Source organism: Atractosteus spatula, chromosome 9 (genome assembly GCF_055471065.1).
Source record: "Atractosteus spatula isolate fAtrSpa1 chromosome 9, fAtrSpa1.hap1, whole genome shotgun sequence".
Lineage (NCBI taxonomy): Eukaryota > Metazoa > Chordata > Actinopteri > Semionotiformes > Lepisosteidae > Atractosteus > Atractosteus spatula.
Window position 1 is genome coordinate 17,700,978 of NC_142714.1, and position 65,741 is coordinate 17,766,718.

Consider the following 65,741-nt stretch of genomic DNA (forward strand, 5'->3'; position numbering starts at 1 on the left):
GTGAAATGAACTGATAAATAGAAGCTGGCGAATAAGAAGCCAACTTCAGCCTCGTTATTTGAGATGCATTTGGAATATGTTAGCAGTAATAAATATGCAAATTACTTCTAGTTAACTCAGTTTGCATAGACTTTATTCTACATCCTAGTGCTAAGCAGCTTCAATACCTATGATTTTTAAAAATGCATAGTACTGTAAAATATTTCCCTACAGTAAAACCGCTATAAACGGAATTAAATTACACACATTTTAATTGTAAAAAAACATTCTTTTCACAGTCCTTCCAAGCTTTGATTATTCTAGTATAATCGCTAACTTGCAATTATCCTAAACAAGATTAAATATTCAAGATGAAAACATCCGAATTTTAAAAGGACATTTGCCTTACATATAAAAGAAATACAAAAATGCGGATTACCAAAGTCTAAGCATACTATACAAAGGCAGAAGGATAACAAAACGAAGAATGCGCTATCATTCAAGAAGTTTCATTGTTGCCAGTAAACTCTCATCTTTTTGACAGAATTTCTCTGCGCTCTACTGTCCACTGTATAACCTCCTCCGCCGCTCTCAAGTCATGTGAAGTTGTTTATGTGCTGACATCATGGTGTTAACTGACCCGTATTTGGTTACTGTAGGCTCTGGAGTTCAGATTCAGGGAGATTTTTTTTTTTTATTTTAGACGAGCTGCAGTTGCAACTGCGCTGGTGTAAACATGTCGGGCGGCTGGACAGCGAACGATCACAAGAGTTACACGAACCCTCCGAGTTCGGGGGTAAAGCGACCTCGAAGCGACGTGGGGAACAGGGTAACAGTCGTATTGGGGGCTCAGTGGGGAGACGAAGGCAAAGGAAAAGTGGTCGATTTGCTAGCGACAGAGTCTGACATCATTTGCAGATGCCAGGTAAAGACAGAATTAATCGTGAAAGTTGTTTAAATTAAGGTATTTGGCTTATAGTGTGTTTATTTATCGTCATAAATTTGTATCATAGTTGACAAGGAGCAGGAGAAACATTTATCTTGCGTGTTTTAACGAAGTTTATTTTTTACCTTAGTTTCATTCAGAAGGCTCGATTATTTGTTGGTCTATGTCCCTGTTCCATTACAAAGATAGTATAAACGAAAGGGATTTAGGTTTGAAGGACATAATGGAGTCAAAAGTGTTCCGTGTCAGTGGCGGCGTCACTCATATTTACATCATTATTGCACTTTAAATAAATTGCGTTATTGCCGATATCATCCCTGACGATTTTTTAAATAATCAGAAACCTTACTATCGTGACATTTAAAAACTTAACAGTTCACTTATACGATATTAATCGAAATATAACACATGCTCGTTTTACAACTAAACAAGAGCACACATAGACCGTTGTATGTAATTTAGATTTGCAGACTGTGAAACAGACGCACTGTGCTGTTAATCAAGTTTCGTGGTATGCTACTTCAAAGTTTCCTGACGGTTATTAATACAGACAAATGATCATCCGATGTAACCGGAGTAATATTATTCTCGGCACAAGATTGGAAGCTCTGTTAAATGAATGTAAGGATAGCTAGGAGGCTCCATTACAGTCTAGGCTGCTGGTGTGTGCTGAACATCGTGTCTTAAGCTTGGACGCTAAAGGTCTTGGGGCCATCAGTGGCAGCTCCTACCCTCACTGAGAAATGTCAGGGCAAATTGAGAGGATGCCAAGTCGGCAGCATAGGATGCATGGTAGTATTATGTATATAATAATAACTCAGTTGTGGGTGTGTGTTTGGAGATTAGTATAATGCAGAACCTGGTTTTATTTTGTCATTAACCAAATTGTTCTCTGGACGTTTTTCAAGCTGCTGTAGGTGGGCTGTTCTCTCTCAATATCTTACCACAGCAGAATGCCTTTAATTAAAGAACTTCATACACAACAGGTGTTTGAACATAACTGTGATGAAGGTCACCTACTTACAACATCCAGCCCATGCAGGGACCCATTTATAGACCTCAGAAGGGGGCTGGTGAAAGTTAACATGGTTACCTAGTCCCAGTGTTTCTGCGTGTAGCTGCTGGCCTGGAGGCATGACCATTACAGTATGTTAAGAAGCAATGAAAGAGTTTTTTTTTAATAATAATAAGGTAAAATTGCACACTATGATGATTTTATTAAATAAATTATAGGGTTAAATTGGACTGAATGAAGCTAACCCTATTTTGGCTTTCTTCGTTATTTGGGGAGTTATGGATTTCATGCACTCATCATGGCATGACATGTGCACACACACATGCAGACACGCATACAGGGCGAATGGAGAGTCTCCGGTTCACCTAGCCAGCATGTCTTTGGAGGGCGAAGGACATTTTCACCAGAGGACCTGATGAAAACCCCTCCAGGTTATCATTCAACTGAATTCGCCATGGATTGATGAAAGCAATTGGTTTAAATTATCCAGCTCCTGCTGCTCAGCCTTCCCCCAGCATCATTCAATTATTCAAGTTTTCTTTCACTTTTTTATCAATAATGATCATAGTGAGCCAACGTTTGGTTGAACTTTTATACTTACAGAAGAACTGCGTCACTCCACTCTTTATGAGCTGCAGCTGATCACACATCACACATCAGCTTACACAGTCTCTCCACCTTTTTACAGTAGGATAATCTCCATGGTATTTATACTGGTGTGCTAGCACCTGGGCTTTAGCTGCTGACATTGCCAGTGATTAAACTTTCCTTTCAAATTAAAAAGGATTATTTGATTCATTTGATCTCTGACATTGACTGCAGAAGTGTTAGTATGTTTTCATTGCACTATGCTGATATATTACTAACAGACTTCTGGCTTCTGGGTTCTCAAAGTCTTTTTAATTTTTTTGTGTCGTTTTAATAAAATTTAACATGCTACAATGGCAGCACAAAATCAGTACAATCTCGTCCACCAACTGAAGTTGCCATCTATCCAAACGTTTTGTGACTTGCAGTGAATTCTTTGGTATATACAATGTCCAGTTTTTTCTAAGATATTCTTTATCCATGATATTCTTCATCTCACTTGCAACATTTTGATTTACGGTGGAAAGAATGGAGATTAGGATGAGGAGAGGAAAGCATTTTTGCAAAGTGTGAGACAAGATGAATCAGGCACATGTGCACTAATGGCTCTTCAGTGGGCTTGGCAAGGAAATGTCAGTGTAGCACAAATGTATGATTTAGAAGGTAGACTTAGAGTCTGTTTGCTAAGTGTGGTGGACAGGCCACCAATATCTTGCTCTAAAGATGAGGAGGATGTCTAAAGAGACACAATCCCTATGGTAAATGCAGAGCTTTTGGCTGGGAGGGCAATTGATATTTCAAGAAGAAAAGTACTAGAGAGCTATCAAGTGGTTTATCTAAAAAAGAAAGCCCAGAGGTCTATAGTTCTGGTCTGGGAAATGTTATTAGTCACATCTGACTGAGATTCTGTGATTAAGGTAGTGAAAATGAAATGTATGATTCTCTCATTTTTAAAAAAGGTTTTGTTCCAGCTTCTTAGTATATACCTTAGCATGTGAAGAAACCACTACTCAGCTGCCTAGTTAATTATTATCTGTTTTATCTTGTTCAAGATATGAGAGCATTTCACAGTTCTGTTCTGTGAAAACAGATATGCAGGTAGATGATGAAACAAGGAATAGCATCTGAGATGTCTTGGATTTGTGAAACGTGTTACATAAGGGGGACTCGACTGGAATTCAGTTGCCATGGCAATCTCAATGCCATTTGACAGCCCTGAGGGGATAAACTGAGGTCACGTTCTTAAAGAAATATGAAATGTGAGAAGGGCAGACAGAACGCTCCCAGACTCTGGCAGCAGGCTAAAGCCAAAGCAGTGATGTTGTCCTGCCACAGCCTCTTGAGCTAAAATAGATCCTTCTGTAGAGGAAACTAGGGCACACTTGACTCCTAGGCAAACCTCTGGTATGCAGGGTGAACAGGCAGTACAGGGATTCAGAAATAGATATCAACTTGTTTACTCTGGAAAATAAAACCAGAAACCTACAGAGAAACAAGTTACATGCAAAAAATGAAGTATTATAAGACCACGTTTGTTGAAAAAAGACTTTGTGGGTATTTGATGGTTATAAGTTGAAAGATACAGTGCCTTGCAAAAATATTCAGCCCCTTCCTGTGGTGTCCCATTTTGTGAAGTTACACCATGATTCATACACCTTTTATAAACTTAATATTTTGTTCAAGACCTCAACTGAAGAATTCTAATGATAAGATAGGTTACAGTAAATGGCAGCAAAAACTAAAGAATGAACCCTGAAATATGTTGATCCCATAAGTATTTAGACCCCGGAACACAATATTTGGTGGACGTTGGCAGCAATTACAGCCACAAGTCTTATTGTGTGAGTCTCTACCAACTCTTGCTTAGTCCAGTTTTTGCCCATTCCTATTGGCTGATTTGCTTAGGCTCTCCCAAGCTACTTGGGAAACATTTCTTGACTGTGAAAAGCACTTTTCAAGTCTTTTCACAGATTTGCAATTAGCTTCAATTCAGGACTCTGAGTGGACAACTCAAGGACATTCACTTTTTTATTCTTGAGCTTCTTCAGTGTAGCTCTGGCCTTCTACTTTGGATCACTGTAATACTAAAGGTGAATTTTGTCCCAGTTTTAGGTCTCAAGTAAGGTTTCCTCTAAGATTGGCCAATACTTTGCTCAATCTATGTTCCCATCACTCTTGACAACCTTCCCTGCTGATGAGAACTATAACATAATGCTTCCAGTGCCATGCTTGACAGTAGGGATGGTGTTGACTGAGTGATGCACTGTGTTGGGTTTGTGTCAGAGGAAGGCTTTGCACTTACACCAGGTTGTTTTAGTATTGTCTTGTCTAAACATAAAGTCCCTTTGCCATGGTTGGAGTATCACCTTGGTGATTCTGCCATATAGACCAGCTTTGTAGAATGACTGGGATGTAGTTGGTTGATGCATATTTTCTCTCATCTCAGTCATTGAACTCAGTAACACTTTCAAAATCACCGTTGGCTTCACAGTTGCATCCCTGACCAGTTTCCTCCTTGTTTGGCTGCTGGTTTGGAAGGGCAGCCTGATCTAGGCAGTGTCAAGGTGCCTTTCACTTCTTAATGATTGACCATACTATGCTTAAATTAATATTAAGGGTCTTTGAAATGTTTTTGTACACTTCTCCTGATCTAAGCTTTTCAATGGCTATATCATGCATTGAAAGCCTTAGTCGTAATGGTTTTGTCTTTGCTTGAACCTCAAATGTTTTTATTTTGAAATCATGACAGCCACTTTTATTGCACACAGAGACCAATCAAATAATTGTGTGTAAGGGAATTTTGTGCACCTACATTCATTTAGGTATTGCCATAGAAAAAGATTTCAACACTAACTCAATCATGCAATCACAACTTTCCCATTTTTCTTTGATATTAATTATTTACTTCTTTCTTTCTGTTTTTTTCTTTGTATTTGTGGAGTACATTGTGTATTTAACAAATATTAACTGCTACTTTTGAGTGTCATGACAACAATGGACTTTAATGCAACCGAATGTGAAACATTGTACAAGAGTCTGAAAACTGTAAGCTGTTATCTACCTGCTTTTGACATTCAAGATTCAAAGCAAATAAACAACAAGCTAACAATGGAACAAGGGATGCAGACTTGCTGTCTAACCCATGTAGGAAATGTCAATTTGTTAAGGCTGACTAGGTAACAGACTAAATCTGTTAGACTAGACAGTCAGCATCATATAGAGTGTCTGTGACAGACAGTTCTAACTGCTTCAGGACAGACAGTTGTCATTTTGAAATGTCCAGTACTAGCTGTTTATCAACTGCTGTTAAATGGAGTTTAAGTATGAGAGTGATGGAAACAGCCAAATTCAATGAACCTCTGCTATCAGTAATTTGTTATCACTCATGATGTCATTTCCTCACCTAAAACATTATAAATACTATAAGTAATCCCCTTCTCTCCCTCTCATACTTATTTTTGCATCTCACCACAAAACCACCTCCACCTTTGCCGCTACCACTTGGTCACCCCTCACTCTACGGGGGGGGGGTCGTGGCCTCGTTGTCCTATAGCTTGTGGAGGTTAACCCTCAGCCAATTGGGTTAAATCAAATTTTGTTGTGAATTAAACACTAAGTATACCTTTCACTATGCTTAATTCCTGGATGTTGTTGTGCCTAGTGAATACCCAATTAAAATATAATATTTATATTTGGTCATACTAGAAAAGTTTGCTTTGGCCCAAGATAATACTCTTAACAAAGGCCCCTTACAGAGTTCATCAGTTTGACACTGAGTGCAGCACCAGCAGTGGTGAAAGTCTTATTCAGGGTGTATGTACTGTACCATCATCTGATCCATTGTGAGGAGATCTGGCTTGCAGAGAAGTGTTCTCCCAGACATCTCTGAAGGCAAAATAACAAGTCTGGGAGTTCAGCAAGCCTACATAAAGGGACAAAAAAGACAAAAAGTGTGTCAGAGGAGCATCGTATCTAGGCTGCAGCTACAAGCAAATGTTAATGAAATGCCACTGTCAACGTTTGCAGTTGAGTAGCAGCTTTAAGAGCCATGAAGAAACAACAGCAATAACCATCCACAGTGTAATACTATCTGCTGTCTTGAGGTTTTAAAGGTCCAGTATAGGGGATGTTAGGAAGGAAACAACACATTAAGCCTAAGTTAAACTCAATGCATTATTAAGGTAAGTGTTTGTTTCTTGCAGGGAGGCTAGTAGAGTGATCAGTGGGTCAAATATTTCACTCGGCAGAAAAGAGGCTTTTTACCACAGTATGCAGATTATTATTTCACACTCCAGTATTCTGAGTCAAACTACAACTGTCAGTCCCACTGCTGGGAGTAAATAGGAGGATGTTGTTTAACCTTTTTTGGGATATGTTACATATTAAGTATGTAACTCACTTAAGTTTGAAATTTTTGCTGACTACAGGGAGGAAACAATGCAGGACACACTGTGGTTGTGGATGGAAAAGAATACGATTTTCATCTCCTTCCAAGTGGGATTATCAACACCAAAGCCATATCCTTCATCGGTGGGTTTCATTCCTAATGGTAACTGCCTGAAGATGGATACTTTGGTTCTGAGTCATTTACTTGCTCACTTTCTTAATTTAGTATCTAATTGTTCTCTGCAGGAAATGGGGTTGTGATACATTTACCTGGCCTTTTTGAAGAGGGTGATAAAAATGAGAAGAAAGGTACTGTAGGGGTACTTTTATTTCTGATGTTTTTGTTGGAAATATGGAAATAAAGTAGAGGGGAATCTAAACTACCTTTGTTCCACAAGCGCTCTGAATTTACATAATCTTATACCCTGCAACATGTATTGACTACATGTTAATCATTACATTGTACATTGACTTTATTGTATCATTTGAAATCAATAGCTGTAAAACAATGACAGAACTTGTTTTCCTTTGTTCTTGCAATTTGCACATCACTTAGGCAATAACTGGAAGACAGCCATAGGCCTTTGTCAGTGTTCTTCTATTTTGTCTCTTGTTTGAAATATTCATACCTTCCTTGTTGGCTAACTACCTGTCTTTGTCACGTCCCTTTTCTACTCCACAGGGCTCAGGGACTGGGAAAAGAGATTGATCATTTCTGACCGAGCCCATATTGGTATGTAATGATCCTAGACTTAAACATGGGTAAACTCCATTTTTATACAGAGGGAAAAGGAAGAGGAGGCTATACACACAGCATTAAATCAGGGGCTGGTGGGGCCCAAGTTAAATGGTCTCTCTTTATTCTACACAATGTATTACTGGGCAATGATAAATAAGCAGCGTGAACAAAGCTAACCAAATGCACTTTTGAAAATAGTATATTCTGTATATATAAATGGGTATGTTGTAAGTTTAATGTGGATATATGCTCAGTTTGACCAAAGTGCTGAAATTGTTTGTAATTGTACTTTTCTTTTCCCCTTGTTGACAGTGTTTGATTTTCACCAGGCGGTAGATGGACTTCAGGAAGTCCAGCGACAGGAGCAAGAAGGGAAAAAGTAATAATTTTCCAACAGCCGCATCACCACTTTTTAATAAGACTTGGCTGACTAGTTTTCTTTAGGAGTTGAAATGTGTGATTTACACATCCACCAAACGCGTGGTTCGTTTTCATTCCATGTCATTGAAGAGATGTTTGAATATGCTGCACATATTTAATTAAAAAAGCAACTGTCAGTGTTGGGCTTCAATGTAAGAAATGAGAGGAAGCCATTCAGTCCAAGTTGCTCATTTGCTTGCTGATTGACATATTAATCCAAGAATTCCACCCAGATATCCCTGAAGGTATCTGCGTCAATAGGTTACATCCCACAACTCCTTATTTAAATAACTCCTTCATGATTTTAGTGCTAAATGCAACTCATGGTAACACTAGTCTCTTTTTGGGTCATTGTTTACCTGTGGCTCCTGATTTTGTCAAAATACTTTCAGGATTTGAAAAACAGTACTTGTATCATGTTCACCCAGATTCAAGACTAAAAGTTTCTTGGAAAGTTTCTTTTCCATTAACCTGTTAGGAATTGTGCTCATTCAAACTTCTCTGAGAGCAATACTGTCTGTTTTTTTGTAACATTTTTTCCATTTCAATTTGTTTTTCTTTTTCTTAGATAGAATTTCACAAAGAGAAAAAAAAAGTCTAACTCTGTCCAAGCCTTTGGCAAGTTATTTTGACATTTGCTTTCGCTGGATAATTTAAACTGCTGCTGTCCTTTGCTTCAACAGCATTGGAACTACAAAGAAAGGAATTGGACCTACGTATTCCAGCAAAGCAGCACGGACAGGCCTGCGGGTTTGTGACTTGTTAGCCGACTTCAAGGAGTTCTCTGCTAGGTAAAAACCTATTTACTCAGGCTGTCTGTTGATACATTTTTAAATGAGAACAAAACACTGTTATAGTTATTTGTATTTATTTGTGCCACCCTAAGATAATATAATTAGTTTTTTTGTTATCTTTTCAGATTTAGAAATCTAGTCCAACAATACCAGTCCATGTTTCCTACTTTGGAAGTAGACATTGATGGTCAGTTGAAAAAGCTAAAGGTATGAAACCTTTAAAAAATGTTTTCAGACAAGCGCTGTCTCTCTTGTTATCGTTTTTACACCAGGCAGGCAAATGTTTTTCTTTAGCCCCCTTTATAAAAAGGTAGAGGAAGAACAAGACACTTCAGACAAAGTATTGAAAATGTTAATCTAGATTTCTACAAATTACAAAAGTATCTATTCCTACATTGTTTTGCAAAACAAATAATTAAGGGCAATGTTTTGAATAAAACAAAACAATGTTTGAATAATCTTTATTATATAGTCTTGTATATGTAATCTTGTAAGAGCTTGTACTCAGGTCTGTATTAAGTCTGGAACAGTTTTCTAGAAACAGATAAAAACTGAAACATAAACCATCATATTTTCTGTTTCTGAGAGCAAAACACAACTTCTGAATTAAATATTCCTATAATGCTGCTTTGCAAGTAGATATTCAATTAGAATTACTTTTATTCGCCAAGTTGATTTAATTTACAAGGAATTTATTCTGGACCTGCAAAAACATTCTACATCTACCATCTTCCACAAACAAAACTAATAGACATCATTAAGGCAGAAATAACTATAACAAGGAATTCTAGTTAAGCAAAAAGGCAGTCCTAGAAAAGAAGCTGTTCAAATACCAGGTGGTGCTGATTTTTATAGACTGGTAGCATCTTCCTGAGGGAAGTTTATAAAACAGGTGGTAACCTGGGTGGGAGGAGTCATCAGCAAACTTTCCTGCCCACTTCTTTGCTCTGGAATTGTACAGATGGAGGGTAGATGACAGCCAATTATTTTTCTGTGCGGAGTAAACAACACACTACAGTTTCCCTTTGGAATGGGCAGACATGTTGCCAAACTAAACAGTTATGGGGCAGTCAGAATGCTCTAAATAATGGCTCTGTAAAACTGTCTCAGACTTGGTTGGGAGATACTTTTGCAGAAGAACTCCACTCCATAGTGAAGGATACAAATGTAGAGAAATCATGCCAGATGCCACTATTTCATGGCATTGAAGATATTGGATTTAAAAATGTACTAAACATTTGAGTGTGTTTTTGTCATTCTTGCATGAAATAATATAAGAGCCCATTGAGCAGGTCAGCTTCTGTTGTTCATACTCACTTAAATGTGGACAAAAGGATTTTTTTTATCGACCAGGAATATGCAGAGAGGATAAGACCCATGGTGAGAGATGGTGTCTATTTCATGTACGAAGCCATTCATGGGCCCTCAAAGAAAATCCTAGTCGAAGGTGCCAATGCTGCCCTGCTGGACATCGATTTTGGTAAGAAAATACTCCCTACGCAGTGACGTAATCAACAGAGTGAAGACGTGTAATGAAGATGAGAGCTCTGCTGAATGCAGGTTTTAAGACCCTGTGGGTTGCATGATGTTATTGTACTCCAAGAGTTTACAGCGCCGGATTGCCCTCCCAGTTTCCTTGGCTGCAGTCTGCTTTACTGGCAGCAGAGGGCAGAAATGTTGCATAAAGATGCCAAGAATGATCAGGACTTGAACCCATTGAGCAATGGAAAAATCACATTCCTCTTACTGAAACCAGTATGGTTTCTGAGCTTGTCTTTTTTTTCTTCCAGAATATACACCACTGTTTTCTCAAATTTTTTTTTATATATTTCATTCCTCAGAAGGAAAATCAAATGTAGTAGAAATTTTTCTTTTAATGATAAAGGATACACTTTGATGGAAATGTGCATTTCTTTGATTTATCTAAAAGGATAAAGTTTTCTTTTTCAGTTCTTATGTAGTGTGTGTATATATATATAGCAAACAAATATTATTTAATGAAGCACTACATTTCATACAGTGCACATCATTCTTAAAATGATATATATGTTTATAATAATAATAATAATAATTGCTTACACTTATATAGAGCTTTTCTGGACACTCCACTCAAAGTGCTTTACAGGTAATGGGGACTCCCCTCCACCACCACCAATGTGCAGCATCCACCTGGATGATGCGACGGCAGCCATAGTGCGCCAGAATGCTCACCACACATCAGCTATCAGTGGGGAGGAGAGCAGAGGTTTTATCTGAACCAAGTACATTACAGACTGAAAGGAATTTGTGACTTGTTTAGCAGGGTGTTTTTCGGCTCCCTTGTCTCTACTCTCCAGGCACGTACCCCTTTGTGACTTCCTCCAACTGCACTGTGGGTGGGGTGTGCACAGGCCTGGGCATCCCGCCTCAGAACATTGGGGAGGTCTATGGAGTAGTGAAGGCCTACACTACCAGAGTGGGCATTGGGGCCTTCCCTACGGAACAAACCAATGTAAGTGCTTATAATGAAGTTCCCCACAGAGAGTATTTACTATAACCATGATAGAAAGGATTTCAAATCTGTATGGAACATCTAAGGGAGTTTTAGAGATGAATCCTGACTCTTTATCCTATTTAAACTTATTTCACTGACACTTTGTTCTAAAGCCATATATATTTGTACTTATTTATATATTTTACTTGAATAATTCTCACATAATAAGTTTGTTTGATATGGAAACTGCAGTCAGCACACATTGTTTGTTCAAAAAGCCAGGTAGGAATGGAAACCCAAAGAACAATGAAGGAGTGGGCAGGATCAACATGCTATTGAAAAGGCTGTTGTGTTTGGATGTGAATGGGAGGCTAAGAAAATGGATTAAGGATAATAGCAGGTTCTTATGAACCATACATTTTCAAATGAAATAGTTTTAAATACTGGTGTTCCCCAGGGCTGTGTTTTGACACCTTTACTATTTCCCATCTATACAAATGACATGAAAGTGCAGGGAAGTTTAAAGTGATAGAAGATATGACCCAGGGATTGTTTACTGGGGATGATAGAGAAGGACTGGAGAATTACTTTGAACAGATAAGTGAATTGAAAAGGTGGTGTCAGGCATACATGCTTCATATTAACATTATAAAACCAAAGAAGTGGCTACTTCTGACAGTAATAAGTTAGATTTTCAACCTCTCTCACTTTTTTCAGTGTTTCAAATACATAGGAACAGTAGTAGATCAACATTTAAACTTTGCAGAGAATACCAATTTACCAAGGCTAAGCACCGTATATTTTTTATCATGAACTTGAAAGGGTTTGAAATGACAATAAAACATTTTAGAGAGGATTTATAGGATGTTGGTAGAAAGCATCCTTATTGTTGGTATCACGATGTGGTAAGGTAGCCTGAAAGTTAAGAGTAAGGGGAAATTGGCCAGAATTATCAATATTGCTAGTAAAACCATTGGCTGACCTCAGAAGCATTGTAAAGAGCTTTATCATATTGCAGCTCAGAGGAAAGCTCAGATTATTGTTAATAACCTCTAATAAAAATAAGACTTATTAAGCTTGTAAATGGCAAATTGGTCTGTGCTTCAGGAGATTGGGGAGCTGCTGCAGTCCAGAGGCCATGAAGTGGGAGTGACCACAGGCAGGAAAAGACGCTGTGGCTGGCTAGACCTCATCATCCTCCGATATGCCAACATGATCAATGGGTTCACTGCGTGCGTTGCAGTTCTCATCTCTCTCCTGTCAGGGCCTCTGCCTGTGGTTACCTCAGTGTTGTCACAAAATCTGAAAACCTGCTTGATTTTCCTCTACAGTGTTGATAGTGCTTCATATTTAAATGGGTTAAAACTAAAAACTTATTTTTTAGTAGAAATCAAAGTTTGCATGGTTGTGCAATACTTACAGACGTAGCCCTTTTTGTAGTACCGTAATTTCTTGTTTTTATGGATAAAAAGTAAGGTGGGCCATCTGACTGGGTCACTGTGTTCGCTATAAGCCTATGGTAAATGCAAGAATAAGGGGATTAGAGCCAGTGTTCAGAGTATAACCAGTAAATGAAATCACATTCCAGTTTTTATTACTACCTATTTACAGCTAATAAAACTTTTTAAACAAATATTGTTTCAAAAAGTTTAGATAAAGAAATATTGGGAAATCCATTTAAAAAAACATTCCCATCTCCCCATGAGGCTCTAATAGAGCTGCATTTCTTTTCCTTTGTTATTGTCTTTTTGTTATTAACCCGACTTGGGTTATTTTGTAAATAATGTCCTCATGTTTTCCAATCATCTCTACAGTTTAGCATTAACAAAGCTGGATATCCTGGATGTTCTGGATGAGATCAAAGTGGGCATTGCATACAAGCTCAATGGGAAAAGAATTCCCTATTTCCCAGGTACAGCCTGATTGATCTATTGTTGATTTTAGCTTCTTATATGAATGATTTTGTAGTGCCCTACTTCCAGAACAGTACATGTATTATTTTTCTTAATTGTGTTTTTTTTGTGTGCATGCATGTTTGAGTCTACTTAATAGTGGTAAGCACTACTGCCTTACAGCACCAGGGCACCAGGTTTAATTTCTGGAGAAATATCTGCATCGTTTTTGTGTTTTCCCCATTTGAATGGGTTTCCTCTGGGTGCTGTGATTTCATCTCACAGTCCAAAGACATGCTGGTGGGTTAATTGGCTTCTGTATAAATTGACCTTGGTGTGAGTTTGTGTATGTCTGTGATTGTACTGTGATGGACTAGAGTCCAGTTCAGGGTTTATCTTGCCTTGCATTTGTTGCTTGCTGGGATAGGCTCCGGCACTGAATGGATGGATACATATTTAATCGTCCTACAGAAACATCTTTTGAAAGTAATTCTTTAAGCTCTCTGCCAGGAAGTGAGTTTTGGAAATATAATTAGTGAGAGATATTCCATTTAGCACTGAAGGAATATCCTCTTAAAAATTACTCTCAGTTAGATGACCAGTTGATTTGGGGGCATTTCTCCAGCACTCCTACCTAACAGTAATAGAAGTCTCAAAATCAATCACGCCCTATCTCTATGTCAAGACCTAACTAAGCCTGATCCATGAAGACTATGGAGGGTTTCTTGAGCATATTTGCTCTGTGAGAAGAAGCATTCTTCGTTAGACTGCTGTAATTCCCAATTCCTTATTACACTTCTGCTTCTTCAGGTTACCCAAAGCCATATATTGTGCTAGAATAGTTCAGACACTACACAGTAATATAAACCTGTGACAACACTAGGAATATACTTAGTGTACAAGAGGATATGCAACAATTAAGAAATCAACAGTACAATGACACGTATACAAAAGACTCCTGTCACCGCTGTCTGATTTGTTAAATAACGTCAAAAGGGAATGTTGAGAATGTGGAGAATGACCTGGAAGGATACAGTGAGGTTATCCTCTTCTTTTTCTCAGCCAACATGGAGATCCTTCACAAAGTTGAGGTGGATTATGAAACCCTACCAGGCTGGAAGACTGACACCACTGCAGCGAGAAAATGGGACGACCTGCCGCCCAAGGCCCAGAACTACATCAGATTTGTGGAGAACCACATAGGTGTCCCCAGTAAGTCACAGACAGGGGGACTCCAGAAAAAAAGAGCTACGAAGTCTCTAAAAGCAGAAGTGCACAAAGCACACTATATTAATTTAGCTACAAATTAAGACATAGTAGTCTTCACCTTTTTACAAAATAATTAGTTTATGTTGAAGTTTAAGATGGATTGGAATAATATTGAGAAATCACCAGTAAGGCAGTAAGAACCAGTGAATCGCTTCTATTAAGATTGTAAAGTGTTATTGGTCTAATTTTATTAATCATGGGATTCTGGGGTTAACATTCCTCTGCCTAATAAACAGTGGTATGGGTTCTGTAATGATCAAGCAGTCAGGACCTCCATTTAATATCTCATTAAAAGGATGGCACCTCTTAAAGAGCAGATCTTTGAGATATGGGTCCACAATGAAGACTGCCACCTACTGGTCCACCTACGCTGTTTGGCAAATCATTAGCTGGATTCAGTAATTAAGATCAAAGCTGCAGGAAAACCAGAAGAACTCTGAAGTCCCCCATGACTGGATTTGTGCAACCCTGTAAACAAATGTTACAGTTTGTTGAAGAAGATACAGTATTTTAGACAGCCTAAGGAAAAGGAAAAGGAAAAGGAGCGGTTTTACTATCAGAAAGTAGTCTATAACATTGGGAAGCCCTTTTGGTTGATGCCCTTTTGTCCTTTTCAGACTGATTTATTTACATGCTACCTTTTTCTCTGTTTCAGTAAAATGGGTTGGTGTTGGGAAGTCAAGAGAGTCCATGATCCAGATGTTCTAACTGAAGAACTGCCTCCCTTTGGTCAAAACAAATATGCTCATGGTGGCTTTGCTCCTGTTCACTTCTTTTCACACATGGTAGATGGCATTTTGTGGCATTTTAACTGAATGTTATGCAATACTAAGTGAGACAACAGAGTCTAATCTCAGAGTTCCCAGTAATTGTACAGGACTTAGAGACAGGGTACTTTTTAAATGAACAAGTAATAGGTTTATTCCATGCTGAAAAAAAGAAGAGAGAAAACACAACGTTTCGGCCGTGGAGCCTTCTTCAGGTGTGAGGAAGACAGTATTAATCCCAACAAACTTTGTGTTGAGAGCATGAAGCTGTCTTTTACAAAGAGAACTGTTGCACTGCTTTCCAAAATTATTATTAGGCACTTGATTTTTAACTCTGGATTTAACAAAGCTTTTTGAATGGGGCCTACTCACTCCATCACTCCTGAAATATTTTCTTTAGAAAACTGTTAGCTGTAGTAAGGCATTATAACTGTAATGAAATACTGATTAATTGAATATTTGTGAATAGTGAATAATTGAATAAAGGGAGCTTAAAATTATCAATAAGATCAGTAAAATCAACATAAAAATCATGAGATGCAAGCAAATTTATAAAAGGAACAATTTACACCCCTTGTTTTGTCAGGGAATACTGAGTGTCATATAGGGGTGTGTTCTTTGTTTTTTCAGAATGATATGGTAACAAAGTGATTAACTTAAACTACTCTCTTTTATCAAATCAAAGATCCAACTTAATTTATCTCCGGAACATATGCTAAACCAGTAGGAACATATTATCCTGTGCAAATGAATGTAGCACTAACAAAGTGAGAGATTTGCTTTAGCTTGGTGGATATCACAAATAGAATATCAGTATTTACACAAATATTTAAAACAGTCCCTTACTTAAGGTCTGAAGTCAGTCTCTTGACTGCAGAAATTACTTGGACGTTCTGTAGTCCCACTCTACAAAGAAGGAAACTCTCTTTGAGCTAATTGCTTCTTCTCTCACTTCTGTTCTTTCCTCTTCTGTCCTCTCACTTTCTGTGTGCATTTTCTTCCATCTTGGTGCATCCATTTCCCATGAAGACTGACTTAACTGCAAGTGGTTTAGTCCTAATTAGAAATGAGTACATTTGTTTGGCCCAAGTCTGTGCAAACACTCCCAAGACTGCCCATTGTTTTACCTTTAAGGAATGGATATGAAATTTAAAAACTGTGAAAGTAACATTGTCATATAACATCTTACAAAAAAGTGCTACCATAAAGTTAAATGTGCCCTGTCTCAAAGTCTCTGGTGACAATGGAGCTTCCTCAGAAAATCAAATATGTCTATTGTAAAATTCCTAAAACAATTTACAAATGTCCTTATCGTGAGGCTTTTATCTTCTATTACAGTTTCATTTTTGTCTATTCTTATACATATTTTAAAATGAATTTACTTTTGTTGCCACCACATTTCAATTGTAATTTATTTATTTGCTTGGTCCAGTAAGTGGTGGTCTCTTAAATGAGATTGACGTCAATTGAAGTCAATGTTTCTGACAGTATGAATAGAAGATTCAAAACACTCTTTTCATTGTGATGTGAAAAAACAACATCATTAAGAATTTTAGTGTATTACTAATTGCTTAATTGCTATTTATACTGTATGACTCATTTCATAATACAAGGAGATAAAAATTTCCCCTCTTCACAGGGAGAAAAGCAAGTCTATCCTAAGAGAAAAAGTCAGAATGTCAATACAAATACATCATTTTCCATCTGAAAGTCTCAGGTGGAAAGTCTCATACTGCCTTTGCAAAATTTGAATTCCTAATCAAAGGATTTCTAAATATTTAAAATATATCTTTTTTGAGAGCTACAGTTGAGCACTGAATGGAAACCCATATACTTCTGCTGTGGTCTTTTTTGCAGTGTTTCATTGAGTGAAATTCCATAAATTCAGCTTCAGGTCTCATTAACTGCAGGCAAAGGCCAGAGCAAGAGTGACATCATGCTGACATCCCTCTGATGACACTAATTGTAGTTCTTGGGATATTTTTCATAAACAAATTTACATATCCTAGGGCAGCTGTTTTAACTTAAAGAAAAAAAAAGTCCTAGGTATTATCTATAAGCCACTGTTTTTTAACAGATTGTGGACTTGAGAGATGTAAAAACAGCATGGCCGTTAAAGCTAAAGTTATTGCTTTAAAAGAAAAAAAGTGAAGATAAAGTCTCTGCAGAAACCATAGCAGAGTCAGCTAAATAAAACAAAACAGGGTCAACAGATCTTAAACATAAAACCACCATAGGATTGTACAGGATGGTAACAAGTGGATGGTTGAACAGCTTTTTGAAATATTTTAAAAGTCTTCAGTAACTTTACTTCCCTTTTTAGTGGTGCTGAATACTTTTATCGAGAAAATCTGGACTCAAGAAATGAGTTAGTAGTAGCCCCATCTTTCCAACCTTTAAGTACATTTGCTTTGACTTGAATAAACTCTGGCCAGTACACAATGAAACCGTCATGGATTTTACTTGCTCAACACCTTTGCCCTTTTCCTAGTATATAGAAACAATGGAGAAATAGTTATTTTAAAACTGTTATAATTGACATTATATTTTTTTGTGATTTTTTGTGAGGTGCTGTTTATTATAATTCTGTGGAAGGTTTCTAGTGCTAAGATACCTGTTTTTGTTCCACATTATTTGCTGGTTTGCCAAGTGGCTACACCAGGGAGCTTTCGGCAATCAGTCTGACTTCTGTGATGTGTGCAGCTGAACCTCATTTTAATTCAGGTTTAAAATGAACTCCTACATTGTTGGGGAGACAGAGCTGATATAGTATGCCAATAAGCCATTTTTTCCTAAACCCTATGAGTAAGAAAAGATGTATCTTTTTGGAACAATATAACATTATTATTGTTTTCAAGCCCTACTTGCTGCTGTAACTATGTTGGATCTGTCTTCTAGCAGTTGGTGTTAAAAATGATTTAATCACATTGCTGTATTAAAGAATGGAAATTTCCAATGCAAATAAAATAAAATACGCAATGCATATTTTTTTCCATGATGTATTTAAAGGGTAAGGGGACAAGGTGTTAACAATTTTTCTTGACTGTTTAACAATTCCATACAACATATATAATCTCAAGCACAATTATACTTATTGTTTAATTTCATTTTTACTGTATTTCTGTAGCATCTCCTCATATGTGACACTGCTTACATAAAAAAATATGACACTTTAATAAAATTAGATACCTCAATAAACACTGGTGAACTTAATAAACACTTCTCTGAAATATATGGTGCGATAGAGACAGAAGGTTAGAATATACATGAAAACTTAGATGTATGCGATTTCATTTGTTTTGTTCTAGGGCAGGCGTTGGCTACACTGGCCTCGTAAAGCCAGAGTCTCCCAGCTTTCATTCTATCTGAGCTCTGAATGACTTGCAGTAAATGAATAGAAAATGTGCTCAGCAGAAGTTAGTGTGCTAGCCTTTTGTCACCCATTTCCTTTTCAAATCGCTGCAGAAAACATTACAGGGTAGCACAGTAAGATGTATTATTGACTTTATTAAATCAGGGAAAGAAGGGCATTTGGCATTTACTGAACAATCCAACATTTCATATTTTGTACGAATCCTGTAAAAGAAACAGATATTTTCTTTCCTAGTGACAGCTCCTATTAGCTGGTGCAGATCAGCAATAAGTAAGCATCTGGGCTACAGCCCAGGCAAAGACATCCCTGAACTGACACAGCAGAAGTCAGAGAGTCTCCTCTTTCCATGTACCCTGGAAGGGAGAGAAATATGAAAAATGAGATCAAACTATGCAGCTTTCTGGCTTGTGTTTCCCCCTGTGTGATAGTGTCGTGGTCAAGAGAGGCTGCTGACAGCAAGAAGTGGCACCATCCTTGTTCATATTAAAGGGAAAGTATAATGCTTTCAGCCATGGGCAGTGATGAGTGTCTAAGGTGAACAGTAAGAACCTTACTTGGATGCACTTTAAATCAGTGCCACCCACTACTTGTGCTCATGGAAAGCCAATCCAAAGTTTTATACTAAACATATAATCTTCGATACCTAAAGACTTGGCAAGTTGGGCAATTTAAACAAATGCTTGAGTCACTTAAATCATTCAGGTTGTGTCTGGATGTTGGAGCTTATGTTCACACTACTCACTTAACAGTCAGTAGTAGAGTTTCATGACCCCACAAACAATCTGGTATATCTAGTACCTTTGTAAACGTAGTTTTTTTGTTTTGTGTCCTAAAACAAGAATCACTACCACTTCATGTCATAAAGCTTACATCGTGGCTGATGTTGAAAGCACAGTCATATTCGCTTTTCCAGCGGTAGACCTCAGGCTGTCCGTAGATATCTCTGGGTAATGGAGCACCTGCACCTCTCCTGAAGCTGGTTGTAGTTTTTTTCCCCACCGCTTTCTGCTTCTCTGCTGCAAGAAACGTAAGTATAATCTGGGGCCCAGGCTTTGAAAAGGACTTCAAAACAAGTGTGCAACACGTTCAGAAAAAAATAATCCATGTAACCAAAAACATCACACCCAGCATGGTTCATGTACAGTATATGTAAATAAACTTATTTAAACTACTTAAATAAACAGTAAGTATACTATACCATCACAATAATACAGTATACGGTATACAGTACATGGACCGTATATACGGCGAATCACACGTACGTGAAAAAAATGCATTTCTCACGGTCTGAGACATGGTTGCTTGAGGACCAGCCATATTAAACCTGAAACAAAGTAGAAAATATTCATTTCTCCTTTGGTCACATATTTTCTACCCAACCGATCAGCACGAAAAACATTACACAAAACATTAACTGCGGTTTCCAATGCATTTAGTGTTAAATGCATCGTGTAATTCAGTGATTCAGAATACTGTCGACAATTACAGTACATGAAAGAAACAGATGTACAGTACCGAAAACTATTTACTATTACCACACTGTTTGCAACAGGAAGCATTGTTTCTATTTTTTCTTATAAATTAACTTACACCCCTAAAGTAACTATTGTCATGAGGAAAACGTACGTATTCCTGTTTTTGAAATTACTATTACTTGTACTTTTTTAATCACCTAATTAAAATATCATGTAAAAGGCAGTTCATAAACTTACCCGGTGCTTTGTTTTGCTTCAATTACCTAGTTACGCATTTAAACGCATTCCAGGTCATGCTACTATGGAGATAGGACTTGAGAGTGTTGAAAGCTAAACCACATTAATTAAGCACATGCATTTTTGCTTTGATGACAGATTAATGAAACCATTTACAATAAATTATTTTAGCTGCTAATTACATAGGGAAAATATTATTGTTAAAATATGACGATCTATAAAATGTTTGCTATATAAATACGTAATGATCATGTCGTTTATGAAAATATAAAGTGAATCAAAATGGAAATTAAAGATTGACATCCAAGATTGTAATCTTTTAATTTAAGTAGTAACTTTACGTAGTTTTTGTTTACTTGCAGCACACTCATTTCAATATAAATTATATCTGACTGATTTTAAATTAATAATTCCACATACATTATAATTCAATAATTCAAATTCAGGAATTATCAATTTAAATCGCTGTCCATTTGTGTAATTATGCACTCAAAGCTGATATGATTTTTTTACGTTTTATTTTCTGTGCTACAAGAACAAAGTTTAATCCTATCTGAATTAATGAAAAATTATATATCGGACAAACATTTATCAGATCACAGCGATATTGTAAATATATGATGCAAATATAAGTAATAAGACGATGAAAAGTTTTCTGCCTTGATTTTTTGGAACGAACACAAACTGCAACTGCAACACCTGAGAACCACTCAAATGGGAGGATTTCTTAGACGTCACTGGGTCAGAGTTTAAAGGTCGCAGGGCATACGTTTCCCGCGAAAGTAGGTGTGTTTTTCAGCAGTTTGTTGGTTGTTTAAATATTTATTATTCTTGTAATTTCTTGCATTTAACTTTCTTTTTAAATACAGTAATTCAAGAAACATGCCAAAGAGAGCCTATCCTTTCGGTGAAAGCTTCTCTTTGCAGTATAAAATTCACATTGGACAGAAAGAAGTGAACCAGGGTGTATTTGGAAACGCGTACAGACAAGAGATCTACGGTAAGTTCAAGTTTATTGTCATTATACTCATATACAGGTATATGGTATAACGAAATGCTATTTAGCTAGCTCTCAGACGATACGTAGTACAAAAAAACCCAATACAATTGTATAATAAAAGAGAGACGGAGACAACAGGCAGTGTGCAAAAACAACAACCGGCAATGTGCAAAACCAAAAAAAAAAGGTAACGGGTAATGTGTAAAAACAACATCAGATGTGTATGAACATGCATCAACAGAATGAAATAAAAGGATAGAAATTATGGGGAGTGAGCTTTTTGACATGTAAGGTAGAGGTAGATTTCAATGTGTGAGGTTTTGGTAAGAAAGAAGGCACTGTGAGGTTCAGATCATAGGTGAGAGTGAGAGAGGCTGGGAGTTTAATAGTTTGATAGTGCGGGGGTAAAAACTGTGTCTGAGTCTGGTAGTCCGGGCCCGAATGCTCCGGTACCGTTTTCCAGATGGTAGAGGGTCATACAGTCTGTAGCTGGGGTGTGTGGGGTCTTTGATGATGCTTAGAGCTTTCCTCAAGCACCGTCTGGTTTTGTTGACGAGATCTTTTTTGTGGGGAGGGGAGGGTAAAAAAAATGTTAGTGTTTATAAGGTTTTGCGTTTTCTTGCTTGTCTTGCCCTCGTCGCTGAGTAACGATAGTGCATTAAATTGCAAAACCCCAAGAATTTTAAACGGAGTCAGGTGAGAGATACTTGGGCATATTTACCTGTGATTGAGTAGTTCTTTGCCCAGAAGTGGGAGAATGTTAAGTATTTGATTTGCATCGAGCCTTTCTTAATAAAAGTCACGGCTATAATGTCAACTCACTAATACCGATGCCATTGCTAATGAAGGACATCTATGCCTTAAGACGTTAAGAGGTGTGAGGACCCCCCCTCCTTGGTCACCTGCTTGATTTGAACTTCAGGTTTGACCATCTCGTCTGAGTCTGCTTTGAATCCACTGTAAACTATTTGAACGTCTGGCTGTCTCTCCAGGCTGACGTCTTAGATCTGGTCCATCTACAGCCCGTGCATCAAAAAAGGGACACTTCGCCTTATGTTAACGTTTTCCGTTTGCAGCGAAAACGAAGGGTTTGCTTTTCAGTGGCGCCAAGGCCGTTATGGGGAGGATCTGGAAGGCGGAATCCGGTGTCGGAGTCGGTCCGGAAGATTCTTCTCCTCGCCTGGCAGCGCCGGTCACCCCCACTCTGTTGAGGGGGCAGACGTTGATAGGGCACGATGGCAAACTGAGGAAATGCGACACTCGTTCTGGTGCAGGTAAACCTTGGCGAACGCTAACGCTGGCGGGTTCCTTGAACTCCGTGGCAAACGAAAACCGTTTACTCCTGCCGGTGTCCCGGAAACGGGTACATTTTCTTCACTTCACTCGTTTGAGCAGCGTCCTTCTGATGCGAACGTGTAGTTGCCTTTCAGTCGCATAAATCACTTGAATGAATCAGTACGCTTGACATTTATGATTTGTGTGTAAATTCACTTTGATTTATCGTATTCTACGAAATTTTCCCGTGAGTGAGTTCGCTTCTACCTGTTTTTAAGAGCTACTGAGCTTCTATTCTAGTTCACATCCAGGCCGGCCGACTGTAACTTCCTGACCAAAGGCAAAATTTAAAGGCCCGATTGCCCTTTGATTTTGGTGTTATCTCCCTGCCTGTGGAACCCCCTTCCCTGGATTGACAGGGACTCTATTGTAAAAGTAAAAATGCCGTTTAAAAACTTACTTTCTCGAAGAAAATAATTGCTTTTTCTTGTACAGCCCTCTGATGTTAGTTATGAAGTGAGATTTTATGTGTAACTGGCATAACTTTCCCTATCTTTAATGTGTAATATCCTTTTCCAAGGTAACTGGCCACAGTTACAACTTAATGGTTTAGTATGCTGTTCTTTCATGTTGGCTCCCTCTTTGGGATACTGTTGTCTCTCACAATGAGACATTTAATCTGCTCTATGCATGTGTGAATGTGCTCTAACCTGTGGCCTGCACTCTTTCCTAGGTGCCCGTGATGCTCCTGGAACGTGCTGTGTGTGTCTGAAAGCAGCTGGCGTGAAGGCCCACTGTGCGCAGTGCGATCGCTCTGCCTGCCCAAGCTGCAGCCGGCAATGCAGCAGCTGTACCAGCCTGTGCTGCTCTGTATGCACCATGGTAGAGTAAGTGTCGGGAGCCGTGCCTGTTTCAGAAATGACTGTCCAGGGTAGTAATGTCTGCACGCCGTCCTGGATAGTTCCAGTCTTTAGGATTGTATAGAGCTCTTAAGCCAGCAGGCCTGTAACAGTGCTTCCCTGGCACAGCACCCTGCATTAACCAGCGCTGCTCAGGCTGTGGCCAGCGGTCAAACCTAATATTCAGGATTTCATGTATGAGCGAAGGCCCTTGCCGACTGTGGGGAAACATGAGTAATAATGCAGTAGGTCAAGAAAGGATGTGTCTTTTTTGTGCACAGAAATGGGATGGACCATTTTGTCCAGAAAATGATTCCTAAGCCTAAACAATTGGGTTGGGGGGAGGGAGGATCTAATGAAATAATGCAATACCTTTTGTACATACTGTAAAGAAATTAATTTCTTTACAATAGTTTTATAACTTTTCTAGTAGTTTTCTGTAATATTTGACTGCATGGTAAGTTTATCCTTTTTAATGAGTTGAACCCACCTATAGAGTACAGCTTCAAGTCTGTTCCTGTTTTTTCATTGTGATGTCATGACAAATTTTGTAGCAAAGGCAAATGGCAGTTGAACTTCAAGTTTCACCACATTTTCTTACTTCTGAATTTGGCTTTTCTAGAAATTAAGTGGTGTTCCTTAAACTTATTTTGGTTGCTTTGGGAATCTAGGGCTCGTTTTTCATCCCAAAATGAAACATGCGAAATAGTTATACATTTTAGATTTTTTTTGTGTGTGAAACATTTTGGGGAAATGCCACTCTAGATGAACTTTAAAATGCCCAGCTCTTGATAAATACTACCCTAGCAGGTGAAATTAAGTATCCTGTAATTAGAAACGTATTTAATTGTGCCCAAACGAGAAATGCAAATGGTCATGTTTAATTATTTGGACACCTCCGAATGGTTTAATACAGTTCAGTTAAAGTACAGTTTAAGGACTAATTTGTTGTAATATAAATAAATCAAGAACATGTGCTCTGTGGTTACAGAATGGTCTTGTTCCTTGGTGCAACAACCGCTGTATGCGATTCTCTCTTTTTATATTCCATATTTGGAATTGCCAGTTTCTAACTGGTTTACTGCTCTCGCTTCCGTATCGGAGCGGGGGTACATTCATGTTCCAGATCCTTTTACCACTTAATGGATCACGTTTTGAACTCCAAGCCGGGACAGAGACAGTGTTGATTGCCAAACTCTGCAAACTTATAGATACCATGCGACTCCCAGGGGTAGCTGTTGCGTGATAAAGCAAGGATATGCAGGCTGATTCAAGTCTGTCTGACCTTGGTGGCTTTCAGCCAACTGTGAAGCACTGCTTGGAGAATCCCAGTCAGTGACGTAATCAGACATGATCTGGCAATGTCTGCACTGTAGGGCTCAACCTGCGTTCCTCACAAGTGCTTTTAATGGCTGAGCCACTTGGAAGCCTTTAAGTCAGACAAACTAAAAGCAATTATTGAGTTTTACCGGTTTAACAGTGCAGAAACTTGATTTAATGGAGTATAAACCAGGACCTTATTGCAATACTGGGGTCTGTAATAGGCTGTAAAATCACAGTGTACAGTAAGTAGAAATGGTAATAGCACAGCGATAAAGAGGGGAATCAAGGATTTAAGTGTCTGTAAAGGTGGATTTTGAATAGGTGCTAGAAGGTTCGGTAATGGTGCAGTTTGTTTTATATGCATGGTTCTGCCACAGGGAGTGTAAGACAGGATATTGAGCTGGATCCAGCAGAGCAAAGAATGAGATGTTGTAAGGAGAGCTGAGGGAGTAGTGAAGAAACCGGTAAGGGTGGGGGTTTTAAACTAGATGTGGGCAGATGAAGCCAGCTAGGAGAGAACCTCTGTGTGCACTGAAGAAGCAGGAGGCTTGTTGATGTACTGTAGGAAAGCCAGTAAGGAGTGAGTTGCTTCCTTGCCAATATTGAGTCTTGCCCTAACTCAGTCCAACATGAGTTAATCTGACAAATGACATCTTAAAAAGTGTTTCCAGTGCTAAAACAAGAAGTGTGTGTACGTACGTACTTTAAAACTGGCTTATAGTTGAGTCAGTCAGGTGAAGTTACTCTGATCTGAGCCACAAGTTCTTGATCTAGTAGGCATTTAAAAAAACTCACAAGGAAATTGGAATACATGACTAGGTGTCAGGAGAACAAAATGGAACTAGAACCAGATCTGTGAAGGATATTTAAACTCCATGCAATACAGTATGTGGAGTGGTGATTTAGGAACTTGGCTAGATCAAGTGTAAAGAAAATGGCAGAAAAAAATCTCATAAATAAAGATCTCATGGCATTTCTAGTCTGTCTTTTCTAACTGATCCTCGGTGTAATGGGTTGCTGGCCCAGCTGGTTGCTGCACATCAGTGGTGGATGAAGTGGGTTCCCTCCTGTGTGTAAACTCTTTTGGCCTAAAGCACTTCTAATTCTAGAAAAAGCGTTAGTTAAAGAGAACTTGCTTTTTATTGATTTAATGTTTTAATCTAATTCAGCAGATACTCTTATGGATTACATCCCTTTTGTGATTCAAATGTTACGATGCTTTTCATGCTCACTGTTCACATTATCATGAAAATCCCTTTATTAGTCACTGATCTTTACTATGTACAGTAGTAATTCAGCCTTCCCACTTTCAACTTAAGACAAATTCGCTATAGCCCGTTTTGTTCTCCCACACGTGGGTATTTTGTTGTAGATCATGAAGTATTTTTTGGTTTTCTGTTGGTTTAACTTATTCCATTAATCTTCTACAAAGTGTCTTTTTATAGTGTAAAAGTAAATGCAGTGTAATAATTCTACTTCAGCCAACATGTTCAGTGATGTGTACAGAATTAATATCCCAGTTTATAATGCTTAACTGTTCTTTCCCAAAGTTACAGTGACCGGTATGACAGAGTGCTGTGTTGTGACTGCTCTGCCTGATCAATGGGGAAACGCCTTGGCTCGCCAGATGAAAAGTAAATAAACTGGACTTCTGCTTCCATTGTTTGCTTTTGCACCTGGAAATGCTGTGGACTGCAATTGCAGGTTTTAATGCATGTTCTGTATAATAAACTTTGTAAATATTTTTATTTTTTGCCAAATAAATGTTACTTTTCTCATATTTTACATGCTTGTCCCTTATCTGTTCTGACACAACCAAAAGATGAGAGCCATCATCCGAAGCTCTTCAGAAACTACACATGGCTGCAAGTCTCAGGAATGGCCATTCCTTTTTTATGGGGTGTCTGCAAGATCATGTGCTATTAATCCAAACTGGTTAGGGTGACTCCAAGGTGAATTTCTCCATTTGATAAGGGTTATACTAAACTTTTTACACCTAGTCCCTTTTATTGTGTACAGAGAAATGGTTGGTGGTATCACGCCTGACATTTTCTGGCATAGTAGTACATTATCAAATGAAGTGTCTGGAGTTTTTGAAGGGCTTTATAATAAAAATTTCAATGGAAAAAAGCAGCATTGCTAAAATTTTAGTGTCCAAACTGGACTGTAAAAATCCTTCAACTTGATTAAAGAAGGTAGGTAAAGTTGGGAGGAAAGGTTTGATTGCCTGTTTCATAAAGTGTCATCCTGAAATGTCTATAGAAACTAGCCATTATATTTTGTCTGGGGATTATTTAATACAGATTGTAGTCTAATTTGATTCCCCCCCCCTATATCCACAATTACTCTCTGTAACTTTCATTTTAAAATCAACCTGAATTTTTTGATTACTCGGTGTCAGATTGATTCAGTTGGAAAATTTTAAACGGATTTACTTCTTGCCAGTGGGTGGCAGTGAAAGATTTCATAAAGCAAGATGAGATTACAGCATGCTTAAATATCTTGAACTTTAGTCAGCCTGGATCAGGACATGGATTGGTGGTCAATACAGGGCTGAAATATTACCAAAGGATTGTTTTAATCTGCTCATGTGTAAGAAGTGATGGTTAAGAAGCCATTCTAAAACCTAGGCTATCTGAACCTGTGATCTGCTTCTGGACCCAACATTAATTTTTGAAGATGTTTTAATTGTACTAACCTAGGATCGGTGGCGCTTGTTAACCTGTTAGCAGTTCTGGTGATTGTCCTTGTCTGTGTTTTTATTTGTATATTAAAATATCTAAATAAGAAACTGAACTGGGGGGTGAACTGCTTTCAGATGGATTGTTACTTATTTGGTTGTTTGAATGAACGTTATGATCTGTAATGCAACAGTGTAGAATACTGGCTTCATGGAAGGACTTTGCAGAAATGTAGCATCAGCATTTTTAGCACCTGTCTGAAAGTTATGTAATCTGGAGTGGTTGACATGGGAAATGATTTTGTAACCTGAATCCTTATTTCACATGAAGCTGCTGAAAGGGTGCTGGTTTTGTATGGCTATCTACAAAAGAATGCAGGAAATTGTATAGTAAAGGATACAGCAGTGTAGGGCTGAAGGATATGCTAGTATCAGTGGAGGGGGTTATCACAGGTTGGTTGAAATTTGGGTCTTGTCAATTTACAGCAGATTTTCTATTTGACTTAAGACTCTACATTGCCAGCCTAATTAAAATGTCAATTTTCTAGAATGTTTGGCCCTATTTCCATTGATATGTGCTGTTAATTTATGCAGTATACCATTCCTTTGTTGTAAAAGTACTGTCCTGTAATGCAAAGAAAAGCATTTGTATCTAGAATATGATTGGAGCATATCCATTTGCTCCCCTTTCATAGTGTTCTCTTCTAAGTCCTGTCTTTCCTTTGAAATGCTTCTGCAGTAATGTGTACTTGTCCCTCTTTAACCTGCTCTCTTTTTAACACCACCTGTACTTGCCTACTGCCAGTGGCAGGGCCTGTCCCAGCCTTGGGGGGAAACTGAAAAAACTATAGCTCGTCAGATTACTTCACATGTCCTTCTGATATTTTTGCATTATGTCCATTTATAAAAGAGGTGACAACTGCATACAGCATTACTCTGTACTTTTCACCAGTGCACTCAGTTCCAAAGTTAGAATTATAGCTCAACCTTTATTAAAGTGGTACAATTTTATATGTCTTAACCAAAATATTGATTTTTTTCAAGTATATTGCACAGCCCACCCTTGCATAAGTTTTATTCCAATTTTCAGATTATTAGCTTTATTATTATCCATAATGGACCGAATTTCCAGAAGAGAAATGCAGTTAAAAGACAGGTGGACTGACTATGATCTTACAGAGACTGTAAAGCGGATTACTATATGAATTGATTTGTCAGGATCATGTGTACAAAGCTTAATAAAAATCTATTACTGAAATTCATTTTTGCAAAATCATCTTGCGTTAAATCAATCCAGCTTGATGTTTTTGGATCTGTTAAGGGGTCATCTTCCTGGAATATAGAATGCCACATTCTGCCCAAACAGCTTTTTTGCAGATGAAAAAACTGATTTAATGCTGAATTGTTACAATGGAAAGGCTGATCTATAACTCTTTTGAGAAGATCAACACTGCGCTTTTAAAAGTTCATATTCCTTTTCCTCTAACTACTTTAAACTTCAATATGCAGTTTTTACAAAGTACATTATTTAATTGTTTTAATTTTATTTTTCAGAATATTACAATACTTTGGTATCAATCATAAATTAACTACAGTAACATTGTGGTGTTTGCTTGACAGTTTATTTCAAGACATTAAAGAAGAAACGAGTTGTAAATAGGACATTGGATTTGGATTGTAGCTGGAACATATGCCACCTGCCAGTATTTCTTTCTCTTTTCCCTGGCTAATAAAAGGCAAAAGCAGAAATATGTATGGGCTGACAGAATTCTTAATAAATTGCTTATATTCAATTAACATTTAATTCCTTGTAGATAAAGACCCTGTTATATTTTAAATCCATTTTGATTTGGCATGCATTTCACCTTTTATAACTGGTAGAGATAGGATCAGCTCATTTAATCTCTATAACACTTGTCAGAAAGCGTCACATATGGTGCAGGCAGAGATCCACTTCATTCATCACTGAGGTACAGCACCTACCTGTATAAGGCATGGTGGCCTTTCTGTATCGTCAGCCCACACAACACAGCAGTACAGGCCCATAACAGAATTTTAGCCAGGACCCCAGTCTTCACATCCTCTTTTGAAAAGTGCCATGCATTCTTTATGGACTAGGTAGTTGGCTATGAAAGACTGAAGATCTGCTTGACACTAGTAAGTCTAGTCCATTAATGGGGTGCATTTGTATAGTGGTGCTTTATTTCCCCAAAAGGTTTTTTGTCCACACTCTCAGATACCAGGTAGCCATGACATTTTTTTTCTTACTTATTATCTAAAGGATGGTATGTCCTAAAGCATAATGTCAGCTATCATAAGCATGGGGAACTGGATTTTGGAAATTGTGAACCTGAGGAGAGAAACTGCCACCAGAACCATATACAGCAGCAACCTAGTTTTTCTATACTGTATATCAATGCCTAGGGCCATGGAACTGAATAGAGAAGTATATTTGTTGTTTTTTCATTTATTTATTTGGGTAGATGTAAGAGCGCTGAGTTTCTTGCTAAGAAATCGACTTTAATTGTGAACTGTTTCTCTGCATATTTTTCTCAGTTATTTTTTAATGATTGATGGTCACTTACTGTAGGTTAAATAATAGGACTAGAGCTGATGTAATGCTCTGTGAGTTCCTAGCATCATCATCCAGCTTGGTTTTTATTATTGTAATTCACCACAGTTGAAGTATCTGCTGTTTCAATGCTATTACTCCAATATGCTGTCACCAAGGCATGTCAAGTGTTCACACTTCAAAAATTAACCGTTTTCTAGAAAACATAATTCTCTGCGATAAGCTGTGGTAACACAGGTTTCTTCCATTTACAAACATTAAAACCGGGGCATAGAATCCCCTATGGGAATCGGGATAAGACGGAGCAGAGGATGTGATTAGGTATACAGCATGAAGAAGAAATCAAGGATTTCATCTGTGCTAATGCACTTAATTTGTTTAACATAATATAATGAGAAGTACTGGAGATGAGAGGATGTCATTTTGAGGAAATATTTTCTTTCAAAAACATCAATTTAACGGGAAGATCTTGTGACAAATCATCATTCGGCTTGTCAGAAAGAACTTTATGCAATTCTGCCATGTGGGGAGTAATTGGAGAGTTTAGATGTAGGTCATTGTCAAAGATCTGTAACGTGTGTTTTCAGAGTTTTGGGGAATGCTTCCAAGAGACTTGAGAACTCGTAGATGTTGGAGGCAAGGTCAGCCACTGCAGTTAAATAAGATCCTTCCTGTCCTTATGACAAGAACTAACTGACGACTGCATAGTAGTCAGGATCTCACAAGCGCCATGTGAAGTTTTGTCTCAATGATCAGGAAGTGGCTAGGCCAGCCTAGAATCTGTGCCAGACAACTGACTGTGTCTCTTTACAGCTAGGGGGTGGTTGAGGCCAAGTGAAATAATGTTCATTTACCTTTGACCTTAGTGTGCTCTGCAAATATGCTTGCTGTTGCTCATACTGTATATATTGGGAAGGGGCTGGTTATGTACAGTACATTTTGAACCTCTTTTCTATGCAAAAGATGCTTAGCAATGGTGATGTGGAGAGATCTCATGAAGGGATACGCTGATCTGCATTTGAAGTTAGGTACATGCAATCAACAAGTTAGAATTGCAGCCCTTTGTGTGACTATTCAGTCACTGTAAAGGAGAACTTGGTTAACTTGTTAATTCCTTGGTTTGTATTGTGTTTAAAATTTGTGTCATCTCAGATTTGTGTTATTGGAGGATGTACTCAATGCTCAGAAATGTATCCTTCTCTAATGTGCATTGTTTATTTTTTAGTATTCCATTTTTTTGTATTTCTAAATGCCTAACTTTGGCTGTTTATTAAATTTTGACAGGACGCTTTGTGTGTGTGCATGTGAGTAAGCTTGTGGGCATGCATTCTTCATCAAGCAGAGTTGGCCTGCGCTGTGAATCAGGGTTTGTATACGAGGGCAGCATCTCTGAGAGCTGGTTCAGTGAGCAGGCAGCAGCTGTGACTGGCAGGGTATCGGCGTGCCACAGCACATCTTTTATAAAACCCGTCTGCTGCACAAGCTACTTAGGGAATCTGTCTTAACACATTCTTCCATGAAGGCACTGCTGTTGCATCCCTTTCAAGATGTACTACAGTGTCTTAAAAATACAGAGTATATGTGCCATTCACTTTGTGGACTTGCTGTGTGTTTCTTTTGCATGTTTGCTGTGGTTGAAGCATAGTAAGGATTGCCTTAAACCTGTAGGGATCTAATTGGGGCAACACATTAATTTCCCCAGTCCTTTGGGTCTCCCTGCTTCTCGAGCCTAATCCAAAATCTGGCAGGCCACAAAGAAAAATGTTTGCTTTCTTCAAATCTCTATCACAGACTTTATTTTTCAAAGCTTTTTTCTTTCTGAAATTAGCCGAGTGAAAACAATTACTACAGCTTTAAAAATGTTTACTAGATTGCCCTTTAACTGGAGTACATACTGTAAAGATGTTCTCTTCAAACTGTTCTGGACACATCATACTGATAAACTGATATAAATTACATATTAACAATAAATTGAATACTGGTGCAGCAGAGGTTTGGTAATATGTGTTGTCGTCTGCCTTCAATGTTGCCCAATCGACTAGTATTTCTAGAGTTGATTGAACTTATCTCGTTAATGAATTGGTAGCAATTAGGTTCTAGACTGTATCAATTTGCTAAAAACTTAATATTGATCATTCTAGCTCCTAGACGCTTGATTAGGCATAGGTGCTAGGCTTTTGAAGATTTCAGTTTACTGGGTGTATTGCTATTTGGGCTCTGAGTTGTGTTGCCACGTGAACAGCAGTTGATTTGACTACGTTCCAAGGCACACAGCAGATAAAATAAGGACCAAGATGTCCAAATCTGCAGAGCCATGGTGTGTTGGATAAGAAAAACATTTTTGATGTCCTCACTGGTGTTACCACTGTGCCTATCTGCAGTCTGCTTGAATTACTGATGAATAACAAGATCAGCAATGTTAAACTGGGGACTCCAAGCAGCTTGAAGCACCTCTGGCCATGTTTTTCTGAAGCCTGCGGTAGAGTTTGGGTCTACTGAATGTGCAGTATGATGAAGTGATCAAAGTCCAAGGAAGTTATTTTCATGAAGCATACAGCTGACCAAGAACCTGGTGAAAGATTAAAATTCTGTCCCTTCTTAACACAAGTGCTGCTTGTGTTTGTGCCTTTAAGTTTTGAACAGCTGCTTTTTCTCAACTGACTCTGGGGGTTTGCTGAAAGTCTGAAATGCTGTCAGGAAGTTTTTTTGTGGTTTCCTCGCTGGATCAAGTGTGTCTGCAGAAAATATTGAAACTGTTGAGATGTCAGGTGGCATGTCTCAATGAAAACTGAAGTTTGCTTGATTTATAAGGCACGTATGAAAAGCGGTCCCCAAACAATCAAATCATTTACACCTTCAAAAAAACAGTCCAAAATGCATAAAGTCCTTCTCTCACCACACAAGTTGTACAGTATATCACTCAGAGAACTACTGCACTCATACTGTACATTTCTTTTGCACAATCGTGATGATGCAGAAATTTAAAACTTAACATTTGATTCGTAAGGCCTTTTTCAATGTTTCATTCTTCTAGGTCATGTGTTTGATGAAGACAAGTAGAATTGCCCTCAGTTGCACTCAGGTACAGCAGCTTAGTCACATACTGGTTCCTAAGTGGGAAAAGAAGATCTGATGGAATCAGAACGTGTGCAGTGTTCATTGATCTTTGAAGGTTGTCTTTCAGGTACAGTATATGTTGCAAAGGTAGAGTATTTGTAAAGGTGTGCAAAAGATAGGCTATTAATAACAGAATAAACTCATTGCAAATTGTACATTGTATTTAAAATTACAATCTAGAAAGAAGCTTCTGAAGAAATGAGCCAGCATCTGTTTTCTTATCCATGCAAGTTTTGACTTCTGTAGTGTTTCTCAAATGGTAAAAAGGAGTTCTAATCACCGACTTCAAATGTAGGTCACATGAAAGCTCAGAGTCCAGAATGACGCCCAGATAGAATTGCTGTCATAAGTTATCTGAGATGGGTTAGATAGATTTACTCTCTGTTTAATTTACTGTTTTCTCTTTTTTTTAACAAATTAAAGGCCACCCATGACTAAATTTGTTAGACATTCTGTGAAGAAAGACACTGTCATGACAGTTTAGGCTGAAAAGGATGCATTGGTGTATGTCATCAACATTGAAATCAAAGTCTAGTTTATTTTTCCTGATGAAAGTCCTTATTCTAGTGGTAGTATTTACACCCTAAACAACAAACACCAAACTGAACAGCTCTCAATTTAGAACTGTCTTTATCATCTAAGACACAATGAAAGTGTTGAGAAACAGGAAAGTCAGGCTACTCTAAAACCTTTCCAGAGAGGCCAGTGCAGATATTTCAAAAAGATCTCATGATTTATGACAGGGATACTCAAATGGCAGCCCCTCCAATCCACACAATTTTACTACAGCCACTTCCTGAATTATTTAATTGATAATTAGCAAGATCAACAAAGCAAATAAGAATCTTTTTATTCTAAGTACTAAAATGGAGTGGATAGGAATGGCCTCAAATCAATGGTATTAAATGCAATACAGAGATCTAACATAAAAGGAATGTTTGATACTAAGAGGAGATCATTACAGACCCACAGCAAAGCAGTCTCAGTTCTACGACCAGAATGAAATCCAGACTAAATTTGTCTAGCGTGTTTACTTTGCAGGCATTATAACTTGAAAAAAATGTTTAGGCATCCGCATGCATGAAAAAAAAAATCACTTTTATTGCATGAAATGTTATGCAGTTTTTTTAGGACACTTATTGATTTAATTTGTCTTGCAAGCCTGAATTGCATCCAAATTTATGCATATCATTGTACTACTTTAATTTATTCATGTAGCTTTTAAGAAATAATTGCTAAATAAGGCTTTTAACAATCTGTAATTATAGATATTTCAGAAAAGACATTCAGAAAAGTCCTAGAATGCATTTGCAAGATTGCAAGATTTTCTGCTGTAGAAGTTAATAAGTCCGCTGACATTGAAAGACCGGTTTAAATTTGGATTTAATTGATTTATTCAGAATGGGGTTGTGCTATCTATTGACTGTTTCACTTTTCTAATGTCAGTGTGTTTTTCTTTTCCGAGCAAAGGCAAGGGGTCGTTTAGAAAATACTATGAATGAATAGTCGTCCATTCTAGTAAAAACTACAGAAATTGAAATGATCCTGGTTGGCACAATGGCATGGTGGTTAGTGCATGTTGCCTCACAGCTGGATCCTTCAGAGACCACGTCTTTGCCACTCACTGTGGCCATGAATCCCAGCAACAGGTAAAAAAAGATCCCACATCCCACACCCACCTGTACTCGGCTAAAATGATGACTCCTCTTGTTGGGGGGGGTGTGGTTTGAGCAGTATCTGCTGTAGCTGCTTCCATTTTTAAGTCTACATCTTCCACTGAGCTGTGGGAACTCTCAGCAGTTTGTTTTGGAATCATACTGCAAAAAAAATCCATTGCAGTATTATTTGCTTAGCAGATGACCTTATCCAGGGTGACTTCCATAAAATGAAATCCACATTACCAGTTGTGAACATACAAACAAAATGAAAGATAAGGCCAGCACAATCTGCAGGAGCAGTAAGCACGAGCAGCGCCAGGAAAAACTAAACACATCCGAACAAGTGTGCAGACAATGTGGGCACCAGGCAGCCTGCACAAGGCAACAAGTTGGGCTGCAGTCGAAATCAAAAGTGAGTAGTTCTCAGAACCACGGCAGTTCTCAGAGTGTGCTTGTATGTGACTGGATTTTCTAAGTAAATTTCAGGGTTAGTCACTACTCAAGCTAAACAGCAATCGCATTAAGGCAGTACATAAAATAAATCATTGTCAGTTTTAAATGGAAAAGATGACTTTTTCAACTACATCATAGATTCTATGTGGTTCATTCTCACTCCAGGTTGTGGGTTTAATTGTATGTGGAGATTACAGGGTTTTGATGGGTTTTCCAGCATTGTCACATATACAGGTACAGTATATACAGTATAGAATTCATCGTAATGCTGAATTTTGAAACACTGCATTTAAAAGAATGGCATTCCTTTATTTTCATAAAAATTGCACTCATACTGTAAGTAATAACTTTTTAACATTTACAGAGAAACATATTTATCCTTGTAAGAGTAAAACATCAGGGAGAATTTGCTCATTTCAGAAGGAGGGTGCCAATATTTATATCTATTACCTTTTATCGCTGTCTGATTAAACTGAAATCATTACTTCCACTCACTAGGAGTGCTTAATACACTTTGGCGATATAGCACAGACATGTATTGTATAGTTTAGTTAACAATACTGTTTAAACTAGTTAATAGTGTCATTCCAGATTCATTCTGGATTTAATTCCAGTTGTGTGCCAGTAGTCTGTGACTGTATATAGAAAGATACAAAATAAGTCTATAAGGATATTTCTTGAAAACATCAACACTGCTTGAACCGTTACTGGGTTTTGCTGTGTTACAATATGAGGTATCCACTTTCTATAGGACTGCTTTGTGACACCAAATATTCCTGACAGGCGTATTTGTGGCAAGAACCCACTGGTGACACTTGGGCCCAGAACTTAAATGTATTCAGTTGTCTTAAACCTCTTCAATCCTTAATGCTACTGTGCACTTTGAATGAAAAATAACAGCTGCCAACTGCTGAAGTTTTTACTCTCCTATCCCCCCTCTCCCTCCTTCACTTCCACCATCTCGGTCTAAAAATGACATGGTTAGACTTCAAAACCAGCTGCTTTCCCCTGGCACATGCCAGAATCCCCTTAAGGAAAAAAAAAACTTTTGCTAAACGGCTCCAAATGTATGGCTTTGTCTTTCACCCATTCTTGTGTTTACCAGCTGTGCTAGGAGAACATTCGCACTATACTTTGAAGCAGATGCTAAATATATATACAATAACTACAAGTGAAATTCAGGCAGCCATAGGATGGCTTGAACCCACATGCCATCTTAATATTTTAACAGCAAGTCACACAAAACCCAATGACCGCAGCTTGAAGACAGGTGATCACTTTACTATTTCAGCTCAGTCTACTTACTAATACTTTTTAAGGTACAGGACTATCCTCCAGGGGTATATTCAGAGACGTGTTTTGCAAGGGATCTTCAGAATCACAAGAAACATTTTTGTTAAAGCTAAAATTGATTCCCTTTAAAGCATAAAGGTTCAGATCCAAGAAATAATGAAAGGTGGCTATGAGGACAGACGTCTGATTGATATTCTGGTCCTCAATCCAGTGGTTGCTGTCTCAAGGGAATCCTTGGCCCCTGTAGTGCTGCTCTTTTCCTTTTGTTCATGCTGAGTCTAAAGCAGTTTTATCAAATACCTTTTACATTTCTTTTGCTTCATATTCAACTGAAAAAAACAGGTGCAGTTATGAATTATGTTCTTTACATTTCCTCATCTTACAATGAATCAGATACGCTTCTCCAGTGGCATCATCATACCTGCAGGATTTTTAGTTCAAATTGAGAGAGCAGTCAGTTAAGAACATTTGGGCCATCTTGTCTATTAGTAGCCAACAGATCCGAGACTCTTGGGTGTTTCTTGAAAAAAGAGAGGGTATCAGCTTCTACAACATGGGTAGGGGACTTTTTCCAGACTCATACAATGTGTTTGATAAAAAATGCCTTCTGTTCTGAATTTTAAATGTACCTTTCTGCGTGTGTTTTCTGGGTCCAGTTTCACTGTGAATTTTGAAGAAGGCCATTGGGTTGAGTTTGGCCATCTGTTGGAGAATTTTGAATGCATGAATCAGGTCCCTTCATTCTTTTCTGTGTTGAAGACTAGAAAGATTTGGTTATTTTAATCTCTTAGTGTGGGGCATTTCTTTAAAGCATGGGCATGTACTTGGTTGCTTTTATTTTGACCGATTCCAGAGCAGCAATGTGTTTTTGTAATGTGGTGTCCAGAGGTTGTATTGTAATTGTACAATTTGAATATAAAAGCAGGGTCTCGTGACACAGCTTTACAAACACGTTCAACAAGATTATGGCTTAGACATGACTCTTGGCAATAAGTCACTAGTCAATCTTTTCCTGTCCGAGAACTAGCATTCTGGAATCGATTCTATGCTAGCGACCACAAATTGCTTACTTTTTCCTTTTTTATCACAAAGAGAGATCTACAAGGAAATCTGGATCATTAACCTTTAATTAGTCATTGGTTTGTTTACCATTTCATTCTCTTTGAATTGACCATTTAAACTCTTTCCCCAAACTGCTAAAACTGATTAATTTAGACTTTATGTTGTTTTTTTATTTAACTCATGAGCAATGCAGTGAAGATGCTTGAAACATTTCATTGCTGTAAATAAGGTTATAAACAGGGATACTATTTTAAGAGATCACAGTTTTTGGCTCACAGTTTGATTCAGGTGAGTGAAGGTTAAAAAAGGATGTTTAAGATTGCAGTGGCAGTCGAAGGCACGTGTAATTAACAGTGTATCAATGCTAAAAACACAGCATTGCATGGCTCCTCAGTACTCTTCCTTTTATTTTCTCTCAGTTATTATCTCTTTAAAAAATTACGTGAAACCTCAGTACTTCTGAATCCATTGTAATGAGATTAGTATTGTTTAATTAAGAGAGTTTCTGTTGCTGTGAAAAAATGTACAGTTAGTAAACCTTGCATTAAATATTTTCCAATTCACCATAAATTATCTTTAAAAAGTACAAAGTATATTAAAACGTTTTTTTCAATATATCAGATATCTCCTGCTCTCCCGTAAAGTAGTTCTGGTGCTGTTTTTAATCCCAACTGCGGTTGTTACTCAACAATGTTCCAGCAGTAACCTAACAGGACATACCAGTATGCCATGTATTTAAATATTTTATAGATCTACACTATGTATGAAAGGCTAGGAATTGCTAATATGCACAGTGTCTGGCAGTAGGAATCAGACACAATGAAAGGCAGAGTGAGGGAGCAAGGGCTCTGCTTGCAGTTGTAAGAGGAAGGTGAGTTTTATAACCACTGCATTTCAGTTTTCACAGTCTAGTGAAAAGAGAGCCAAGGGCACAGCACCTGCAATTGTTTTTAGATGTTTGAAGGATTTCATCTGAGGCCAGATGCAGACTCTATTTGTTGACAAAACCAAAAACTCATTTTATAAAATTTAGATATGCCTGTTCAACAGTATTGAATACTGTATGGAGGGATTTTATTTCTTATCGTTTTTAAGAAGAACAAGACAGTACTTTTCATCCATTAGGACATTGTGCATTCAGCCATTATTGAAAAAGGAAACGCCGACACCACAGCTCAGTGCTAGAAATATGTTTACCGAAGAATAAGAAAACACTTTCTTTTTAAATATCTGTTTTTGCAGCTAAATTAATTTTGCCTTCATCTTGGGAAAATGATTTTTCACTTTTTAATTGATTTGTGTGTTATAAATGAAAACTAGTTATACAGTACGTTTGCCATATTTTGTATGTCTTGTGCGTCACAAAAGAGCCTTCAAACAGGTAGAACATGCAGCAGCACTACCCACACAGTCATCCATTCTTGTTTGTGCACTGCTGATCGTTTCATTTGTGACAAAATGGCTGCCAAAAACCCCAAAACAATGAATAGAAAAACTATAACTGAACAGAAAGAAATATTATTCCAGTGAAATATTTGTCATAAGTCACAGACTTCATTTCCATTTCGGTTGCAGGCATGTTAGCTCTCCTTCCTTTTCAAGTGTGGCCACCTGTCTTGGGTTTAAAAAAAAAAGACCAAGCACCAGCTGTCTCTGGCAGGAAGGTCAAAAGTCAAGGGCACACACCGCTGGTCATGGTGTGATGCTTGACATTAACAATACAACTCTCTGTTTGGTGGGATTACAAGAGAGGAGAACAACTTTAATTAAGTGAAGTGTGTCCCTAAAATAGTCTCGAGCACCTCCCAGACACACCCAACATTTTAACTTCCATGAAACAGTGGCATTATTAAATTAGACGTCTGAAACCCTGATCTCAGAGAATACGACAGCTCCACATTTAAAAGTAACAGACTTAGAATTATGTTTACTGGTGATAATTAAGTAAGCGTTGGGTCCAGTCAAGTCATTTCAGTTGAGTCAAGCTCAACACAGAAGGCTCTCTTTGCAAGACCAGAGCTGCAATTCCTTTTTAAAATATTTTCATACTATCTGGTAGCGGACACGTTTTGAATACAGTAGCATACTTTAAACAATTTAGATGGGAATTTTGTGGGTAATTAGGCCATATTTACAAAATAGTGCAGCACAACAAAAAATTATATGGTGCAGATTGTCACCTTGAGTACCGACATTAACCAGGCACATTTGTATAGTTCAGCTGTATTGTAATTCAGGAAGACTACAGAAGATTGCATTGGTCAAAAACTAAAATGTTAATTGTTGTAACAAAAGAAAGTGATACCTGCATTACTTTTTAAGTGTAATTTTACTAAGGGAGAGAACAACTGTTTTGTCAACTCCTGTGTTGTATCTTCATACATAGAAGCTGGAAGGACCTATAGTAATAACAGTCAAAATTTAATATCACTTGAGAGGGGCACTATTATAACAGTCATTATGGTGATACTGCAGTTCTTAACAGTTTATTTTATAGTGAACAACTTAGCGCTAAAAGAATCAATTCTGCACAAATACTATGGTAAATGAATATATATATTTTCCCTGCTATTCCTGGGAACACAAATAGCGCTAAAAACTTCTGAGCCGAGTTCATATTTTGATTGACATCGGCAACCCTGGATCACAACCCTTGTTTACAAATAAGCACCACAGATGACGCTTGTGGGGTTTATCAAAGATCTCGGAGACAGCGTCTTCATTGTTCGGTGACAGGCGGAGCAGTGCAGTCATGTACGCTGCTCATGCATTAAGTAAGTGCTTGTGAGTTCTTGGTAACAATGGAGCGGCTGAACTACTACTGTGGTTACAATAGGGGCTGAAGGACAGAGCTGGGACGCATTGTGGGGACAGTCTCGTCTACAGCTCGGGTGGGGGGCGCTGGGGGGGGAGGGTGGTGGGAATTGAAATGCGGCTCCATTGGGATTGTATAGCGGAGCAGCTGGATGTCTTTAGAAGTGCAGTGGGGGCTAATTGCAATCCCTTCCCAAAGAAAGTGACCAGTGAATTGGCTCAGGGGCTTTACATTCGGTGCACTTTTTGTTTACTCTGTTGGCGTCGTATAATCTCGAGTAACCAGAACCGATCATTATTTTTCAGCTAGAACCTTCAAATACCATCTTTAGAAAAGTGTTTGTAGAAGCTATTCCAAAACAAAACTAGATTATATTAATTCAATCCCACTGATTTTAAATAGTAATGAGAACATGTATTAGCCTGTAGCCCTTGACACAGGTGTGCCTTTTTATTTACTCTGAATGTCAGAAATAACTGTATATTGTCAGTATACAAGTTGTGTTATACGTAGTCATATTTTAACCTTCAACCTTCTGCCTCTTAGGCATGGGATATTAATACTTTTTTTTACAGTTTCTGTATTACATATTAGTTCTGCAAGTTGCTTTTACCCCTGTTATAAGTAAAGCGATTTCAAATTCAACATCCTTTTTCTTTATAACAACTCAAACATAGGCTGCTACAGTCATTCTTTCAAATATGGGATTTGTGTATGGCTTCAAGAAAATTCTGAAAGCTCACACGTGTACTTGAAATCCAGTTTATACCAAATATACCACATATTTAAAAAATAATCTACTGGACAGTTTAATATTACCCACTATGACTAAGACAGTTTTTCATTTGTTGGGCGTTAACAGAAAACAACGTTTTATCTCAGGGCTTCAGAACAAGCCCAGACAGACACATCTGCATTTACCACTCAGGCTCGCTTATTTCATTGACTTTACTTAAGCAGACCAGTAGAAAGTTATATAATGGTATCTGTTAATTGGCACAAGTAATACAAAGTGTAATGCCATATTGTATGATCTGCTATTATGGACAATGAAATAACAAATTCAATAGAATATGTAAAGACTGCCACACACAGTAACCCATGACAGTGGTAATACCCATTGACTGCACAATGTCTACATTAGCACTCATTCATAATATAAATCTTAAAAAAGTAATTATAGACAATGATTACATGTATGTTTATAGAAATGACTAGAGGATTTATATAGCCTAACTATAGCACCATTTCAGTGGAAATAAGATTGTAGAAGCTGATCAGCAAGTATTTAGAAAAAGTAAGTATTACAACAAGAGATAAGGAACAGAACATATGAAAAGGTAGTTTTACAAATTTTCAAATTGCAAGCAAGATTTTGTTGCATTAATGCATGTCTTTGGATTGACAATTAAACAGTTAATGAATAGAAAACAGAATAGAGATAAGACGTGAATTCTTAGCTTGGGATGATGTAACCAGTGAGATATCACAGGTGATCAGTTTTAAAACCACTGATCCTCTTAATTTACACTGATGATCTATTTTCAAGAATAGTGTTTTAAACTAGTCAAATTTGCAGTTACCAGAATTAGATTAGCAAACAGCAGAAGTAAAAGGAAATTTAAAAATAGGACTGGGAAAACTGGACTGGCAGATGACAATTAGAGAGTTACATGCAGTTAGCATACACATAAATTATAAATTTAAGATGAGAATACCTGATTTTGAATAAACTACAGTATATGAAGACGACTTAGGAGCTAACTATAACATCATTTTCATATTCTAGATATATGTAGAAAGGTATTAAAAAGGCCAACAAAGCTAAGATATATGATTAATACAATAGAATTTAAATCTAGGGATGTTCACATTAAAATTGGACAATGCTCTAGTAAGGCTTCATATAGAATATTGCATACAAGACTGGTCACAACACTACAAAAAGATTCTGCTGCTCTGGAATATGTCCAGAGAAAAGCAACTGCATTCCAGTCTCAAGGAATTCCCAGTCTTAAAGGAATGTCCTATAGTCACAGGCTAAAATAAATGAATATTTTTAGTTCTGGAACAGAGAAGATTTTGAGGAAAAGCATCTGAAAAGGTCAGCTCCACTGACTTGTTTAGAAATACAATCAAGAAACAAGAACCAGAGAACACATATGGAATCTAAGCAAAAGTACACTTAAAACTGAGAACAGAAGGCCCTTTTTGCACAGAACTGTGGAAGTCTGGAACAAAAACACCTAGCTATGTTTTTGAAGTTGATACCTTGGATTCTTCCAAGGTGCCCCTTTAGTATGGTTTCTTGTTCTTATGTAATACCATTCGGAGTTGTCTGTAAACAGTTTTGTACTATCAGTTATTTTTTAGGATAGTTTAGCATATTGCAGAATACCTGGCTTTATCACCTTGAAATTCTATAATAATTCACTAGGTCTGATTTTCAAAATCTTTTTTAGAATTAGTCACTTTTCAGTCTTGAAAAAATATACATCTCAAATTAACCAAACAATTAAACATGTTTCCTACTTAGGGAACTTGCACCAGTACACACTGAGCAAATTGGGAACTATCAGTGAACAAGGAGCTCACATTAAATACAAAATCCGAGAGAGGTGGAAAAAATTCCATTTCCATCTGTATAACTGTGCTTTGCAGGTCTCTTCCAAGATGGATTAGTTAATAATTAGGACATTATTTTAGACATTTTAAATCCTATTAAGAAAACAAAGAACATCCTAAGTGTGGATGGTCTCTTAAAAAAATCACAAGAGAAAGCATCTTCACCTCTATGAACACTATCAACTTATATAATTATTAGTGTAAATCCAACAAAAGATGCCCGGGTATTTTCCGACATTCAGTCAGGAAGATATACAGGTTGGGTAAACATGCAATTAATCTTTTAGCTCAAGTTTAATTAAAAAATAATGCTTCGCTGCCTTAGTCTCACTTCGCACAACTACATATTATTCTTCAGAAATGTAATAATTAGCAGGTAAAACATATTTCAAGACAGACGAGTATGAGTATATGTAGTTGTATTCTGACACCAAATGGAACAGCTAAATAAAACTCCACACAGGGAAGCCCAGTTGATTCTTTTTTAATTTATGCAAAACTAAGGACAAAACAGGCCTAAATCAGGATTGTCACAGTTCCACAGCACACATACACACTCCCACGCACGCGCACACTCACAAATGCAAACACAAATTCACACAAATTAAAATAAGCGCCAACAGACCTAAGCAATGCCTTTTTGTAGCATTCCGATTGTCCTCTATAGCCTATAAAGCACTAACACTGAAGCATTTGTTTTCTAGAAAATAGACTTTTCTTATAAAAAAATTATATTCAACTCTAATGGCACTTCTACAAATTCTATAAAAAATTTCCATTGACATTTAGTAGTAGCTTTCATTGTACACATCAAAATTCTGAGATACAGTAAAATTTCTGCACAAGAAACAAACAATAAATACTTTTCATGATTATACACAATTTCACAGTGTGGACCTTAACTTAACTGCAGTAGACAAGATTCCAGTTTTAATATACATATACACATTTCATTTTTTTAACTTAAAAGGCTAAGTTAAAAATTAATATAACATCCCTAAGCTGCAAGGTGCAAGGGATGCTCTAGCAGTTACTGCCACAATTACTCTATGAATCTGTACTCCAGTGTTTCACCTTTAACCCCTTAAAATCCTACTGAGCCACATGTAGACACATTCATTTTATGTGTTTGTGTTTAAGGCTTGTTTTTGTTACACAATGTACTGCCAATGTACAACTCAAAGTTGTGGTATACATTACTCTCAGTTACAAGCATGTACTTCTCAAATACATAAGGCTAAAATCAGTTAAGCACAATGTGACTCAAAACCTCTGCTCTCAAATAAACCAACTTTGTTGGTTCTGCTTAAGCAATTTTTCTTTCTGTTAAAATTGTCATATCTTATAATGGTGTTTAACAGAACACCACATGCTTTTTTACATTAGGGTAGGGACCAAATTCAGCACTTTGATCAAACTCTAACTTTGCAGCAAACAGATGAGATGAGGAATTCAAACTCCATGTATGAAGTTTGGCCCTTTGTGTCTACAAGGCACATAGAACAATTCGGAAAATATAAATAAAAACACAAGCTAAAAAAGTCAAACAATCATAATCCATCTCTGATACGCTCTACACAAAGAATTTATATATTCACAGTTTTGTTTTCCTAAATGTGAACATTTTAAAATCAGCAAAGAAAAAAACTAGAACAAACTAGCTGCATCAAAGAAGATATTTCCTTCCTTCGTTAAAAAATAATTGGAACTTCTCTCCTGTGTGTGTTCACGGTTCAATTAGCACACAGTATAAACAGAAACATTTTGGAGAAATCACGAGATCAAAATGTTTAGAAAACAAATAAGCACTTTTCATGGAAATACTCTGAAAGTGGATTTTCCTCTCAAGTCAAGCATGGGGTCAAAACTAGGGGTAGATCGATAAATGCTTAACTCCAAGGCACCATTTCTTCTAAAAAAAACCCATCACCTGTAATATACACAGCCCTTTAATCTATTGTACATTTAAATACATTTCTCCCCCTAACTTTCTAATTACCACGGTGTACCGAAATTAAAATATTTACAAATATACTATAGCAACTCTAAATATATGAATGAAAGTGTTTTTAGATAATTTTCAGAAACCTGATAATTTCGAAATATTGAAAGAGTTGTAATCCAGTTACTTATGTTCGAAGTTCAATGTAACTTCTTTTAGTGTGCAATCTTTATTCAAAGTGGTACAACACAGCACTTCTCTTACACATGCCTGGAAAAAAAGTAGATCACTTTACGCAATGAAATGAAAAAAGAGTCAGCAGTTACAATTGTTCAGCTCTCCCTTCAAAATAATCCCTCACTCCAAGAAGTTCATTCTTTTTAACAAAAAAATAAGAAGTGCAAGGATTGGTGCAAGGAGTTTCTCCTTAGCAGAGGAGAAAAATACAGTCATTAAAGTACATTCTAAATCATAAAAGTGAAGAAAATAAGGGCACACAAAGTTCCAAAATACCTATGATGGGAACACAGGAAAGTTTGTTTTCTATAGAGATATTCAGAAACGAAGGTCTACTAACCCAAAGCGTCCATTATTCTCTTTCAAATGAGCTGTTTTTCTCTTGCTGTCTTTTGTTTTGCCAGTCTGAGCTGATAAAGCATCCATTGCTTATTTTCCCTGTATTGTTTCCAGCAGTTAAGTACAAGAGCCTGCAGCATTATAAATGAGCCTTAAACCCTTTAGGAAGAAGAGAGAAGCTTAGGAAGAAGCTACCACAGTATGTTTGAAAGTCTCTGAAGACTGTGCCTCTAGAAATTTTGTTCATCTAAAACCTGCACATTGGGAGGTAAATAAAAAAGACTGCAGGCTATTGTAACTTAAAAAATATTTAAGAATATTTTTTTAAATAGCAGCCTATACAGGTCTTGGGTAATGAAGCAACACTTTGAGAATGTAATATATGCATACTCAAAACAAGTGTTTTTTTTGTTTCTTGGGTAGCAGATCTTAAAAGTTTCATTTAAGATGTTTGATCTTTATCACTGAATAAGACACCACTGAAGAGGTGATTCACATTACAGTACTGATATATTGCAAATAAAAAATCAGATTTTAGCCGACACCACTGAAGTTAGTACCTGTGTCGGGAGCTAAACAGTCCTTCAAAATGTATGTTCATTGAACAAGCCAAGATTCTCAATTAGTCATGCATAAGAACTCAAGCTAAGTGTGTTGTATCTATTAAAATAAAAAAAAAAGATATATCAGTGTGCTTTGATATTGTAAATAAAAAGTAATACTAAGCATCATACTCTAGTAAACCCTGAACCAAAACAAAAATCTAATAAATACTATATCAAGTTTTATCAGGAAAGATAAAAAGAAAATAACTTAGTTTAATTTTAGTGCTATATCCAGCTCTTGTAGCATCTCACACAAGGAAAATTAAAGTGAATCCAAAAACAGTTCTAACGCATCCACAGTACTGACCAAAAAGGCTCAAAAGATAACTTGCCGATTTGTGAAATTAAGTTAAGTCCACTAGAGTTGCTCAGACTATGTGCAGAATTAACTGAGTTCAGTAGTTTTCTAGCTGTAGTATATCATATAGACTGTAACTTACTCAAAACCTAGAGAGATACTGAGATACTTTAACCATTGCACTTTTTAGAGCTACTCCGCTGGCAACAGGTGGCAAAACAAATGCTTTAGACAGTTCAGAGAATAAGAACAATGTATATAATATACTGCAGCTTTCCGAGAAGACTTATATGCATGTACAAATATACAAGATCCTATATAAGTTCTTTTTGACTGATAAACACGTACCATAAAAGCAGATAAAGACGCATCTGGGTCAGTATTCATACTCAGCATATGCGTCAGTACAGCAGGCAATGTCACCATAGCCAAATATATTGTTTTGTTCTCCATTTCAACCGAGTCAAGCCATAAAGCACAGCAGCATTCAATTTCTCAGCATCGTCTTAACTATTCTTTCTAGTGCATGCTTCCAGGATCATTAATTCACAGTAAGGACGGGAATGGGAGGACTTTAAATAAACTCCTTTTAAAGGCTCCAGAAGTATATCCAGGCCTTTCTAGATCTTGCACAAAATGAATTTTTAAAGAAGGAATCTCACTGGCTTTTTGTTTAAGCTGCCAGCTGCAGATTCAGTGAAAGGGGTCACAGAACACATCCTATAAATAAACATCAACACACTGCGTGGAAAAAAAATCAGTGAAATACTATCCTGTTAGGTGTGCTTTCACCTCTTTTACACTGTAACTCTTCGAATGATTCTCTTCTTGCACGTGTATCCTGGAACTACCAATTATGGTAATTCATCATAAGCCCAGTGCTACTGATTCCATTTAAACAACCCTCATATCGGTATATTTCTTAAATTAAAAAATAATAAATAATATGGAAAACAAAGGTCAGCAATAGATTACCACAATTGGACTGGTTGTGATTTACTAGACTTTTTTTGTTCAATTTACACAAGCCCTAGTGATGGAGGTGTTGCTGTACACCGACTAGCGAATCTGTGGTTTGCTCTTCCTCATCCCTAAATCTTGTGCTCTTGGCATTTTAAATTGTGGAGCCCTGCGCCTGCAGGGGACAAAAAAAGAAAGAAAGACAGCGCAGAGCATTTCTCCACAACCTGTCATGGATGGAGAAACTTTGCCTGCTGGTGTTGAACAGTTCCCAACAGTTAAATGCTTACTGGAAGTTTCTCAAAAGATAAATTCAAGTCCAATAAATGTTCCGACTGCCATAGTTTAGGTGCTCCCTGTTAATTTAGTTGATTGAATGCTGCTACGCTGCTTTGTAAAACAAGACATCTGTAGGGCCTCCTCGTCTATCGCGATTCTCAATTAGCGACACCCCTGATAGGTTTTCATATGTACAGGCTTTACATAGTGGCATTCCGTTACAGGTGTGTGAAACCAGTCCGTCCTCCCTGTGGCGCGCGGAGAGTGATTATCCGATGGCCAGTGTCTTGACCAGGCCGCAGTGGAACTTGCGGATGTGGCGGTAAAGATCTCCGGACTGGGTGAAGCGCCGCTCGCACCACTTGCAGGCGTGCGGCTTCTCACGGGTGTGGACCACGGCGTGGCGGCTCAGGTTGTGCGAGTACTGGAAGCTCTTGCCGCACTGGGCGCACGTGTAGGGCTTCTCCCCGGAGTGCGTCCGTTCGTGGCGCTTCAGCGTGTACATGCAGGAGAAGGTCTTGCCGCACTGCGAGCAGGTGGGCACCGAGCCATCGGGCGACAGCTTGGAGCGCGGGCCGTCTTTCTCGCGGAAGTGGGAGCTGAGGTGGAGCTGCAGGACGTGGGGGCTGGGGAACACCTTGCTGCAGAGCGGGCAGACGCAGATCTGCTGGCCAGGTGGCAGGAGCACCCCGCTGGAGGTGGAGATGTCCGAGGAGGCCAAGTCGTCCTCCTCTTCCTCCTCGCTCCCCCCCAGCGCCCCCCCCTCTTCCCCTCCGCCACCTCCGCCGGCTCCCCCCCCTCCTTCCTGCTCCATCAAGTCATCCTCCCGGGAGAGCAGAGCCGCCGAGGAGCCGTTGTTGCCTGGGAAGAGGGCAGCGAACCCTGTCACCACTGAGCTCCTGGCACTATTCCCAAAGCGCTGGCTCTCCGGGCTCATCGGCTCACTGTCCTCCTGCTCTGACAGCAAGTCGTGTTCGTCTTTAACAAGTGGCTCGGTGCCCTGCTGCTGGCTGTCGAAAGCCAGCTGTCCCGAGACATAGGAGGGGTGTAAGGAATCTCTGCTAGACAGAGGCTTGAAAGACAAATCCAGAGCGCAGTCCGTGTCATCTGAAGCCCGGGACCTCTGGGACAGAGATGCCGTGGAACTACTGACATCAGCTTTTGTTTTTCCAGCTGTTCGGACGCAGGACTCGGCCTCAGCTGACACATAATTGACACCTACAAGGTCCAGGGACCCGCCAGGGTGACCGTTCGCCTTCTGCCTGCACTGTGCAGACCTTTCACAATCCGTGACAGCCAGCCTCACTTCCCCGTTGTCTGTGTCAAATTCATCTGCTGTGGGGGGCGGCTGCTGCTGCTGCTGCTGCTGCTGCTGCTGCTTTAGATGCTCTCCGTCTGAAGAGTTCTCTTTTTCCAGGCAGCTGAGCGCTATCCTGTCCTTAATCTTTTCATCCAAAGAGCACAGCTCCTTATCTTTTAGCTTGCCTTTGCACACTTTTACAATGTCGTACATGTGAAGGTAGCTGGCAGCCGCCAGAACATCCTCCACAGGCAGGGTGCTGAATTCCAGCTTCCCCTCATACATAAATTCAAGGAGCAGGCTGAAAGCCGGGGCTGTCACAATGTCACTGTTCAGATGCACAACGTCCCTTTTGTCTAGCTGGTCCCTGTAGAAGAGATGGAAGTACATGCTGCACGAGGCCAGCACAGCTCTATGGGCTTTGAATCGCGCCTCTCCGACGAGAACAGTACAGTCACAGAGGAAGCCTTGGTGACGCTGCTGACTCAGACACTGCAGCAACTGGCGGCTATGGTCTGGGAACTCCATTCTTCCTTCATAACCTGATCAAAAACAGGAAAAACTGGATATTAAAGAAACAAAAGGCAGACACTCCAAGGACTGCAGCGCAAGTTAGCAACCAGTATTGTCTTGGAAGCGAGTACAGAAAATAACAAACAAAACTAAAAAAAAACGTAAAACAAATTCCATTTACCTCGAACCTTTATCGATGGGTATACAAAATTTAAAGTAGCAACCGAGAACAAGATTTAAAAATAGAACTCCACTGAAACACAGTAAATTACATCATAACACCGCATGTCTGAAAGCAAACCAAATTCAGGAACAGGATGGGCAGCTGTAATAAACTACAACAGTAAAAGAAAAAAAAACACTTTTTAAAAGCAAATAAAAGTTTTGTCGTAACAGCGGTGGCCCTGTTGTATATTTAACCTGCACTTGTCTGCATGTGCAAGAATTGTGCCGAATGAACTTGGCACACACCGCCTATACTAAATGCGCCTATGTGCCTTCGGGATAACTTTCTAAAAACTACACGAACTATTCCTTACTCTAAAATACCACCGGTTTGTTCCAGCTTCTTCTGCGTGCCCTCTAATGCCCCCGTCGTAGATGGCTGTCACCGCCACTTCGCAGACTTACCTTTCTCTCCAGCTAGCAACATAACAGATTTCGATCAGTGATCAATACTTTTTTTTTGCACTTTCCATGTAATTTCAGAGGAAAGTCACCGAACCCATACACACGGCGATTGGTAAACTGGTCTTCAGGTTTAATTTGATAGCATACATTTACACACACACAAAAGCAAGCCTCGCGTATATCGCCACTAGTCCAGCGAGCAAGGTTAAGAAAAAAGCAAGGGGAGTAAAGTGAAGTGAGTGCTCTGTTTGCTAATTACACTGCAAGCTGTGGAGTCAGCTGCTCTGACATCACCGCAATGGAAATGCTACCTCCAGCTGTGCTCCTTTTAATGCCATATGTTACTCCAAATCGAGCTACCAGCTAACCCACAGCTTGTTTCCTTTAAAGTTCCAGCAGCCCATTTATAGGCATATGAGATGACACAAACTTATTTTACACAGCCTCCGTTCGAAACACAAACTCCACTGCAATCAAGTCGATTACCCTTAAATAAACACGCTTGTGTCCTCATTCACAGGTTGGCTACCTACGATAACGCACCACGACAAATACTTGCTCCAAAACGGAAGGCGGACGATTAAGTGTTTATATTCACAAAGTTCCTCATAATCGGCACATAAACGCGTATTAATTCTGAATGTTTGCGGCGGAACACTTGTCAGAGAAAGTAAAACTCGTCGTCGCTAGGGCCAAGTTAGGGGGCAGTAGCAATTAGCAACACGCATAAACTCCAACTCGCAAGGAGGTGTACAACCACAAATGAACTCCGCTGCTGCTGCTGCTGCGCTAGCGCTAGACTGTGCGGTAAGGTAATCTAGTAAGTTTCGGTTACTGCGATCTACTCACACATGAGGCTGAAGCAGCCGAGGAGCCTGGTTTGAAGTGTTCCAAGCTGCAGAGTTGGCTAAAACTACCGTTGTCCTTTCATGATGTGCTCCCAGATGTTGCGTCTCCTGTCGTTTCTTGTGAGTCTCTGTCTGTCCCTGGCAGCCTAGCAGCGCCCTGTAGTGTGTTTGTCAAGCAGGTTGTTAATGGGCCAGTCTCGCGATAGTGCCTACTACAATAGGTACTGTACTACTGCATAACATCACACAGTGGCAGCAAGTAGCAGCTGAGCCTGGAAGGGAAGATCGTGCACGTATTCATTTAGAAAATTATAGCATCAAACTACATCCGAAAAGTTGCGTCTATTACGTTTAATTCACCATTCAACGCAACTTTATTTTCCCTACATATTAATTTGTTATCGAGAATTTGGAAACTAACAGTATTAAACTCCTGTTCTCTTGACTCACTATTATACCTATTACAATTCGATACCTGTACACAAAGCCAACACTATGTAAATTTACAGTAGCTTACGGTAGTATAGTAGCACTTCAAAAATATAAATAACGTGCTGCTAATATTATTTGTAAATAGATTCAGGCAGCTCTAAAATGTTATAAAATATGGAAAATCCCTTCTTTCATTCTGAAATATATTGGGAATAAAGGAAAACAATTACAGTGGTTTTTTTTTATGAAATCTGAAAAGACCAATTAAAAATAATTTTAAATTAGAGCCATGGGTATAATCAACAATGAGGGGAAAATGTAGTAAAAATAGAATTAAAAAAATAATTTCTACATTGAAATGTTTTTCTACTTGATGCATTTTCCGACTTGCTTCTTAAAACCTGAACTGATGGCAACCTTTTAGATTTTACTGTAGTCATATTCCCAGTGACCGATCGTGACTGATCTCCTGTTTGAAGCTGTGTGGAATTCTCATTGTGGAGCTGCTCAAGTGCTTTGAAGATTGTTTTTTTTTTTTACACTCTAGGCATCACAAAGAAAATGTCTTTCTCTTTTCCTGACCCAGACAAAAAAATCCAAGCCTTTAGAAAATGCACACAGGGACACAGACACAGCACAAGTGGAGCTGGTTGGCAAGGGGTTAAATTTATGGCCCAGCACGAGATTCCACGCCACATGTTCAGTTTTATTTCAGGGGGTCAGGAAGGCCCTTCATGAGAATAGGAAGCCTTTCACCTCCGGGTCATTGGTGCATTTCAAGGCAGGGTCACCAGTGATCAAAGGTCTTTTTCCGTCTGTGCTCTGAGTTCTTTCCTGTTTCTGGCCAGGTGTTGACATGACTCTCTCAGCTGGCCCTGACTCAGCAACGCCCTTACAGGTAATCTCTGTGTAGGAGACCATGAATTGTAGAGCCAGTGAATCCTTCTTTATGTCTCCTGAGCTCTCAGGCATTAGAAAAAGAAAGAAACCTTAAGCAAAGTGGAATTGTTTATAATTAGCTGCAAAGTGTAACCTAAATAAAATAATGTCAAGGACTCACCTGCTGTTACTAATCCCAACTCATTAATACAGGCACACACGAGTGTGCTACTGCCTTTAGCCAAACTGCCCCACCCCCTCCAAAAGCATGTAGTCCATATCCAGTGCCCCCTCCCCCTTGCACACTTTTGTTCTAGGTGGCTTTATGTGTATAAATGGAGGCCCCCTCTTCATGTCTCCATTATGCACTTATTCTTTTGACTTTCCTTTGCTGCTGCAGTACTGGGTAAAGGTATGGCCATTACAGACCTCAACTCAAGGACAGATCCCCAATCCATCATGTGGGTGGAGAGCTTAAGCACTACACTATTCATTAACTGTGTTATTGTTACCCCCATGGCATCTCAATGGACCTCAGTCTTGGGCACTCACAGTTCATCACAGCTCCCTCACTGCATGTGTCATGTGAATTTAAGAAAACGTCTTGTGTAGCTGCAGAAAATGTCTTGTTTAATTGCATATATTTAAGGATTTGCAAGATTTTTTAATAATCACCTGTAGGAAATTCCCTTCTGGAATTCCATACAATGCTGTAAAAGAGCACTGGGTGGAATTCTAAGCGTTGCACAAGACAATCCTCAAATAATTGCAACACATAAATGGGTCTCAAATAAAATAAGCTTATCTTCAATAACTTGGAGCCTTGATAATAAGGATACAATGAGTGGCATTTTCTTTTTTTGGGTTAAATTGTTTAAATCATTAACTTGAGTAGGGTGGCCCCCTCTGAATGCTTAATTAATTCACCATAGTTAGCTAATAGTTAATGGACACCAGTCAGTTAAGGCTTCAGAAGAATTGTGTTCGGGTATTTGTTTGAATAGTAAGCTCTCAAAAATGATAATTTGCACTTTCCTTATGATTTATGAAATGCCAGTCTACCCAGACACTTGCTTCAAGGAATAAGGCAATAAGCAGGTGCTGGCACAGTGTTTTACAGGTGTTTCACAGCTGTTTTTATTAATTAACATTCCAATTAATATTTAAAGAACACACCAAAAACAACAGTTGTTCAAAGAAATATTTCTCATCTAAAGTGAACATTTTGCCTGACCATAAAAGTTGAGCTAACTTATTCAGTTTTATTTTCAGACTGTCAACAGAGCACAACCGAGCTCAAATGTGAACAAAATGCACCACTGATCATGACAATATACTGTCTGTCCTTACATTATAATGTACAGTGCCTTACAAAAGTATTCAGACAGTTTTCACATTCTGTTGCTTTAACTTCAGTTGCAACACTGAAGTAGCAGTTAATATTTGTTATATACATGACATACTCATTTCATAGCAAAAAGGCTGAATTAAACAAAACAGATATCATGAAAAAATGGAGAAGTCATGATTGGATGACATGAAGTGTTCAAAACGTTTGCTGAGGCAAACCAAAATTAATTAAAGTTCGCAGAATTACCTCAATGAGCCACACAGTTAGTTGAACGGTATCTGTAAGTCCATTAAAACCAAGTAGCTTTCCAGACACCTCAGGGATAAAGTTGTATAAAAATAAATATCAGAAGAAGGGTATAAAGACATCTAAAAGACTTAATATTTGTTTGAGCATGAAACTAATAATTACAAAGTGGAAGATTCTGAGAAGCTGGGCAAGAAGGAAAAGGCCAGTGACATTGGAAGAGTCACTAATTTTAGTGGCTGAGATGGGAGAAAATGTTCATGGCTCAACAATATCCCCCAAACAGTTCATAGTTCAAACAGCCCCAAACGTGGCTTGTATGAACTGATATGAATTGAAAAAGATTCAAAACCCTCATGGGGTTTGCAACAAAGCACCAAAGCGATACTACAAATATGTGCCAAAGGATTCATGGACAGACAAGACAAAACTGGAACGTTTTGGTCTATTCCGCATAGCTCTACAACTGATACAAACCCACAACAGTGTCTGACTCAGTCAACACCATCACTACTGTCAAGCATGGTGGTGGCAGCATTGTGTTATAGTTCTGTTTCTCTTTACCAGGGAATCAGAAGCTATTGTAGCATGATGTTTAATCCACTGTACAAAGTTTGAAGATATTTAACCAGAAAATACTTGCAGCTATAATTGCTGCCAATGGTTCTTCCACCAAATATTGAGTTCCTGGGTCTGAAAACATGATGGAACATATATCATATTTTTCTCTTTAGTTTTTACTGACGTTTACTGTATCTTGTCTTATGCTTTAAAAATCTTCTGTTTAACCTTTCAGGTTTTGAATGAAATATTAGATTTAAAAACTGTGTGTGCAACATTTTATATTTTCACAAAATGGGACACCATAAGAGGGGTCTGCAGACTTTTGCAAAGCACTGTATGTCTGCATACAAACTTGCATTTCTAGTTCATGCTTTCATTTTGATTTTATGTTTACACTAGTTTGTTAACTGAGCTGGATGCAATGTATATACTAGATTTACGCATTTGGGACCAAATCCTTTTCAAATTACAGCACCTACAGTATCAAAACAAACATACAACATGCAAAACTAAAACAAAAAAAGTCATTATGGAAAAAGAACCTGGAATCTTACTTTCTCTAATCCCTTGTGCTTGTTTCAGATGTTTATATTATTAGATAATGAAATATGAAAAACCTACATAAAGCTGTCCTGAGTTAAAAGTAACTTATACTTCTTGTCAATATGTACAAGAATAGTATATACATTTATATGCATTTAAAAAAATTATATGGATTTGAAGAGTCTTGTGGCTCTGCACAGCAATTTCCTAGGAAAGAAAGTAAATCAAAATCAATGTAAAGAAATTGAGATTTTTAATTTATAAAAAATCTATAAAGTTAATGCTTCAGTGAGTAAGATATCATGTAATTTCTTGAGCTATACTCTTTCCCTGATATATACAGTATATATTCATATAGAGTGTATATAATGTATTCTGTGTACTATATCCAGTGTACTATGTTGTATAGACATTTATGGATGTAAATTAATTTTAATTATGATAAGCTATTTTTAACTAAAATACTTAATGTATAAGGTTTTTATTTAGTTTAATTATTTCATTTTCTCAATATATGCAAAGGGATTCAAATCATGACAGTATACACTGTTCTGATTGCAACACTGTATGTCGATATATGTATGTCTTCATTCAACTGTAGAAAAAAATATTACCTTGCCTTTGTGATGTAAATATAAAATAAAAAGTACATGATCACTTTAAAAAACATGATAGAAAAATAGATTTGGATATTATATACAGAGTGACCAAAGGAGATAAAAATGCAATGAAGTGTATTTATTACATTGTAACTAATACACATTCATTAAATTTGTTGCGACAAGATGTCAGCAAGGGTCACTTTGATGAACCAACTATGCTCACACTTGTACAGATGTTGCTGGCTGATATTTTCTCTGTGCACTCTCTACTTTTCCACTAGGGAAGCCTGGGGTTTTAATGTGCAGAGGATAAAAGATATTGACTCAGTCTCCAACAAATCAAAACAGTCATTAATTCTAAGAGCCATTAAGGTCCCGCAGAGACGACAACCTTGGTTTACAGCTGCTTGTCTTGTGTCCCCCCCAGCTGTTCAGGTCACCTCTGCGCCATGTTCCAGCTGTCACTTCTTCTGTAGGGGCCATTTGCTGTAAAAACTTTATTCCCACAGAGACTGGGAGAGGGGCGGGGGATGAGCTGTGGAACTGATTGGGTTTTTCAGTGTCGGCTCTGCTAGTTAAATTCAGTTCTTCTTACCAGTGGGCATCTCCAGATACTGTGATATCAAATCTATAACTGCTGTTGCCCTCCCTTGATGATCATACTGTTGTGAAGAACAACTTGAAAAGCAACTCATACACAAGATTCATGTGAAGAATTCTGTGGTATTTTATTTAACAAAAGTGGTGCCATTGTGTTCTTTTCTTTGGACACTGAAAATTATTACAATATTCATTTGTCTAAGGCAAGAAGAGTCAATTTACCAATAGATATTTAAACTACATCTACATCTACAGCTCCTATCATCAGTTTAATTGCCTAATATTGTGTTGTGATTAATTCAAGGGGCTTCTAAGGTGACCATGACAATACTCTGATTTACCATAACAGCTGTTTCCAAGAAGTATTTACAATATTGGTCCATAGTTTGCTCATGGTGCCATATTGTGATGCTGAAGATAGCTATAAAAGAATGTTAACATAAAAGACCACAATGAAATTAAAGATAGACCTTAAATAAAGGTTTATTTCCTTTCATTGGTTTATTGTGCCCACGTGACTTTACACTTAACTTAGTTCAACTGGTACATTATCTGTAGCTTAGTCATGTGGTCAACTGGGTAAGATAACTGCAAAATTGATATGTACATAATACAGTAGTAAGGCCATGACCATTAACCAGAGTTCTACTTTAAAATCTAAGCAACTATGTTGTTGTGCTCTGTGTTTTATAAAGAGAACATCTATTGTGTCCATCACAATGATTGGTTTGCCTGTGGTATCATATCTAAATCCTTAATGACACAAAAGTTGATATTTTAATTTTTTGTGTGTGCATGTATGATCTTTAGTTTTATTTTTTTCTGATTTTTAAAATGTCCTTTGACAGAGTTTGGTTTCTTTTAAATTGGGCTCTTTTGATGCCAGGCTAAAACCCAAATGAAAATGCAGTAAGTTAATAACTGCCGAATCTCTGTCCCTGAATCCTGTATGTATTGAGTTCCTTTTCTCTGTGATATTTCAAGAGAATGGCATAGACAAAAAGGTGATATTATAGAGTAAGTTCTGCTGGGCTGGTTTTTGACTAGACTTCAAAATTCATTGTATTCTGTTTGGATTGGGTTCTGGCTGCATACAACAACTTAAGTATTAAATATGAATCAATTTTCCCTAACTATAGTAAGTATAGTATAGTTCAGCAGCTTTGTTTAACACCCTTAAATTGAAGTAACACTTCAGGGGAAATTTAGCATTAGGTGTTTTAAGCAGCTGGTCACAGAGATCAAAGTAGCCACATCCTGAGCACATGGCACTTCACACATTGCAAAGTGTGGTGTTTCAGTCTCATGATGCCAGGAGTTACTATGCCTATTGCTGTTTTTGGTAACAATAGATATATTTTGCAATTATTGTAACATGTTGTAAAAAGCAGTGCATCATAACTTTACATTTAACACCAGCATAGGGTTGTAGATTGTAACATTGAGAAGTTAAACCCCCACAAATATAGCAATGCTGATGTCTGATTAATATACAGTGGATTATATCATATAATCCGGATATTAGATTATTAGTACCATGTATACCATATATCATTAGTTTCTAACTCCTGTGCCAGGATACCACTGTGTTTGCTGGTTAAGTGTTCCAACTGATCTCTAAATCTTCAGTGCTGACTTTAATTTGTCTGTTTGTTTAGTCTTATGGCTAACTTGTTTCTGTTTTGAGTTTTAAAAACACCTGACTTTCATGGCTGCTGTTTCCAACAACTTCAGCAAACAGAACATTAATCATCCTCTCCTCAACTTCCTTCTGACTAAACAGCTCTTAATAGGTGATTAATATAAGATGAACAGACACAGGAAGGAATGACAAGATATAAAAAACTCCATCAAGTGGCGTTTTTTTCCTTTCTCCAGAGGTCCAATTGGTAACACTTAAGGCAACAGTTCCATGTGATGCCAGTTCTGATACTCTGAAATTGGTACAGGGTTGATACCAATTATAAATCCCATTGGACCAATTAAGCAAATATATGAATATGCCACAAATAAAACACTGAAATCAACTAGCCTGTAATTAAGAACTAGGCTGGAGCAAAACAAGAATTCTCAGAGTCTCTCAAGAGAAGGGTAAGGAGCCACTGCCATATGAGATTAAGAATTTCATTAATGTAATATTTATAAATATACAATGAACTGTAATATTTAAAAATGCCTTTCGCATGAGAACAGCAGAAAAGTAGAATTTTCTCCTATCGAGCAAAATTAATCTAATACAGCAACAAATGTCAGTATTGTGCAGATCGCTCTAAAAGTAGAAATGTTAACTGCAAAGACTGACAAACAGAGAGCAAAAGGCATAGCATCATGGGTTGGAAATAAGAATACATTGCTTTTGTGCATACACACACAGAGGAACACAAACAAGTACCAGACATACACATAACCGCATAGCCTGAAAGTGGGAGAACTGAGACAGAGAGGTGAAAAAAAACAAACAATAGCAGTGTCTTAACAAAAACAAGGCAGTCTCTCAGCAGAACCAGTTCCATTATCCTTTACATCAACTATTCAGACATGCAGCTCTGGGTCCTTTTCTGGAGGAGGAAAGACGTTCCAGCATGACCAGTACAGGTTCTAGTATGACCAGTACTGGTTTTGCAACTAAAACTTGAACGAAATGAGCATGATGGCCTGAATGAGATCCTCTCATCTGTAGCTCTTTTTTTCTGATGTGAACACAGTGCATTTCATTGCTTTCTTCACAAAACCGTTAGAAGTGTGACAAGTTTACCACAACGTATCTCTTTTGTGTAAAAGGAGACAAAAGATCGCATCGCTGAACATTTCATAAACATTCATAAACACCTCAGGCGATGATACAATGAGAGATCTGTTATATTTCTCACTAATTAGTGCTTGGAGGTCCCTGCCTCTCTCCCTTTTGTTTAACACAAACAAAAACACTTGTGCGAAGACAGCACAGTACCAGATGCTTTATGAATATGCCTCTTGCTGGGTTTCAGCAGTTACCTCCAAACTCATAAGCTGGGGATTCCCCCTGAGAATTTCAGTGTTATGCAATAGCTGAAGTGGAGGGAGGGAGGTGCTGTAAGACAGATAGCAGTGGTATTCAAAAGACAAAAGACAAGGGGAAACTAACGCATTTCATACTGCTCAGAAGTGAGGATTTCTTGATGAGTCAGTTTGAAATTTTGAATCAGCAGAGAGCACAGCACGGTTCCAGTCTTTCATGAAAGTAACAAAAAGAGTATCCCAACTCCCAATTTATAATGAAGTCAGTAAATCCTTGTCTCTCAAAACCTGGCATTGATTTGAGAACAATGTTGTTTTAAATGTGACTTGTAACAGGCTGAAATGTGGCACATGCATATGTATTGTCAAGGGTGCTACAGTAAGTGTTCTCTGAGAACCCAAAATTATAAATGTTTGGCCTTAATTACACAAGGATGATTAACAAAAATATTTTAAAAGAACATTTATATAAAGCCAAAATCGATTTTTGTTTATGTTCCCAAATAACCCTATATTTCAATAAAACTAAAACCTGAATATCTAATAATGTTTCTTAACACAATGTGGGGAATAAAATGATCTGACAGTGACTGAAAAAGACTAAATCTATATTTGAAATCCAAGTACTGTTGCTTGTTCTTGCTGTGTCTACAGAGATGCCTTATTGTTGTGCTTTTAAAGGCTTGTGATATTTTGCTCTTGCTACACATTTCACTAGTCTATAAAACACTGTAATCTTAAAGTCCAGTTTCCTCATATTACATATCAGTCTTGATACCTGACTCTAACACTATCATTTATGCGACTCATTTCCAGGGAATAATAATAATAATAATAATATTTATTGCCGTTTATTTGCCGTTTTGGTGTCAACATACCTTGACATTGTATTACTGCAATGGATGACTCAAATATTATGTTTCTAAGGAATGATTTATTGTAGCTTGTCATTGGTCTCTCATTGCTCCTTACACAAAATCGGTAATGATCTAACAATAAGAACACAGATAAAACGCAGAAACTACAGGAAAAATGTGAAAATCAGATGATATATCTATAAAATCTAATAATCCTTAATAGCAAAAATGATTTTAAAAAAAGTTCAATTCTTTGAAGAATTCAAATAGTTTCCACTGCAGTCTCATGATGGGCTGGATAGTTATAATCGTTTTGATGCACTTCTGGGGCCATAAAGACTAAAATACTGCAGCAGTGTCCTCCAGACATGCTTTTTTTGGATTTCTCCTATCAGCTGAATGACATTCCTTCCACTGGACAATGTTTGTCAGGCAGGAAGGTGCCGTGGAGATGCATCTTGGACTTTTGTGTTTCATTGTCACGGCCTCCTAACAAAACCCCTGTTATGGACAAAATTACTTTATCTTCTTGTCTGTTAATCAGGGGATTGTTTGAATGAGCTATTACCTCTTTATAACTTATGTATGTCAGTAAAAAGCAATTAACATAATTAGGCCTTTAAAATTCAATAATGAAAGATATTTTATTACTGTGAGCAGTGCATTACCAGAGATTTATGCAAACTGATACAAAGTGCAGTAAGGCTTTCAGTGTCTCCATAGGGAACATATATTTTTTTAATTTTGCACTTTAATTACATCGATTGAAAAATTATGAAAAAGCACGATAAAAAGTCATTTTTCAATTAACTTCTCTTGTTATGTACAGTATCCTATCATGTGTATTTATGTCCTTTGTTGTGTTTAGTAACTATTCCAGTATAAAATGAGATTTGAAACAGCTCCCAGAACATACTGTAAGTTAGTTAAAAGTGGAAGCAGAAGAAAGTTGCATGCTCTAAAGCCCAATAAATCATCTCTTACTAACCTGATACCACAATCCTATTGGACAATCGTGCTTCCCAGAGAGCACTGGGAAGACAAAGCGAGGTTTACTTTGAGACCTCTTCTACCTTTAAAACTAATTTCCAGCCAATTTAAAGGAAAGAAAGGATGTGCTTTATTGTCTACATTTTATTTACTATCTGTACAATAACATTGATGATAATAAAATTTTAATTAAGTTTCCATTTTTCTATCCTTAGGTAATTGCTGTTGCTGACTGCTGTGCTTTTGGTGAAGAAACATTGGAGGATATATAAGTGAGATGTATTATATACTACTGAGGAAAATTACTCCCCTTTTCAAGATTTTAATAGCACAGCACTTGAATGAAAGATGCATTTTAATTAATTGGATGCATATTGAACATGTTCAACACTATCATACTTCCTTACTGCTTCTTAACAAATATATTTTATGGTCATTTTTGGTGGCAAAGGTAGAAAAATCAATAATATACTAATCCAGTTAAGAAACAACAGGAGTAAAGTACTGGGATTGCACCCAAGAGAGCATGCAGACACAAAAAACTACAACATTCAAAAGTACAAAAGAATGTATCATACAAGTCACTTTTTTCCAATTATTTGTTATTTTTAATTTGGAATAGTGATAGTGAAATTCTTAGTCCTTAACACGGAGTGCTGACTTTGCCAAAGCAGTTTTATTTGTTAAACTCAGAAATTAAACATAAATCACCAATGCTTTCATAAAATGTGGTGTGCTTTCAATTCAAAAAGAATTTAGAATACTACTCTTCTCACTACTTTAGAAGTGATTTAGTGTTTTGAGTATGATGATTATAGCCAGGTGGTGCTAGAATTTTTAATTCAAACCATGCATCAAACGCGTGAGATTCTATTATTAAGAACGTCAATTAGAAAGAAAGTATGTATGACATAACTCAAATGCTTTATGGTGAAATGGTGGTCTTTACACATAAGCAGAAAGGCCCATAAAGTTCTGCAAATCACTGAAAAAAAATTATGTAAGCACTTTTAGCTTTGTCTTGCTGTGATTTTTGGAATGCTAGAATAGTTGCGTTACTTTTTTAATAATGATGACGCGAAGAGTAAACTGTTTGACAAAGCTCGAGTATTACTTTGAGGGGGTAGGTTCTACGAACCTTCTCATACTAATGAACTAACTTTAAAGTAAAAAATGTTTTTCAATGCTAATTTTTTTAAGAATCGTGGAGCTAGGAAAAATAGATGTGCAGAATGATTGACACTACCCAGTTTGTTAATAAGTTTACATACAGTACTATAAGCCACTGAAGAGAAATCCCGACACTGTGAGAAAATGGATCAATCAAAATGCAAAGTACAGTTCTGCTCATACAACGGAGACTGACACGAGTTGCCGTTAACACAAATGGGTGCAAATGACAGTTTTGGGTGCACGATCCTTGGTGAATGTGACCCTCTTATTTTCCACACTGACTGTCTGGCTTGAAAGTGTGGGCGAACAAAGCAACAGTTGTGCTTTGGGGCTGGGCTGGACTGCCCAAGGTCTGGCAGAGTACGAGCGGTGTGGTTTCTCACATGGGAATGGGCTTCCTGGAGATGCATTCTTTCTTGTTACCATCAATAGCATTCCCCACCAGTGTTACCACAATACATTCCTTGTGAGGGGGGAACAAAGGGCTCACATTCCTATGGAATCTGCTATCAAGTCATAGCACTCAAGCCTGAGGCACTACACTAGTAAGCTGTTATAAATTTGCACAGCAGCTTTGTATGTCTACCTGTATCATTTTGTAAGCATCGCCAAACTCCAGCTGAACAGTTACTACAGCTGCAGTACGAAATCTCTTTTTAAAAATGTGTCAGAATAAACAGAACCAAGTGATTTTTAAAGCAAAAAAAAATAGCCACCACCCCTTTGGAAAAGCCTGCTGTTGCCTTAAGCAAGCACATTCTTCCAACTTTGAACCCATTTTAAAATAATTTAAACATGTAGTGAGAATAGAAATCGTGTTTGTCGCTTCCAAGTGCTACTAAATTTTCAGCTCTGATTGCACTACTGACTGGGTGCCAATGCAAACCAGCTGATGTGGCTCAATGGCATAATCTGCATAAACATTTATGCACAAATTATTCATCAGGGTACTATAAAATTCAATAATAAAGGACAGTAGTTTTGCTGTTGCTATGCAGTTGTATGATGTTTGTACTAAAGCGTACCCATAGCTGAAGCCTACATTAGTTGTTTGCTTTTTGATCATCATTAAGCCTGTGCCAGATGTGGTCCATCACCATTGCACTCTAACATGCCTGAATTTATAAAGGCACCAGGCATCATTATTCCAAACTCAGGTGTGCAGTGTTTGTCTATTTTTCCTTCTATCCTTCTTCCCTGTCTTTTTATTGTTCCCTGTTTATGTCCTTTAACTTTTCCTGTGTACTGCTGACTCAGACATTCCCCCTGAAAATGCTTAATAGTCATTTTTATATGTGGAGCTGTGAAACTTTTTACACTGAAAAAAATAGACAGCTGAGATATGTGCATGGAGGGAGACACAGTGGTACAAAAATGACCATGTAATAAAAGTGGCAGGAAGGGAGCCATGATGTGTTCTGAATGGACCAGAGTGCTGATGTTTGGCACTTGTGCTGCCAGTTATGGGAGGAAGCTTTGCTTAGCTGTCAAGCACAACTAAGTTCTATCCTTTAATGTACTTGACCGGTTTCAGGAGTCACCAGCAAAAGGAAAAGCTACTAATTCACAAAGCCAGACAGACAGGTTTTCTTCCAGGGTTTTTTTTTATGTGGAATTGCAGTGATGGATGTATGGCAAAGCTCATTAATGCAAAAAAAATCATGTTAACAGTATGTTTAGAATCATAGTGAAGTCAAACTATAGTGTCAGTTTTAAATTCTTAAAGTGTAATGGTTTATGTGCATGATCCCTATTTTAAGTATTGTCCCAGTCTTTAGTAGTTCAGATGGGTAGCTGCGTCAGCATGCGTAGGCTGCAAAGGAACAAGTAATAGGTTTATTCCATGCTGAAAAAAAGAAGAAAGAGAACACAACGTTTCGGCCGTGGAGCCTTCTTCAGGTGACACCTGGAATAAACCTATTACTTGATCCTAGTCTTTATACTGGTTCTATCAAAAACAATGTTGTGATGCTGTTTCGCATTTTTGTCTCAGTGCCACACTTCAAATTTGTTTTTTGCTAATGGTGTGTCACAACAAACGCTATTTCACATCTGTCTGATATTTTATAAATACTGCAGCAACAGATAGTTTCGCCCTAGTTTTAACAATAAAAACAGTGTCTTAAACATAAATAAAAAAAAACAGTGTTTTAACATAAATACAGTGTGCAACAATTGATAAAAAACCATACAATGGAAAACTGAATGGTTAAAATAATAATGATATCCTTGGGCCAAGATTGCTTAACCATCAGGAAGGACAACTAAGGACTAAGCAGCAATATTTTTTATTTATTTGGAAGGTCAGCTATATCCCAGGGTCTTTATGCCATTGATCTGTTACAGTGAACTTCAAAAGATCATTGTCAGTCATTAGGACTAGTGCTTGCGGGCACTTAAAATGTCCTTGGAGTTGTTTGAAATCCTCACTTTTCAGCTGTTTTATTCTGTATGACCCCAGTCTCAAGCTTGTGGCACAATAGAAAAGGGAGTTTGGATGCTGTTGACTGCAGCCTCTTGTCTTGGAGCTTTCTGGTCACCGTTTCAGTCAGGGGATTTCCTCAGAAGAGTAGACGCACATCTCGGAAAACCCAGTATTTTGGCCTAATTCATCACACGACTCCTACTTCTAAGAATACCTGACTATTCGAAACTGAAAATGGAAATGCACTGCATAACTTTTGAGGGGGAGGGGGGTGGTACTTCCCACAATTACAGGATGCTCTTTACATGTGTGGGCAGTTTCAGATACTAGGGTTGCCAGAAAAGATATCTATCTTGACTGTCTGTTACCAAAAGAGGTGACATACATATTTAGAAAGTATTTTTGGTAGTGTAGTACTGATTTATACTCATTATTTTCATTAATTTTAACTGTATCACAGACAGCTGTGCACCAATTGTTACATTCACTGACTATCAAAAAAGCAACTTAAAAATAACCAGATGTAGTCATATGTGACATCATACTATCTAATTTGAGACTATAAATCTTTGGTTTCTATTTTTTAAGATGTTAATTCCAAAACCAGAGCTTTTGTTCTTCTGTTCTTTTCAAACATTTCTTCCCCTAGCCTCACAATCACAACGAATTAGTTTGCTTCAGCTTAATTAATTGCCTTAGCGCTGCTCTGAGACATATTTGAATTAATTAATTGTATGTCTAGATCACAAGGATTAGGTGTCTTCTGAATATTGAAGCGATGCAGAATAATGATAGAAAGAGGCTATAAAGTCATCAATTATTATTACATTTTTACTAACAATTTTCTCAGCAGGTGTGTTTCACATATTCTGTATTAAAATATTTGATGAATACCCAAGAGACAGCTCCAATCATTAGGTTTTGTTTTTAAAAAATCACTTGATCTGCACTACACAATTAGAAATGTATCTGCTGGTGATAAATGACAATGTGAATATACCTAGAT

At 37.8% G+C, this 65,741-nt stretch overlaps 3 protein-coding genes and 1 long non-coding RNA gene across 7 annotated transcripts; 2 read left to right on the forward strand and 2 right to left on the reverse strand.

Annotated features, from left to right (window-relative positions):
• Nucleotides 1-598: 598 nt before the first annotated feature.
• On the forward strand, nucleotides 599-18,251 carry adss1 (adenylosuccinate synthase 1). Its single transcript, XM_088925085.1, has 13 exons — nucleotides 599-904; nucleotides 6,956-7,058; nucleotides 7,161-7,223; nucleotides 7,597-7,647; nucleotides 7,966-8,032; nucleotides 8,757-8,864; nucleotides 8,993-9,074; nucleotides 10,221-10,347; nucleotides 11,204-11,358; nucleotides 12,448-12,572; nucleotides 13,155-13,252; nucleotides 14,295-14,444; nucleotides 15,157-18,251. The coding sequence occupies exons 1-13, from the start codon at nucleotides 716-718 to the stop codon at nucleotides 15,207-15,209; spliced, it is 1,371 nt and encodes a 456-aa protein (XP_088781211.1). The 5' UTR covers nucleotides 599-715; the 3' UTR covers nucleotides 15,210-18,251.
• Nucleotides 18,252-18,755: 504 nt separating this feature from the next.
• On the reverse strand, nucleotides 18,756-19,972 carry LOC148828325 (uncharacterized). The gene is made up of 3 exons (XR_016091697.1): nucleotides 19,904-19,972; nucleotides 19,512-19,657; nucleotides 18,756-18,994 (listed from the first exon to the last, which is right to left on the reverse strand). It is a non-coding gene; the product is annotated as an uncharacterized LOC148828325 (long non-coding RNA).
• A 1,138-nt stretch (nucleotides 19,973-21,110) lies between these two features.
• Nucleotides 21,111-26,635, forward strand: siva1 (SIVA1, apoptosis-inducing factor). Of its 2 annotated transcripts, XM_088925980.1 has the most exons (5): nucleotides 21,123-21,135; nucleotides 21,223-21,353; nucleotides 22,430-22,627; nucleotides 23,362-23,515; nucleotides 26,401-26,635. In XM_088925980.1, exons 2-5 carry the CDS (start codon nucleotides 21,236-21,238, stop codon nucleotides 26,447-26,449), a joined length of 519 nt encoding a protein of 172 aa, XP_088782106.1. In that variant the 5' UTR covers nucleotides 21,123-21,135; nucleotides 21,223-21,235; the 3' UTR covers nucleotides 26,450-26,635. The 2 variants fall into 2 exon arrangements, with proteins under 2 accessions (XP_088782107.1, XP_088782106.1); XM_088925981.1 differs by having other exon boundaries at nucleotides 21,111-21,353; nucleotides 26,407-26,635.
• A 16,958-nt stretch (nucleotides 26,636-43,593) lies between these two features.
• Nucleotides 43,594-51,240, reverse strand: zbtb42 (zinc finger and BTB domain containing 42). 3 transcript variants are annotated; one of them, XM_088925961.1, is made up of 2 exons: nucleotides 51,078-51,240; nucleotides 43,594-49,627 (listed from the first exon to the last, which is right to left on the reverse strand). In XM_088925961.1, the coding sequence occupies exons 1-2, from the start codon at nucleotides 51,079-51,081 to the stop codon at nucleotides 48,054-48,056; spliced, it is 1,578 nt and encodes a 525-aa protein (XP_088782087.1). In that variant the 5' UTR covers nucleotides 51,082-51,240; the 3' UTR covers nucleotides 43,594-48,053. The 3 variants fall into 3 exon arrangements, with proteins under 3 accessions (XP_088782087.1, XP_088782086.1, XP_088782088.1); XM_088925960.1 differs by lacking the exon at nucleotides 51,078-51,240 and adding an exon at nucleotides 50,229-50,513; XM_088925962.1 differs by lacking the exon at nucleotides 51,078-51,240 and adding an exon at nucleotides 50,138-50,429.
• Nucleotides 51,241-65,741: the final 14,501 nt, after the last annotated feature.

Excerpts from the sequence above, each read along its gene's own strand:
- adss1 (XM_088925085.1), top strand. The coding sequence starts at position 716 with ATGTCGGGCGGCTGGACAGCGAACGATCACAAGAGTTACACGAACCCT. Across the intron at positions 7,059-7,160 it reads CAAAGCCATATCCTTCATCG|GAAATGGGGTTGTGATACAT; the intron begins GTGGGTTTCATT and ends TGTTCTCTGCAG. Across the intron at positions 12,573-13,154 it reads ATGATCAATGGGTTCACTGC|TTTAGCATTAACAAAGCTGG; the intron begins GTGCGTTGCAGT and ends TCATCTCTACAG.
- siva1 (XM_088925980.1), top strand. The coding sequence starts at position 21,236 with ATGCCAAAGAGAGCCTATCCTTTCGGTGAAAGCTTCTCTTTGCAGTAT. Across the intron at positions 22,628-23,361 it reads CGACACTCGTTCTGGTGCAG|GTGCCCGTGATGCTCCTGGA; the intron begins GTAAACCTTGGC and ends ACTCTTTCCTAG. Across the intron at positions 23,516-26,400 it reads TCTGTATGCACCATGGTAGA|TTACAGTGACCGGTATGACA; the intron begins GTAAGTGTCGGG and ends TCTTTCCCAAAG.
- zbtb42 (XM_088925960.1), bottom strand. The coding sequence starts at position 50,250 with ATGTTGCTAGCTGGAGAGAAAG. Across the intron at positions 49,628-50,228 it reads GTTGCTAGCTGGAGAGAAAG|GTTATGAAGGAAGAATGGAG; the intron begins GTAAGTCTGCGA and ends GTTTTTGATCAG.